The sequence below is a fragment of the Labrus bergylta genome, chromosome 2, assembly GCF_963930695.1.
Source record: "Labrus bergylta chromosome 2, fLabBer1.1, whole genome shotgun sequence".
NCBI classification, from domain to species: domain Eukaryota; kingdom Metazoa; phylum Chordata; class Actinopteri; order Labriformes; family Labridae; genus Labrus; species Labrus bergylta.
This window is the reverse complement of record NC_089196.1, coordinates 4,299,820-4,352,288: the sequence shown is the minus strand read 5'-3', so window position 1 is coordinate 4,352,288 and position 52,469 is coordinate 4,299,820. Positions and strand designations below refer to the sequence as shown.

The following is a 52,469-nucleotide window of genomic DNA, read 5'->3' as shown; positions in this document are numbered from 1 at the left end:
GGAAGTCCTACTGGGAGGAGATCCTGTATGAGACCCAAAACTCTCCTGAGGGATCACATGTCCCACCTGATCTTGAAACACCTCAGATTACTCTAGAAATAGCCGGAGGGAAAAAACAATTTTAAAAATCTCATTATTTTGGTGCAATCCCTTAACCTCGGATCTCAGAGCTAATCACGACCGAGTTCATCACGTTCCTACTGTGAGTTGGCAACAAGTCGGACAAGCAACATGGATAATAACCTGACAACATGTTCACAGAGAGAACTTGCACGATACTTTCGTTGTGATTGATTATATTATACAAAAAGAGGACTAGATAGATAGATAGATAGATAGATAGATACTTTATTTATCCCAAGGGAAATTCAAATCATCCAGTAGCAGGTTACAAAGACGTACATGACATGAAACATTTGTTATAAATTAACCACAAAACCGACGCTCCCCCCCTCCCATACATATATATTAACCTGAAAAAAAGATTTAAAGAATACCTCTAGACGAATCAAACTTAAACTGTGCAATTAAAAATAGACTTATAACAAGAAATGTACATAACCCGTGCAGGGATAAAAATTATAATAATGTAATTTAAAGCAAGAACCTATAAACAGTTGAGGGAAAAAATCTGTAATTAGACCTGAATATAAAAATATTTTTATTTTTATTTTTTTTAAAAGCTGCTAATAAACACTTTGGTCACAGCTTAAATGTTACTGTTGATGTATGTAGCAGCCATGTTGGATTTTATCTCGGGCTGCTGAAGTTGCTCAGAGTTTCCAAGTCGATATTCTGAATTAATAATATATTCTGAGGTAACTCAGGATTTCCGACTTCCGAGAACAAATGGAGGCACCATTAGATTACAAAAGTCTCACTGAAAGTACACTGATCTTTTTATTCAGTGTTCGGAGGGAGCATTGTCTGTACAAAATAAGAAAAATTAGACAGGGTTTTAACTTGGAAACTAATGTTCAAGTTATCGTAGTTTACAGAGCAGTACACACTTAATTTAACTCACAAGATGACAACAGACCCACAGCACCTCATTTGGTCTGAGGTCCAAATTATCCCTTGCATTAATATCCATGCTGGCTGATCTGATAACATGTGGATAGTCTAATGCAAGGAGGGAACAAACCACCATTGCAGTGTCTGGTACAGTTTGAAACAGTAAACCCTGATCTTGCTAATGTTTCCAAAGCCAACCGTACCCTTACTTGGTAGGCAAGTGTGAGTCAGATGGCAAAAGATATGTCGGCTCCCTAATAGGGTGACATTATAGCTTTGCATCACAATGTAGCCCAACAATTAAATCATTGAAGAAGAAGGAAACAGCAGAGTAAACAAAGGGCAACAGCAGAGTATGTCCAGCAAGGGTCTGCAGCTCTGAGCTCGTCCATGGCGCAGTGCTTTAGGCACAAAGCCTTGAAATAACTCTCAAAATCCATGGGATATCTAAACATGGTGCGTTTTGAGTTTGTCCTTTATTACCGCTGTTGCATGGGAAGAGGCAATTCTTTTGACTGAATTACAGACTGTAGTGTGTCTAGTTCCAGCCTTTAGGGTTGGATTGGTATGCCTGACACCCCAACAGAGGGAGTAGCAAAAAAATAAGACGTTGCAGATCAGTTGTTTTGGTACCATTCCCAACTTCTTACAGTTGAAACGCCAATAAATCCTTACTGAACTGAACCGTATCTCTTGGTGGAGATGTGCGGTTCATTCTTTCATTTCAAACAGGAAGGCGCTTGTTTGCATGTGAGGCAGGCATAGGAGATGCATTGTTGATCCAAAGTGTAAACGCCATCCTTACGTTCTATCCGCTTGTTAACAGATTACACTGGATAAATGTTAATGCAAGGTGTAAACAGGGCTTGAGTATGTACACTTGACTTCAGGTCGCAGGTACAGAATGACCAGGATGCCAACTTAAAGAGTCCCTTCCTTTGTACCACAGAGTGTTCAGCTGCTCAACAAGCTCTGATAATACAGCATAAACCTGGCACTCTGCACCATATTGAACTTGACACCCCTCACTGAGCTGTGGCTCAATTGGTAGAGTCGGTCACCTCCGTACGGGGGGGTTTGATCCCCAGCTCCTGCAGCAACATGTCGGATGTGTCTTTGGCCAAGAAACTTAACCCCAAGTTGCTCCCGCTGCTTCGTCAGGGTATTAATGTGTATGAATGGATTGGTTTATACTGATGGACACTTTACATAGCAGCCTCTGCCATCAGTGTGTGAATGTGTAGGTGAGACCTGATATTGAACTTATTATCCCTTACAGGTCATCATGCAATTCTTTCATGATGTATTTAAAGGGATTTTTGTTTCATGTTTTTTATATGCTGTCCTGTATGGTTGTTTACATGTTTGTTGTTTATGTTTTATGCCCTTGGTTCAAGAGAAATTCCCCTCGAGGCAATAAAGGTTTCATCCATCCATTTATTCAAAATGTTACAATGAGAGGGCTGCTGTGCTAACTTGCTTTGCTCGCTGCAGTAACCTGACCCAGCGAAAGATAATGGACGGATAGATAGACAAAGCCATCGTTTTCAAAAAGTGAACCCAAAGGATAACTGCCTTGACCATGTATGTTTTTTATGGCCATCATGGGACAACTCCAATGACTGTAAAAAAATAAAGCCTGATTGTTTGGAAGCAGCTGTCTTCTCCTTCATATCACAGATTACAGTCATAGTTTAAAGGCAGAATGTGCAACATTTTACACATAAATACAGCAGAAATCAAGTATATCCTGTGTAAATGTCTCTCTGAGTCATGACTGTCGACATCAGCTGTTCTTTTGTCAGAGCTGTGTTTACATCATGTTTACAGGACGGCCTTGGGTATAAAGCTGTTTTAGTCAAGGACTAGAGAGAAGAAGAACATATTCACTGCTTGTTTGGATGTTAGTAAGTGTGTTTAGATCTCTTAGGTCATTCTTTGTCAATTTATGTGACATGTGAAGCTACGAGCTAACAAGTGTGTTAGCATTAGCCTGCTAACACAACAATGCTGGACACAGGTAACTCAGCTCGAGCAAAGGACGATTTTGTCCACCGCTTGCGCTTAAAAGTGCTTAATTATGGTGGGCTATAATTGATAACTACTTCGTGTGAACAGGAGTGGAGAGGCGTTGGAGGTGTGTCTCTGGAGGAGAGCGGAGGCTTCAGAATAGTGGAGGTGTCCCCAAACAGTTTGTTTTTGGTTTCATGCTGATGCTCATGGACGACATCTACTGGATCAAAAAGTCACACATTCACCCTTTAAGTTTTTATTTGTATCCCAAAGTTTGGATTTAAACTAGCATGATCATGTTTTTTTCATATAACAGATGTGAAAAAGATTGCTTTTTTTTAAAAATATAAATATGTTTCGGCTTCATTTGATAGAACATATTTAGAGACAGGAAACGTAGAGGAGAGAGCCCACATGCACTAAACAGCGTCAGGTTTTTTCTCTCACTCTCAGTTCTTTCATGGGAAACTAACTACCATACTGAAATACTTTCATGTTATATGTAGTTCTACTTACTGCTATTCATTGACTTTTAACACTGCAGTTTGATTGTGTGTCGGTTTTTCCAACATCCAGCGTTCTTCAGGAATTGATGTCTCAAAGTAGTTTCTTTATGGAAGAAAAAAGCCTAAAACCATCTAAATGCTCTGCTGATGTTTAGTTGCGATGACATCCTCAAAACGTGAACCATAGTCATTAATAATAAAAGCAGCTGGACCCTGTGTTGGTTGCGTTTACGTTACACACAGAGTAGAAACAGCTTACCCAGGGAGGGTGTGTCCAGCCTCCTGACAAGCCGACAGTGTGAAGCAGCGAATGATTAAATAATGAGGAGACCTTAATGCTTCTCCTGGCAGGACATGCCTCTGTTAATATATGACCACTTACAGCAGACAGTAACTGTCCTCTTTGTCTGCGTAAAGAGTGCAGACATCCAGCAGAGGCAAACACCTCTGGACATAAATATTCACACTATTCAAATCAACCGGCCTGAGAGAATATCGTCGGAGGATTCGACGGGTGAAATATGGCCGCATCTTATTTCAAACGCACTTTAATAGGCTTTTCATTCCCTTAGCTTTTTGTGCTGACAAAATGGAAAACACATCTTCTTAATTGAAACGTTGATTTCTTCACGGTTTTCTCTTCAGTGTGTGCAACCAGACACCTTCCAAAGCACACTTTCACAGCCATGGTGAAGACATGCAGAAGGTTTTTTGATTTATGTTTAGATTTTTTTTTTATTGATAAATCAGGGCTGTCAAACTATACAAATTGTAATTGTAAAATTTAAATTGTTAATCGGGATTAATCACATTTTTTATGGCAAGTTTTAAAATTCCATGATTTAAAATTAAAGCAAATATTAATTGTTAAGCTTTTATTTTGTATTTTTGTACTGCCTTAAGCTGAGAGTACTTTACTTGCTGCATGAATTCAACCCATGCTTTTATTTTGAAATAAAGTAAGGACCTTATAGTAGGTGGAAGGTAACGACATGAACTTCAGCACAGAAACAGGAAGTGGATAGGGATCCCAAACTTACATCAAACAGCTGAAAGGAACGGTTAGAAAGGTTAATGTGATATGTCATAAGGTGGATGTTACTTTGGACTCGTCAGCTGAGCTGTCTGAGAGTTTGTTAAAGTGAAATGAGACATTCAAAGATGCAGCAGTGTCATTCTTTTACATCACTGAGACTACAGGGAGACACTGAGATAGATTATCTACGGTGAGCCTAAAGGGACAAAATAGCATGAGAGTAATCAGGATTTAAAAAAAATGTATGCTTTCATTGCAGACCTTAATTAATGCTGACATCCTGAAAAGGAGCCACAGGTCGGATTTGAACCCGAGCCACCCGCTTGGAGGACTAGACCTCCTTATATTGGAGGCGCGCACTTGCCCTCTTTCTTTATCAGATTTTCCAGGTGTTGTATAAAGATGGATAGATGACCAGCTTCCAACTTTCGATTCAGCAGGAAGTCGTCTGTGTTTTGAGTGAATTTGTAAATGCAAACCTCCTTTCTTCAATAGATGGACCTCTTCATGCTGTGAAAAGCTACTTGAGAAAATTAGCAACTCTCTGCCAGAGTCTGTAAATTATCCTGGAAAGTGCAGCAGTGTTCAGTTTGAGAGAAAGCTGAGAGGAAAGAGAGGAGGATTCATTGTTATTGGAGGGAGAATGCTCAAAGGTGTCTCTGTAAACACTTCTTATAATGTAAGAAACCAAAGAAATGTGTTCTTATTAATAAGGCATTGCATATTTTAAAATTCATATATATATATATTTTTTAATTAAATATATTGTTGTCTCTTAACTAAAGTTAAGAGACAACAACAACAATAACAATGTGCAAATTAGTTCACAGATAAAGTGCAGAGTCGTGATGACAGATTACAATTCAGAAACACAGGCACTGACCAATTGTCTCACGTTTTTTATCTTTTAAGATCGAGCAAATGGCTTCAAGCGAAATGAGTTCCCCGCAGAGGGAGCAGCAAGCCTAAACGCTCTTTTCCCGAGCTCAGTGCGAACATAAGGAACAGACAGTTTCAAGACATCACAGGAACGAAAGGCATAGTGGCTTCTGATTCTTTGAAGGTATGAACATAAATAAAACGGAACCAAACCAAGAAGAGCTTTATAAATAAGACTCAGCCAGTGTATATACCTGCACACCTTCAGATTTAGTGTACAGGTCACGGTGATGAGTAAGGCGTCTACAACCCAGTAACAAATCTCAACGCACAGTGATACACGGTGTCCAATGACTGCAAACATTTGGCCGAGGCACCCATATACAGTACATCTCCATAATGAAGCTAAGGAAGAAAGGTTGATGAAACAAGAAGTTTCCTTGCTCTGAGGGAAAAGCAGGATATGTATCTATATTAAAATCCCAACTTCACCTTAAGTTTAGAGGCCAAATTGGCAATATGTGATTTAAAAGAAAGATCATAATCAAGAATAAATCCCAAGTACTTGTAGCTTTTGACAAGCTCGATTTGATTTCCTTGTGAAGTTAACATGAATGGGACATTTGTTGTTTCTCCATTTAAATGAGAAAACAACATGAGCTTTGTTTTATCAGTGTTTATGACCAACCGTAGTTCGCTCAAACGAGACTGGACAACATTGAATGCTGACTGCAGAAACTCAAAAGTTTTAGCAACAGATGTTGAACAGCAGTATATGATGGTCTCATCAGCATAAAAGTGATACAGAGCATTTGAAAATTTTTCACACAGGTTATTGATATAAATGGAAAATAAAATAGGTCCTAGTATCGAACCTTGGGGCATGCCCTTTGATTTCTAAAAAGGAGAGGTGGATCCTGCTATTTGCACGCATTGCGTTGTATTTGACAAATAGTTGCCAACCCAGGAAGCTGCTTGCTTTGATAAGCCAATTTGAAGGAAGATCTTGATCAATAATTTGTCCATTTCAGCAGTCCATCCCCACCAACAATCCAGAGGAACCTACGAGACGAGAGAGCTCCCAGGAAATTTCAAATTCATCTTAAATGTTCTCAACAGTTGACTATAAAGTAATGCTCCTGAATGAGCTTTGAAAATCTCCACTATAGAAAACTGCCGGAAACAAGGAAAAATATTTACTTAGTTTTACTTTTAGTAAACTTGTTCTCGAGATCTTCATATTTAATTACTTAGCGTTTTTGTCTTCTTCTATATGTTAATTATATCAAGGCCTATAATCCATCTATTCATCCAAACATCTTCCCTCCTCTATCCTTTTAAAAGAAATCCTGCACTTCAGGATATAAAGTCATGATGGAGAGATGTTTTACACCGAGCTCATCAGTAGAGAGGCTGTTTTACAGTTACAGCTCTCTTTAACATCCAGCCTTCGATCTGTCTTCCACCTCTCAATAAGCTAATAGTTCTAATGTGTCAAAATTGATTCCCAGGGGCCTCCCGCCTCCTCCTCTCACCGCTCTTTCTCATCCCCTTTCTTTGCTTAGCTTCCTATAAAACTGATTTATGGACTCTTTAGTGCTGGAAAAAACACACATTGATTTTTTTGTTGTCTTTGTTTTGTGTAAAGCTTGCTGTTTGAGCAGAATGAAGAGGAAAATAAAATCTCCCATACTTAAATAAATGTATTTTTGTTCGCATCGACGTATAATCACAGTCTGACACGTCTAATATATAGATAAATAAATAACTGAATAACATGAAGCACAGACGTGGGTTAAACCTGACATCAGATTTTATTGTCTGAAATATGGCAGACAGATAATACATTTTTAAAGGTGCACTACGGAGATTTGGTAGTGAAAATTGAAAGTTAGAGAAGTGAAACAATTCTTCGTTATATTTTCTGAACTGAATACACAAACTTTACTCAAAGAAAAAAATGGGTCCTTGGATCACTGTTTGGAGCTGAAAAGCTACCAGGAGAGTTACTGTTTCACTGTTGCAGACCCCCCACCATAACTTCTCGCTTATCATTTTATCTTCAAACAGTGTTACAGGGACCAAATTTTCCTCTGAGGACAGTTTGTGTATAGAGTTATGAACATATACCACAGAATATGTAAATTTCTCTAACTTTCACATTTCTCTACCAAAACTCCGTACTGCACCTTTAAAAAGTCATTCACCGCTGAATTTAAATAGTTTATTGTGATTAATTGCATTTTCATTTGCATAAAAAATTCATAAGACCAGTCTTAAGACCAAAACCGATTTCTAGTACTAACACTACGGTAAACACACCGTGCTGGTTGGAGGCCACTGAAACAGACGTTGATCCATGTGGACATGAACATGTGGAACGACTTTTAAACATTTGAATCTACAGGACGCACACTGCTTCATCACTGATGGGCACTATTGTTCTTATTCAGGCCTGCTGAGCGAACACGTCTGAGCTGTGCAGAGGGTCTAACATGGAGAGCTGTGAAATGTGAGGAATCCTTAGCATCACTCTGTGAGTCCTCTGATCCAAAGTCCGCTCTTATTCCTGCAGCTCGGGGTGACTGACTCTGACTCATCTACAGATACATTCTGACATGCTCGTCTGACCAACACGTTGCTGGTGTGAAGGATTGTAATGCACTTTGTGTCGCCTGGTGTCTGAATGGTGCTATATAAATAAACCTGCCTTGTCTAATGTAATGTAAAAGGCTTTGTCCCCCTAGTGGCAGCTGCTTGTAGTGTACCTTCTATCCATGGACTGAGGTGATCATATTTGGATCAGAATGCAATCTTCTTCTATTTCACAGCTTTGTTCAATACTCAGTTCATAAAACATCTTTCTGCACCCTGTGTTGTTTCTGTTAAATAAATGATACTCCATTTATTTATAATGTGACAGAGGTGTAAGAGGGGAACAAGTTGGGGATATCAAACATATCATAATAAATGTAAGACCAGCACCGTCCGTCTGTGCCATACTGAAAAAAGTGAATTTCTGGCAGGGGAATGAAAATATGAAATGAACCGTCACTTTGATGTTAACACTGCTAAAGTAGTCCGCAAATCGATTGATAAAATTGCTTCAGCAAACGTTGAAAATAATTTAATGTTACATGGATAATAGAGTAAAATGAAAGTGAGAGTGGAGCATGAAGGGGGGTCTGCACAAGTTTGACCTCAGGCTATTATATCTTATAAGATAGATTTTTTTAAGGTTTATTTTTAAGACAGGACGGTGGACAGAGCCAGAAACCAGGGAGGGAGAGAGTGCATGGTACAAAACGCAGGAAAAGAAGCTGCAGGCCGGATCCAAACCCAGGCCGCCCACCCTGAGGACCACAGCCCCTGCACATGGGGCGTACACACTAACCACCAGGACAATGGCGCCCCCATAAAATATGTTTTTTTAACTCAGAATATGGCCCGTTGTGTCTCTGGATTTTCAGTATTCATTGTCTGTGTACTTTCTCATCGATCTGGAACAGTCTTATCAGATTTTCGACGTTAACATAACTTAGAGCATACTGTCGCAGTATGACACGACAAAAACAACATTTGGGCTTTCCACACTGTGCGTGACATCACGGCAACATGGCTGTGTGTGAAAATAGAAGCTGCACCTGCGTAAAAAAAATAAATATATATGTCACCTCCCGGGCTCTGTAGGCACTTCATATACCTTATGAGATAAATGCAGTTGCAAGTCTGCAGTACCTACTGAGTAGCCCCATGATGATCAGCAGGTAATGATGCAATAACACAGGCAATGAAATGTTCCACAATGTGAGTAATTACAATCCAGAGAGTGTGTTGACCCTGTAGGCATAAACATCAGATGTTAAGGCTGATACTGTAGGTCCAGCTGCGTGTGAGATCCACATACACACTCACACAAACTATCTGATACTATGAGCTCTGTTTAAAAATAGAATATTGTAAGAATGGGAACCTCGATTCTCACACTGTTGGATGGAATATCAAATGAATGGAGTCATGATACAACACGCCGAGGTCTTATGGTGACTGTCTAGTCTACACTTTGGCCTTCGTCTCACAGCTATTCTTCCAGCCCGACCCTAGTGTGTCTGCTTACTCTGCGAATGTCTGATATCGGCTCAGGCTTTGACTCTTTTAGCACCTCTCCTCTGCTGGTAAACTAAATTCTTCTCACCTCCAAAGCCAAACTATGTTCGCTCACACTCACCCGTTACCATTAGGCCATTCATCAGTTTTCAACTGTCCAAACATGAGAGGTGTTAGGGAGACAGTGCGGCCAGGCCTGTTTGGAAGCTTTCCCAGTGACCCTGTGGAGAACATTTCCAGTCAAGAGGACAAAAACAGTCTGTAGGATTAAAAACTGAGACATCACAAATGCTTCGGTTTGCATATCAACAATCCTACAGAGGTATTTAATAAGTGATGATCATGCTGTGAAATCAGCTCCTTTCCTCTGTGTTATTAAGTCTTTTGAGGTATACTCTGTAAGTACAAAGGCGTAATTGGATCAAACTTTGTTACTGCGCTTTTGCAGAGACGCCTTCTTCAGAGTGGGTCGTCTCGTAGCCTGAAGCTCCGGGGGTTCAATCCCCAGCTCCTGCAGCTACATATCCAATGTGTCCTTGGGCAAAGACACCTAAATACCAAATTGCTCCTGCTGCTTTGTCAGCGGCGTGTGAATGTGTATGAATGGGTTTAGCTAATACTGATAGCCACTTTACATAGCAGCCCCTAATGGGTGCAATGGGTGTGTGAATGGGTAGGTGTGACCTGTTGTGTAAAAGTGATTTGAGTAATCAGAAGACAAGCTCAAGTCCATTTAGCATTAAGTGGTTTGTAGACCTTTTCAGAGTGTAGTCCCCTAACACTGCCTCAGTAGACCTACATTCATATTGATTCTGCACTGGTGTTATACTGGTGTCCCAGTCTGTGACGTTACATTGCGATATGGCAGTACAGTGGTGGGAACACTTCGCCCCCCCTAGAGAAGTCACAGGGGCATAAATATCGCACTTTGAACAGGCACTCTGAATAGGTCTCATGTTGATTGTCCACACTGAGAGTGTGTCACAAGTACATATTTGATATGAGCAAAATACATCTGTGTTTTCTCCATATACATTTGATTTCTATTTGGTTTGGGAAAACATCTCAGGAAAAAGCATTAAAACTGTATCTGAACGTGAAATATTGATGGTATAATGTAGTGCAATTTCTATTCAAAAATCTTTTGCATGTTGTTTGAAGAACCACACATGGCCTTGGAAACTGTTGAGCCTCTGACTGTACAGCAGCTGGCCAAATAAAGTGCAGTACGGAGTGTTCACACAAGTCAAAAAACTAGAGGGGGGTGTGGGGGTCAAACAAGCTCGAGTACAGATTTTACTAATGTGAGGTGTGCAGAAATTCAATTTGAGAAATTGAATTTCTTAAAAGGCTATTCAATGGACTTCCATGAAATTTCAAATACAAATCCTGTTTCCCCTAACACCCACACTAACGCCCTGACGAAGGCTGAAACGCGTCTCTACTTTCCCACCTTAACCTCTCCCACACAAGTCTGCCTGTAACCGCTTCAGAGACCACCCCACTAACAGTGGTAAGCTGGTCTACTGTTGTTTTTTATCCTGTTTTCCCCTACTCATGAATTATACAAACTGTGGTTATGTTTGAGTCTCCTCTAGCACCATCAAAGGGAAAGACAAATAAGTTGTGTTCAAGTCAGCAAATAAGTGGAAAATGAAATTCCTCTCAGTAAATAATCATCAGTAGAGGTTGAAAACTACAAAAACAATCCAGTGATGTAGAGCAAATGTAGTGCTTAAAAAACCTTCACGGGCCGCTTCTCATCTCTGTTTGAGGCTAGCAGCTCAAATGCTACGTAACTCTAGCATAGCACACCTGAATCACGGACTTAACTCCCGCTCAGTAGCTGAGTATACTGAAGTATTTGTATCTGTGTATCTAAATGTTTTCTGACAAAGAAAGATGGATTACCTGGAGTATTGAAAATTCAGCCATGCACAAACTAATTAATGCACCTGCCTTGTGGACAATATGCCCACACCCAAATGGGTCCATCCAGAAACGGGAGGTTTACCCAGCAAGAATGTGTTCCTGGGCAGTGACCCAGTGGAGATCTGTGGGTTTATCCTCGGAGACAGGTTTCACACGCGGCTTGTGGGCCAAACCCACAAATAACAGCCAGGCGTCTTGTTTGCCATCATCCTCGGGCCTGTTTCAGATTACTGACTGGCTCTTTGAAGTTGGCTGATGGACAGGCAGGGTTTTCCCCTGCTCCTCCTCCGCCAGAAAAAGATTGGGTCATCATCAACAGCAATGCCACCCTCCGCAAATCTTGAATGACTTCTGAATTAGAAGTGTGCTTACTTAGGCATCAGGTCAGAGACTTCTAAGATAAGATCCAGGGTTTGATAGTTCCTGATTTCACAGCAAGGTCCTTACTGAATAAAAAGTATAACATCTGTTATTCCTTACCATTTTTTCATCAGCGGCCTTAACGTAGAATAGTTATCGAACTATTTAAATTAAGGGGAGACAGGTAAATAAAGAAAAGTTATGCATAACAATAGACGGGTGGGAGTTTAGAAAACGACTTCATGTAACTGAGAGGGCTCCAAACCTGCAGCCGGGTTTAATACCTTTGAGCTCTTAACATATCTAAAATCTTAACTTAATCCCTGATGCCGAGTAGCAATCTGCGCCGAGTTGCCAAAGAAGTTTGTTCTGATCAGAAGTCTATTTTTTGGGCGCCGGTATTGTTGTGGTTGGTGCGCACACCCCATGTACGTTAGGCTATAGTCCTAACGTACATATAGACAAACCTCCAAATAAACATTTGAGAGGAGCCTATTTTGTCGCAAAATTTATTCAATTTCAAAACAATGTAAATGTGTTGAAATTGAATTGAAGTGCGGCCCAAGGTGTTGTGATCTTACATAAACTATCTTCCTATGACATTCTTGATGTACTGTATTAGCCGCATATCATCACATCAGTCTCCATGACCAACGATGGTGGCCGTGGTCCCCAGATTAGAAATGCTGTCTCACACTTTCGGTCACCTAGCAACAGACAAAGACGTAGAGCGGAGGCGAGCCTTTAACCCTCCTGGCAAACAGCAACAACAGACCCGCCTGTCAGTCAGATCAATCTCGCCCCTAATTATGAACAACTCTTAAAATTCAGATAAACAAAACAGAAGAGTTACTAAAAAATACAACTCTTCATACAGTGTATGACATAAACTTGTCACAGTTCAAAGGCAAAATAAACTCAAATGCTCGACTCAGATCAGTAGCAGAAGTCTGTACTCATAAAAAAATACAAGGATACAAATTCAGGCAGGCAAACAGAGTTAAAGGGGTCAGACTGAGGCACAATCCAAAAACGTCTTTTTCTCTGCGTTTTGACCTTTCCACAGGCAATCCCCGTTTTAGGTGACTGAAAATGCACCTTTTGGAAAACTCCTCCCAGAGTGAAGATTTTCAGAAACTCTGTTTAAGGTGTTTATGTGTAAACGGGGAAAACTGAGAGTATTGGAGTATGAAAGTCATGCTTGTGGAGATTAGTATGATGGAAGACGTAACCAAACTAGTGCTGGTGTTAGCTAATTGACCTTTTAACATGCTTACACATACAAACGCAGTTACTATCCTACTCTGTTGAAAAGTGGCGGTTTCAGTCGACACCCGTTCAGACTTCGGGCAGTAAAAACTTTGAGAATTAAATGGTCATTGCAGAGGAATGGGGAGAAAAGTTTCCAGTGTGAAGGACATCATTGTGGACTTGCCCCCCCAGGGACAAAAAAGGTTTTCTGAATTGAATTGAGTTAGCATGCTCATAACAGCCGCAACAGTGCCACGTGGTTTTCATGTGGACGAAGATGTTGAGAACTGAGTGTGTGTGTGGACATGATATTTATTTTAAACTGCGGAGGAAAACCTCTCTTTTCAAAAATCCCTAGGTGTGCACTAGGCCAAAGATAAAAACTAGAAAATAAATGCTAGAAAGCTAAGTCAACGGACCGAGACAATCTGGCAGAGGGTTAGTGAAAGTGAACTGGTTAAGTGAGCTATAGGAGCTTCTCAGGCAATAGGGGACAGGTGTGTGAGGGAGAGATGAGCAGGTGAGCAGGTGAGGAGAATCAGAGAGGGAGGCAGGTGGGAGGTGGGAGTGACTGATTCTGAAATGACAGAAGAGTTATAAAACTGTATAAACAAACAAAACTGACCACATGAATGAAGAAACCATGAAACAAACTTAAGCCACGACAAAACTATGGATACTTTTTTTTTAAACCCGGCTGTAAACATGTTTATTTCAGCTGTCAAAACAGAGATTTTAACATGGACTTCCACATGGACTGGAGTGAAGAACTGCAGATTTTAACTCATCTGCCTTTGCTTCATTTTTCAAAATGCTTGATTTTAAACAAAAATCTAATATAACTAGATAATGATTTAATAATTGTACATTTCTAATGTGTTTATCAGGTTAAATGCAAAATGAATGTATGCTAAAATCATCTGATCAAGCACAGAGAAGTATTAAAGGAGATTACGTCATCTTTAGGATTAAAGGAACATAGTAGTTTTATTTCCGAACACTTTTTGGTCTAATGTGATTTCACATTGAGCACCGCCTCCACCTGCTGACGTGCTTTAGAGCTCCTGCAGTGGTGAACATCACAAGTGGTGCACATGTGTACTGCTGAACCTGTCACCCTCACTCAGAGAAAGTTTTCCCTGGGATCTTCCTACACTGTCAGGGTCCACCGGGCAATAAAAGAGCCTGTAACCGAACCCACGACCTAATCCAGCAGGGACAATCGCTGGCACAGGCTGGCCCTCCACAAAGCTGGACCCCTGCAGACCATCCACATGCAGTGCTGCATGAGAGGAGGAGACCACATCAGTGGAGCTGTAAAACCACAGGGCACTGGAATGAAGTGGGAAGACAGGAAAACCAGTGGCTTTATCAGAATGTTGGCCTATCACTCAGATTTCATGACAGATCTTATGCTCATCTAAGTGTTAAGTTTAGACCCCCTCATGGGGCAACAAACAGAAGGGATTTAATCTTGAAAACTGAGAACCAAGTATTCAAAAATGTTGTTTCTTTTCTGTTTGATAAAATGCTGTGATGGATTAGGATACATCTAGATATTAACCCCCATATTGGCACAAGCAGCTCTGTTCATGCACAAAAAGGCCAACACCAGGGTTACTCCGCCCACCATCGGTGTCACACTGAGTCCAAAAGTGTCAATGAGCAAATCAGCGTGGACAGAGGCTCGGGGGCATCAGAGCACTCAGAGTGAGCAGGACTTCTCTGTCATACCAGACATCAAGAGAGAAAAAAAAGTGAAGTGTCTGAATATTATCAGCGGGGTTTCAATGCAAATACAGTTTTCTTACAGGGTGACGTAAAAGTTTGACCTGGACACAGTCGTGCGTAAAAGTTTATTTTTCCAGACCATGCGCTGCTTCTCCGAGTCGTGCGCTCCTGGCGAGATCGCACAAGCCTTTTCAACAAGGGTAGGAGATGCGACGACTATCTTGACAGGACCATCTTTGTTTTCAGCCGTCGACTTATCCTCCCGAGGATCAGCAGATCTCAGTGTGAATGCCATCGCAGACCCGGCGAGTCGCAGCCGGTCGCACCCGGAGCAGACTTCCGTTTTGTGCCGGCCTGCGGAAACTTTTGCGGGAGGAGAAATGTCCGAAGATGATCCGAAACTTTATCTGGAAGAAAATGACCTTTGGAGAGAGTTCCATAAATGCGGGACGGAAATGGTTATAACGAAATCCGGGAGGTATGCCACACATGTCTCATTATTACGCACGGTGGAAGGTTAAAGTGTGTTAGAGCAATGCTTTCACTCTGCTTTCTCTCCTCCTTACAGGCGCATGTTTCCGCCGCTCAGAGCAAGGTGCACATCGATGGACAGGAAAGCAAAATACATCCTTCTCATGGACATCGTGGCAGCTGACGACTGCAGGTACAAATTTCATAACTCCCGCTGGATGGTGGCGGGGAAGGCGGACCCGGAGATGCCCAAACGAATGTACATCCACCCGGACAGTCCGGCCACGGGCGACCAGTGGATGTCCAAAGTGGTCAACTTCCACAAACTGAAACTGACTAACAACATGTCGGATAAGCATGGCTTTGTAAGTGTGGAAGTTTAAGTCAAGACATTTTTATTCATTCCTAGACAACTGAGGGGGAAAAAACAATTACCGTATATTTTAACTGTATTATACATGTATTTGTTTGCAGACTATTCTCAACTCGATGCACAAATACCAGCCCAGATTTCACATAGTGAAGGCAAATGACATCGTGAAACTGCCTTACAGCACCTTCCGGACTTATGTCTTCTCTGAGACTGAATTCATCGCAGTGACAGCTTACCAAAACGACAAGGTAAGACGTCAGATCACCATCACATCATCCAAGCAGCTATCCAGGAATACCATATTATTTCATATAAAGTGTGGCCATGTAGGTATAGTCATATTAAAATGTAAAACATGTAATATTTGTGTCATCGTCGTTAAGATCACGCAGCTGAAAATAGACAACAACCCGTTCGCGAAGGGATTCCGGGACACGGGCAACGGGAGGAGAGAGAAGAGGCGAGTGACTCCTTCCTTTCATTGTTCAATAAGTTTGATGTTTTGTTACAGTTTGTGGAGAAAAAAGGTTTTCTTTAGAGGTCATCGCTGTTTGGGAACCATTGTTTAGATATTCAGGGCCTTTATAGTCCCGGTCCGGATGTAGAAATACATAACATGCCTCAAAATGTTACTTTTAATAGGCTACTTCAAAAACTGCAAAAGTGATTCAAAGAACAGATAATGTGTGCTAATGTTCTATTATTCATATTTATAGGCTGCTCATTAATACCATCATATTATATAACATGTTTAGTTTGTGTTGTTCGTTGTTAAGAGTGTTCACAAAAGTGCTGTGGGTCTAATAATAATAATACTTATTATTATTATTATATTATTATTATACTTTTATACTAGAAGTACAACAACTTATTATAATGGTATTAATACTAATAGTTATAATCATCATCATAATAATTGCTTAAATGTATTCTTATAATAAAACATAAGATTTGTTTTCTTTTTTGATCCTTAATAATTAGATTTTTGTGTTATTGTATAAACAGAATTTTAGTTGAAAAACTGCGTCTAACTTGCTCTTTAGGAAAAAATCAATTATTGACCTTATTGTAAATAAATTACTTATTGTTTGATAATTTTTACATTATTATTATTATTTGTATTATTATTATTATTATTTGTATTATTAATAATAATTAATCTGTTAAACCTTTTCATCAGGGTCAGATAAACACACCTGATCGATGTTATTATCTTAAAGATATTTTGATCTAAAGGATTGTGGTTAAATGTTTCACATGTGTTTCTTATAAAAGTAGAAATATTGAACTTTATGCATTCGTATGCATTCCTTTCCAAAACAAACATTTAATGAAATGTTTTATTATTATTATTTTGATATCTACTCTTATTTTATTATATTATTTTTATATATTATACTCTTATAAGAAAAACCCTTCTATCAGCGTACAGCTTTATTATAATAATATATTCTGTGTTATTGATCAAACTGTTACTGCTGTGTGTCCAAACTTTAGACTGGTAGTGGACATCATGAAGTACGGTGGCTGGGACGTGCAAACCAAACTTAAAAAGTGTGAAACACTTTTAAAAAGCTCGGGACAAATTACATTTTTAATTTTTTTTAAAAAATTTTTAAAGACAAAATTACAAACACTAAGTAGATTCACCAAGGACAAAACAAAGTTACATTTTAGACAAAAATGTTCAAGATGAGAAACACTTTAACGAGAGCCAAGATAAATTTACAAACAGCAGAAAACTTTTACCAGTCCCCAAACAAATTTACAGAGGACAGGATCTTACTGGAAAGGGAATAAATGCTCAAAGTTACCCTGAAGTGAGCGGTCAATTAATTAATTTAAGCAGAAAGACATTTGTTAACTGTCTCAGGATGGGTCTACTGAATGGGACAAAACATCATCTGGTCACCATAAACTCTATAACACAGCCACACAGTGGCTGTATCCGAATTGCCAAGTACATACTCAATCTTTCAGTATGCAGTAGGCAGTATGCAGTACCTACTATCCGTGCTGCATACTGTTAGTACCTACTATTCAGTATGTACACACAGTAGGCAGATATTTGTTCCTACTTCGTCTGATTCATTCAGTATGGAAGTGACGTCATTTACGTTTCTCGAACCGGCCGCATTCAACCGTTTTTTTTGTTGTTTTTTTTGTTGTTTTTTTTGTTTAGCTTTATTCAAGAAAAGTAATGCGCATATACAGTCAAGTAAACAAAAAAACAATATCACAATGTAAATCAAGTAAAAGGCAGATTAAATAACTAAATAACATACAGTACATAAAGAAAAGTACAAATGAAAGACAGTAATATACAGAATATAAAATAAACCAATAAAGATGCATTTAAATAGTTAAATCATTATTTAAATAGAGGGAGAAAGGTTTTATAATAATGCAGATATTTGTTATATTTTCTGTTGTTAATTTGAAGTAGCGATTTCAGTCGGGACTTTAACTCTAGATTAAAAATTGATTCAATTAATCCACGCTCCTTTGTTTTGATTTGGAGAAGTGACGTGACGTGACGATTTACGTTTAATTTCGCACAGCATTGTGGGTGATAAAACACAATTCATTTCCTGAAAGCACGCATCCGATCCATACTGCATAAAACCCGGAAATGTTCAGTATACTGCGCGGACCCAAAAAATGCATACTGAATGACCACGAAAGTTCAGTATACTGAAACTCCATACTGAATAGTACGTACTGCATACTGAACTGTGACAATTCGGAAAGGGCCTGTCTTTCCACCATGACAAATTAACTGACCTCTCACTCAGTCACTGTTGGGTCATAAAGTACACATTTGTTCTGTCCTTGGTGTAAGTGTTTTTCTGTTTTAGTATGGTTTCATAAAATGAAAATGTTTTAGAAAATGTGAATTAGTCTCAAGCTAGCTTTGTTTTGCACTCCCCAGTCACTGTAATGTGTGTTGGTTAATTAACTAAGTTATTTAGATATTTATTTATTTATTCAAAGCTCCATGAACACACATAACTTTTTTTCCAGTATGGATTCAGTCGTGTTGCACTTTCTTTCTTCTTTATTCCGGTGCAGGATGTTAACAGTTTTATCATCAGGATTTATTTCACCTCCATGACTCCCCAGCCCTCAGTATTTCCTGCATCAGGAATGAAAACAAATATTGAAATCATTTCCCCATATTTTACTCTTTTAGTCTTTTGTTCATCACATTTTACTAAAGAAGGGAAATGCACTGAATACTTGAGGCGCTCTAATGTGTGTCTGCGTGTGTGTGAACCTCAGGAGAGTACGATTACATTTTCTTCTTCGATTGAAATCTTTTAAAATACCTTTTATTGTCTTCATATCTTGCCTATATACACATATTTAATACTCAATGTAAAGTTGGCAACATTTTTACATGTTTATACGTTCATTTTAACGGCTGCTGTTGCTTTAAGGTTTCATATTTTTATCTGGCGACTGTGGCTCAGTTGGTAAAGTCGGTCATCTCTACCATCAGTGTGTGAATATGTAGGTGTGACCTGCGGTGTAAAAAGTGTTTTGAGTAGTCAGAAGACTAGAAAAGTCCATTAACCAATCTATTTAATGCTTGAGCTGTTTTTATAGTTTATTTCAATGTAAAGCTAATACCCCCTCTTATCGTCTTGATCTCATTTTTAATCTTCTTTAAGAGAACTCTCTAAGCTCTTTTTTATTGTTTCTATTTCTTTTAACTGCTCACTTATATTCTTTCTGCTCAAGTCCTCTTGGACTCAACCTGCATTGACAGACTTATTATGAGCTCTTATGTTGTTGATGATGTTCAGGTTCTGATGTTGGTCAGGTTTTTTGATTGGGTCCTTTTACTCTCGGGGTTTTGTTGTTGTTTGTTGGGTGTCTCATCCATGGGTCGCTCTGTCGTTCTGTTGCTCCTGCATGTGTGGCACTTTGTAAACCCTTGTTTTTAAAAATAAAGTTGTTATTATTATTATAAATGATTGGAGAAGATGTGTCCCCCAGTGATAGCTGGAACATCTAAAGGAAATAACATGCCAGTAATAACAACAATTACAGTGTTGATACCTCTAGTAATAGAGTCTTTTTAAAGTGTGCTGAATTCACACAGAGATAGTTTGGGTCTGTGTTCTATAGATTCATGAGTTTTCCCCAAGTGGCAACCTCCGGTCTTGAAAAGTGAAGACAGTGCAGAAGTGTAAAATCTGGCAGTTCCTCGAGTGTCCACTAGAGGCTGGCTCCAGGAACACAGGAAATCACATACACACATCAGGCAAAAAAATCTGTTTTTACAGCCTAAATCAACATGTTTACAGCCTGGTGCAAAAATGAAATAGGCCTGATTAGTTATTGTCATCACTGAAACACACTGTACGGAGGGTGAGGTTTTTTTAAAAGGCTCTGTTTAGATTTCGAAAACGATAAGTGTTATTCATAGTTAGGAGTGTAGCTGACATGATTGACAGATGGGCGTGATGTAACGGTTCATCAAGAGGTTTAAACCCTGCCTCAGCTCCAGCTCTCAGCCTGTTGTTAGGTTGACTGAAAGTTAGACTGAGACAGGATTTCCAGCATGGAGACTGCTGCTGATGATCCTCCAGAGCCCCCTGCAGGAACAGATGGGTGACGTCACTCAGGCTTCATCCGTTAATATTTACAGTCTATGGTTTTCCCTTCATCAAGGTTTTCTCACCTTCCTCTACAATATTTAATAGTCCAAACAGTTGAGATAAGAAGAGGAGTTGAAAAGAAAGAACGAGGGGAAAAAAATGTTTATAAAAATCTATTGAATGATTATTAACCAATTCCTTCTCCTTTTTTCTGTCATCAGGAAGCTTCAACATTCACCTGTGAAGTCTGAAGAGACGCAGGTGACTGAGAGGGAATCTGAACCTGTCAGAGACTCCAAATCTTCAGGTACAGAACATGTTTCACACGTCTATGTTACTCGTTCTGTCGATACATAACAACAAGTCTAAGAACAGGAGTTAAGAAATAACGTTTCTCCATTCATGTTTTTTTATTCAAGATTCTCATGAGAGTGACTCTGACAAAGACAACAATGCTGAGGACAATCCTGACCACGTGGAGCACCAAACCCTCAAAGAAACAAGACTTAATCCAGTAACAGAGAGAAGCATACAGACTCCCCTCCCTCCAGAGACAGACGTGGACCCCGGTCAGAGCCGGGGCACTTCTTCACTAAGGGACGCAGCGGGTTGCTGTTGGCCACAATACTCCGAGGAGGATCCGTTTTGCAAACTGTGCCACACTTTTCCATGCAGCTCTGTTTATACACCCAAATCTGGCAGACATCTGCAGGACCCACGTTGCCCATCCAGCCTTCTCTACTCTGCTCAGGTAAACACCTGGAGCAGCTGTGCCACCATGGAGAAAGCACTGCCGTGTGGCCTGAGCCTGAAAGCACCTGTAAGGACTCCAGGGACTCAAGGGTTCCCCACCAATCCTCCACAGCACCCGCTGGTTCAGGTACACAGACGAGCAACAATACACTGAAACACTTGTTTTTAAAACAAATCATTTTTACATTTATTAGTACTTTATTAGTATTGAGCCCTTGAAGTATCTTGAAGTATATATAAAGTAAAAAAAATAAAAATGCAGTTAAAGAAGCAAAACATGTTGTTATTGAAAGTTGCATTCAATCAATCAATGATTTACTTTATACTTGTATTTGTATAGCACCAATTCACAACAGAAATTAAATTAAATGAAACCAAAATCCGCTTTTGCAGAAGTCTGAAAAGGGCTAAAATCAGCATCTTCTCCTTTTAACCAGGTTAAATTAGAATTTTGACACAAGTTTGTCGTCGCTTCATGTACAAAATCTAAAGCATGTTGTCAAAAATGCGTAGTGCAAGTCCATTTATGGCTCACCAGCACAGCGCAAAGTTTATACTCAATGCATTTACACTCATGATTATTTATACACACAACTGGCATGTCATTTCCCATTTCCTTTAAAAGCTGAGTGCGTCTGCAGGCACACAGACCACTGAATGAAATGTTGTGAAGCATCAGTTGCACTTAAAGAATATGACAACATGGATCACTCTAAAGCAGAAACAGCAGTGTCACTGTGCGCATTACACACACGGCAAGGCGGCTTTACTTCTTTGATAATTGAAGTATCACAACTGAGGAGAAGAGGGCTGTAGTGTATCTGTGTGTGAAGTGAACTGTCCTGATGAGGGTTTTGCTGTCTAAAAATGTGTCCATAAAAGAAAAAAGGAAAATGGGGGCGCTGGCGGCACAGTCGTTAGAGCGTGCGCCCCATGTACGGAGGCTGTAGTTCTCCAAGCGGGCGGCCCAGGTTCAAATCCAGCCTGTGGCTCCTTTCCTGCATGTCATTCCCCTCTCTCTCTCTCTCTCCCTGATTTCCGACTCTATCCACTGTCCTATCTCTACATTAAAGGCACTAAATGCCCAAAAATAAATCTTAAAAAAAAAGAGCACTGCGGCAAACCCTGTAGACCAGGATTCTGTTGTCAACGGCGTATTCACTTTCTATTTCCTTTATGCGCCATGAGCACGCCACCTTAGTTGAAGAACATAAATGGTCTCGAGCTTGTATAGTGCTTTTCTTTTTGTTATGTAAAGTGTCCATAAGTAATAACTAATCCCATTCCTACATACTCAAGCAGCAGGAGCAACTTGGGGTTAAGGACAGATCAGACATGTGGCTGCAGGAGCTGGGGATCGAACCCGCGACTCTACCAACTGAGGCACAGCCGACCCAATAAATAAAATGCTCATGAGTGCATGAACAGTAGCTGGTTACTTTTGGAATAGGGCAATGACAAAGATAGGGCCCAAAGATCCAAAAACATGATGCAGCATTTGTATATCTGGGTCGACTGGTATTAGAATTTAGGAAAACGTTGATATTCTAAGAAATAACAGCAGCACTTCAGGCTTTCCTACAGTGATGCTGCAGCTTCTCAGCAGTATTGTAAACTGTAAAACAAGAAAGAGGTACATTTTGAATATTTGACCACACCTGTCATCATAGTGCCCATCAGCCTATTGGTGTTTATATATATATATATATATATGTATGTGAGTGTCCCCCCCTCCTTTGTTAAATAAACGATCACCTGAAGACCTCTGGTGGAAACGTTGTGATCCATTAAAACTTTTTGTGGCTTTTACACAAGTGCTCTTATTCATTTTGACATATGAGACATTTTAAATTAGTTATGAAATACATGACACAGATTGCATCATGAAACAGTCAAGTGCAAACCGTTACAGATCAGTATCATGAGCTATTTCACATCCAAGCTGTCTGCTGCTGATGTTGTCCCCCCCCTCCCTTGTCAACAGGACCTGGTGAGCTTTTCTCAGTTTGGAGGCTTTCTGTTTTATCCCTACTCGAGCTTCACTGCAGCATCAGCTCCGTATCTCTTCCCAATGTTGCGGCCCGGAGTGGATTTCCGAGCGCCTTCGAGTGTCCACAGCAGGGACTCCTTCAGCTCTCCTGTGATGTCGTCTGTTCCCTCTGTGGGTGCTGGTGGACTGAAATATTTCACCCCTGATTTCCTCATCTTACCCAACACAGACCAGAGGAACTCAGTAAGCGAAGCTGAAGCGGACTGCAGAGAGGAGGCAGAGTCACAAACAGAGGGAGATACTGTCTTGTGACTGTTATGGCTGCACCAGCATGTTGTCTGTCCCCCCCACCCCCCCACCCCCCCATCTCCTACCCCATGATGACTGCTAAGGCCGTCCTTCTGAGGGAATGACTCTGTGCTTTTGTAAAGTCGCATTCACCGGCCTGTAACAAAAGACTGATTCATTCTGCTGCAAAGAGCAGATATTAAAGTTACAAATGGCGATGTAGTTAAAATTTAAATGAGGTGCAGCTTGGTGGATTATGCAGATGCTAAATAATGTCTGGTTTAGATTCAGAGGATGTTTAATTTTTTAATCCAGAATCTGAAATCACATAAAATAACTGCAAAAATGTTTCTTATTAAATATTGCCAACAAAAAACTGGTTTAAAAATTACAATATAAGCCAGCTATTGAGCTATTGGACACCAGTTCAATTAAAACAAATCTGAATGTAAAACATGACCAAAATACACTTTCACACTTCATGTGTTATTTGAATTATGATTCAGTTTTTGAGAAATAATCATTTCTAGGAGCAGACTGAGCGGGCATTTTAAAGGAAGAACGTGCGACTTTTTACTCATAAATATTTCAGAAATCCAGTCTGTCCTGTGTAAATGTGTCTCTGAGTCATGACTGTCTACAATGAGTGAGAAGCTCAAGTCCTGCTGGCTGTGTTGTTGTCAGAGCCGTGTTTACATGGACATGATGGGTTAACCCTAACCCAGAAAAGAAGAAGAACATACTCACTGCTTATTTAGATGACAAGTTAGCTTCAAGTTAACTAAAGTGTGCTAACATTAGCCTGCTAACACAACAATGCAGACCACAGTCATTTGCAGCTTGAGCCGAGGACAAGTTTGTCAGCTGCTTGCGCTAAACTCGTCCGTGCTTCAGTATGGCAGAGGTGGCAGTTTGTTTTGGTTTCATGCTAGGGCTCAAGGGCGACATCTATGGGATCAAAAAGTCGCATTCTTCCTTTAATCACCTGTGATATTTACCACTGGCTACATGAGCTTATTGTGATTTTGTCATGTCAAGTCTTTAAATATTTATGCAAGTTCTGCTATTTGTCTGGAGGCTCTGTGTTGTAACCAAACACTTCACCTAATGTACTGAAGTCCTCAACAAATAAACATGATCAGAAAGAGGTCTTAACTTTATGTGGCAAAAGTAAAACTATAGTGGCTGTTTTAAAGAGCATTATGCAATCATCTATCTGCTGTGTCTAATATGGAGAAGCATAACAGTCTGTTTTCTTCAGGTTTCAGGTTTTTTTAAAAAAATCTAAGTCAATTTATATATTTTTTTGTATATTTCTTTGGTTAAAAAATGACTGACAATGACCAATAAACCATCATGACCCTTCGGTGTCTGATTGAAGTGTTGCTCTGTGGTGAATTGTGCTTATATGAATCATGAGAAACAATAACAACTGGTTAGAGGTTTTCAGGAATGTTCATCAGGAAATAACGGATAAAGATAAAATGTTTAACCTTTAAAGACTTAATATGTTAGGTTATAATTACATTTATTAAAGAGAGAACTGTTACTAATTTCCAGATGTCAAATGGACTGGTCTGCACCACTGTGACTGGTCAATGTCTAGCTGAAGGAAGGCTCCACCCGCAGACAAGAAGACACAAGTATCAAACTGACAATCTTCTGAATACATTTTTAAATTCAAACTAACATGACTAATGAAATTGTATTTGTCTTTCTATACCCTATGGATATAATACAGTATAAGTACTGGCTGAACAACAGTCAGCAACAAAATCCAGACTCACAGGTCAATTTAGAAAGTTTATTAGTTCATGTGTTCACTTCACTTTTCCTCGGCGATGCCACAGTTACTGAGAGCTAAACACATAGTTGTGGGTTTTTTTGTTTGCAGAATTAGATGACTATAACATAATAGAAGCATATCATAAAGTTTATATTTTTTTCTAGAAATATTATATATTTGATAAAAATATATATATATATATAATGTCAATTATTTCCAAGGATATTCAGTCCCATCCCATCCACATGGATCCTTTCAAAGAATTATTCTTAAAGGTTTTGGCTTTTCAATATTGCTGTATTTCCTTAAACAGAATCTTTTCCTCCTTCTTCAGACACTTTTCAAACTCTCTTCTTTTGGTCTGAACAAAGCAAATCACTTTGATATAAACAAAACCATACAAGGATGTAGGAAGAAATACACACAGCTATTTACATTAAGAACTTTGTCATTCTGCGTCTGTACACATATAACACGCACATAGGCCTACGATAAACATGTGCACACAGTGACATGCAGAAAAAGAATTGTAGAATTGTAGAAAAAAAGCATCTCATAATAATTAGTACGCTAACAGGACTCAAGCTGAGAAGCAAATCTTAATCTTGTAAAAAAAAAAAATTGTAACCGTCCTCCTTGCTGTATTGGTATCAGTATGTTGTGTTTTCAAGTAAAACGTTACAATATGTTTTTTTAGATAATCGCAGAGCCAGGACATATCAAATAAAAGAAATGCGAGGCAACATATGGCTTGCCGTACTTTCAATATTTTGCATTCCACTGCGCCCTTTGATGACGTCATACACGCGACCAAAACATATCCTTTGCGTCGTTTAGGTGCCGAGCTGACTGTTCGTCATGTATGGTTGTTCTTTCTGGATACAAGTCGTAATTTCACACTGACAATGATTTCAGTGAGTTATATTCTGTTGTGTGGACAGTTCTTACTCCTGCTGACGGTGATTCTGTTACAATGTCTGGACGGAATTCACTCTCAAAACTCGACCACCACGGACACGCCCGCTGCGTCTCCCGGTCCGGGGGCGACGTCGGTCCCGTTCAGCGAGCAGACGACAGACTCGGTGAAAAATGAAATACCGGTAGAAAGTACGAACTATACAGAGACGTACGAGTACAAACCACCATCACCAGTGGTCCTCTGCAGCTATCTGTGAGTATCATGTGATGTTTTCATGCTAATGCTAACTATCCACAGCTGCTGTTGGGAGACTGGTGTTACGGTTAAAAGAGTGACTGTGTCAATTGGCGACTGTCAGCCGACTACGTATCTGGACCATAGACTGGAAAAGCGCATTTTAAGCACCTTTGTGTGTTACGACCACAGTCTATGGTTACGGTATCTTTTGTAACTACGACAACCACAGACGCATCCGGCTGAAAGTCGTCAGACAACACGGTAACTCTTTTCACCGTAACCTCTGTGTTATGCCGAGAAATGCATCCCTGCCAATAATGGCATGCACCTCGTTCAAGTATTTGAAAACGATATCAATATTTTTTCTGGGTGCAGATCTGTGAAGTTTATACTTAATAAAGTGAGGTGTCATTATTATTCTGTAGAAGACGCATTTTCATTAACCTGCGTAAATATGACCTGCAAAAAGTATTTGACTCTGAAATGTCTGTAGAGGAAATGTAAGGGTGGATGCAAAATTCGGCAGTGTTGTAGAAATTGTGTCTGCCTTATTTTGCATTGTGCATGCAATTTTCAGCAGGGATACATTTCTCGACATAACACCTGCAAAGGAAACCGCTCTTAGAACCATTGTCATGCTCCCTTCTACATCAATAATGCCGTCCCTAAACCAGTGCTGTTTCCAAAAGTTCATTTAACATTATTCTCAACCCCCTTAATAAAACAGGATTCAAGCTTTAGCTCTATCCGTATTTTAACGGGACAAATGCTCTCCTGGAACGTACTTTTTCTATGTCTGGAACGTAATCAGCACATCAGATATATGGAGAATTCATTGTATGGTTTTGATATAAAAGAGGCAGGAAAACAAACTCAACTTGGATTGTTTTTCTGAAAATATTTATAAAGTTAAAAGCTGTCAGATATCATAAAAGACAATTGGAAATAATGAGATCTGAATGTTCCTATTGTGTGTTTTGGTCATTTTCCAACAGTGGCTTACTAACTGTCCTTACTCTGCCTTTTTACACCTTCTCTGCACGATTAAGACCAGAGGAGTTCATCTACTGCCAAGACCCAGTAGATCATGCAGGCAACAGCAGTGCCTATCTGGAGATGGGCCACGGTTGTGTTTGGGTACGTTTTGTTCAGTTAAGAATGTCGATGTTTGTCGATCACTCACTCAGTCATTAACTTTTAACTCCTTTTTTTTATGTTCAGTGGGGAGGCCAGACTCAAAAAGAGGTGAACCACACACCGGTGATCTGCACTGCTCTGGATGATATCGAGTGTGCTGGACCCAGAGAATTCCTCAGAGGAAACGTACCGTGCATCAAGTAAGAAACATCCTGCTGGAAACGTATCTACATGTGAAATACTGTTACTCCCAACTTCCATTCACACAGTACCTAGGGCACACTCACACTGGGCTGCCTACACTGGGTGGCCTACACAATGTCTAACACACGTGCATGGCTTTATGTGATCATGACGTGTCCTTAGTTTACAAGACAGACGCAATCAATAACGTGTTATGATACCAAGAAGAAACAACTCAAAGGGCTCATCCTGTAAACAGACGTGTGTTGGTTGAAATGCAGGCTAATTTGGTGGAGACTGAAGCAAAGATTGAATACATTATGTAGCTGTGCATGTTTGTAGTCGTACAAAAACACTCAAACTACAGATTATGCCCGATGAATAGAGGCTGTAGTCCTCGAAGCAGGTGGCCCCAGTTTGGGTCTGACCTTTGGCTCCCTTTCCTGCATGTCGTTTCTCTCTCTCTCTCTCTCTCTCTCTCTCTCTCTCTCTCTCTATTTATTTATAATAAATCTGTACCGGTATATTTTATTTAGACATGTCTATTGCTGCTACTGTGTACAGCATATTATTTGTATATAACTTGTGTTTTTTATTTAATTTTTTGTATCCGTGTGCTGTTCTATCCTTTGGTGTTACCTGCTGCTGGAATCTGAATTTCCTGAGGGAACCTTCCCAAGGGATTAATAGAGTTCCCATCTATCTATCTCTCTCTCCCTGATTTCCGACCCTATCCACTTTGCTATTTCTAAAATAAAGATCTGATCCAGTACCTTCAGACAGAAATGTGTAGTAACTGTATCATACCACTAGAGGGCAATATTCACAAATGAATAGAATCTCACCTTTACTTTTTTTAGATGGCATATGTCCACATTCTGTGAATTCATCAGCACACAGAGAGACTCTCTGTAGAAGCTGTATAGAGATCAGAGACGTGCAGCTGATGGACACAATCAGAGCCGCTCATGAACAAAGAGAGACTGCTGAAAGGCCTTTAATGATCTGTCTCTGCACACACATTATGCTTTACAGAACAGGTTTAGCTTTGATGTTGTCCACTCCTTCTATACGTAGCACTGGAGTTGATCTTCACACAAGTTTAATAAAGTCTTTTAATTTTATGACAGCATATCGAACACTAGATATCTTCAGGACATCAGCATATTTCAGTTGACTCTTAATATTCATGATTTATCTTTTTTTCTGGACATTTGTTTACGTTTTTTTCCAGTTGACATAAAACCTTACCGTCCTCTTCCACTGTTTGTTTTGTACAGATATACTGGGCATTATTTCATCACCACGCTGCTGTATTCCTTCTTCCTCGGTTGTTTCGGCGTCGATCGTTTCTGCCTGGGCCACACCGGTACTGCCGTTGGGAAGCTGTTAACCCTTGGAGGCCTGGGAATCTGGTGGTTTGTGGACTTGATCCTGCTCATCACCGGTGGTCTGATGCCCAGCGATTACAGCAACTGGTGCACCTACTACTGAGACAGCGGAGTGGGACAGACAGCGGAGTGAGACAGACAGCGGAGTGAGACAGACAGCGGAGTGAGACAGACAGCGGAGTGAGACAGACAGCGGAGTGAGACCGAAGGCTTCCCATTCTGAAATCATCTGTTAGATATCAAGAACTCCAGGGACATGGTCTCAGCCTGCCATGATTCTGAATCCTTGTGCTGGTCCACCCCATGGGGGATTTTTAGCTCAGCTGTGCAAAGTGGAGTCCACGGACTTCCTGAGGACTCGTACAAGGTTCCATTCTAATTGTATTCCCTTTAAATATCCTACTTTGAGATTGCATAACAAAGACCGTTCTTGCAGTTTTCAGAAAAAGGTGGTAATGGCATTTTATAGGTAAGGTTACTTTAGAACTAAACGTTCGGTTACATTGACCCGTGCCAAGAAAAAAAACATACATTGTTGCCAAACGGCCGGGCTTAGTGCACATGAAATTCAGGGTGATGTACGTCTGATCACCCATCTTGAATTCCTTGGTTGGTACCAACGCTCGGCCCAAATGGTCTGTTAATGTTAGGTCTTAATAGACCCACTCTCAAACCTCAAAAATGGCATCTATAAGAGCCCCCCAAATCATCTCCAACACGTTTTATATTAAGGATTAAAAAATCTGGATGATGAAATCACAACAGCCAATGGCAGACAGCTCAGCTAATGTTAGCTGGAAGCTGAAAGTCAACATCTCACCGCTGGTTCTGACTGAAAAAACAAAAACCTTTTGAATTGTTTAACTTACTTAAAAGCATAACTACAGCCAGATGCACCAACTGATTTACTTGAGATATACATACGATTGATTATTTATCGGCTGATGGTCTGAAGATGGTCTAAATAGCAGTCCAGTCCTTGTTTTTATGCTAATATTACATTCCTACCATCATTACATCAGGCAGTTGTTCATTTTGCTTTTACACCACAAACGAAACACAGCAAGATTTCTGGAACTCCTGATTCAGAGCAGAGGTTTTTAATTGGACAGATGAAGTCGCCTGTTGAACAAACACTGACTTCTTTTCATCGTCAAAACATAAGAGAAAATGTCGACATTGTGGGACTTGTACACATCTCTATAGTTATCAGTTAATTAAAGGATAGAAGCATACCGCTCAGAAAGATGCAACCTGAATAAATCTCATTCAGTAAGCTTCATGTGACATCACAGAGAAAGTCACCTCGTTGTTTGTCCATACTTCAGCTTTCACAAGCAGATCCAAAACCAACAGGCAACAATGTGTTTTTTCTTTTCCTGTTTTGTCCAAATGAAGGGAACAACAATGGGGTGCTGGTGGTGTAGTGGTAGGTCCGTACTGTGATCCTCCAGTAGTGGCCAGGGTTCAGAACCGACCTATGGCTCCTATTCCCACATGTCGTTACCCACTCTCTCTCGCCAATTTATCACTATCCACTGTCCTACCTCTACAATAAAGACACAAAAAGCCCCAAAAACATTTTTTTTTAAAAGAATTGAACAACAGGAGTGAAAATCACCAAAAATCCTCCAAAATGTTCTGAAAGTAAAATGTGAATCCAGTGTGTGGATTTATAAATATCTGGTATGAAATCTGAGGAAATACTCAAGACTACCGACATGAGGATTATACATCTATAAATATATGCTGGGCATTGTCTGGGCTGGACAAAAAAACCAAACACTTCCTGTCTTCCTGTTCCTGCCTTATTTATGTTTGCCTCTCACTCTGTAGTGATGCACTGTGTAGGTGACAGCCACCTTCCATTTAAACTCTTAACAAGTGATCTTAGAAATATCCTGCAGTTTACTAAGGACAACCTCCTACACGCGCTCATGATCTGAGCTTCCCTTCTTCAGTTGACCCTTCAGCAGAGTCCTCCTCTATCGGAGGCGTTCAGATATTTCTGCTGCTTTAATGTGTTTCAGCTGTTCTCTGAGTGATTAACAACACAGCCTCAAGCTGAGAGGAAGATACAACCTGAGATGGACAGCGTTCACACAAGTCGTCAGGCTGTGATTTATTGTTTTTTAAGTTTTGACTTGAATGTCAGGAGACAGAACAACGAGTGAATTCCTTTCCCTTCAGTCACTCCTCGAGTGCTGTACAGGAGCAGTCAGGTGTCGAGTCTGACCTGAATGTCTCAAACGAAAACAAATCTTGATCTTCATTGACCTTCTCTAGGCACGGGTCTCTTGAGAATTAAAATCTTCATTCTTTACTAAATTTCTTGTCTTTGCCTGAGCTGAAGGTTTATAAGCTCATTCACAGGTAGAGCAGGTTTCATTGTCGAAGGACCCATAAAAACCCTTTGAGATCATCAAAAAGACGACATCATTTTTAGCAGGTGATATATTTTCAGCTTGCGGAACATCTTAAAGGTCACTCATTCTCCTCCTTTTAAACCAGTTTCATTAAGTCTCAGAGCTCCTCAAAACGTGTGTGTGAAGTGTCTTGTTCTAAATCCACTCTGATCCTGTATTTGATCATGTCTATAAACCCCTCTATTTCAGCCCTGCTCAGAACAGGCTGTTTCTGTGTCTGTACCTTTAAATTTGCAAATGAGCTGTGTCTGACCACCCCCCCTGTCTGGAAGGTCTTGGGTGTCTCGGGCTTTCTCACTCCATGTCCTATTGTTTACGGTGAGAAGGCAGACTCAGAGGGCAGAACAAACACCTAGCTGTGGGCGTGTCACCCACCTGGGGGAGGGGTTACTGCCCTTTGTGATGTCATGAAGGGAAAATCTCCAAACGGCCTGTTTGAGCACACATTTTCTGAAAAGTGGAGCAGGCAAAAGACGGAGAGGATGGACTTTTCTCATTGGGGGGTTTGCAGACAGACTAGAGACACATATTAGTGTAAGAGAAACATGGTGAAGTGGATTTTAAATAACATGACCTTTAAATTGTTGAAAACATTCAGACGTGACATCAAATACTGCAGCTTTAATTCACTAGTGGAAATTCATATCACAGTTGTCAACATATGTTCAGAGAGTTTTTCAAACACGAAACCTTTCCTTTTATTTGATGGAATTTTTTGTTCCGTTCCATGTTGAGATCTAAACCAAGCAGAATCGCCCTTAATCTGTAAAAAGTCAAAGTGAGTTCATTTGACCTTGTAAAATATTGTATATAGTATTTATCTTAAGCTTAAGAAGCTTTGCTTGGTAAGTGTTAATTTTTTTACATGAACTGTTTAATCCACGTCTCTTTTTATTTATTTGCCTTTTTTTGTGATGAATTAAAGTGTTTCTGGTTTCTTTGTAATGTTGATCTGACTTTTTCTTTTCTTGCAATCGTTACTCGCTCGATTCTCATGAAATAAAATAACTCAGATAAAACCACTGATTGTAGATCTGTCTTGTTGTCTTTGACTTATTAAGTGTATACTTGCACAATGATGTGTTGTTGCTGAGAGCTGGCGACAGATCATCTCTACTTCGGTGTTTTTCCCCTTATTTTTGTGTCGCTCTCTCTAGAGGAATCCTCCAGTAACACGCATTGTACAAAGGCTGACGCAGCTGGTTGTCTCCGCATACACGTGGATCAAAAGCGGCTATATTTGAACTCTAAACTCAACACTTGAAGATATTGACTGAGTTCACTGGACTGGATGGATAGCTCCCTTTAGGTGTCCTGTGCTGAAGTTAAACCTTCACTTTAGAGATGATTACAGCAGTTTCAGGGGTCGTTGTGGCTCAGAGGATAACGTATAGTAGGCTGTCCACTTGTTGGGAGATTGGCCAGCTGTAGCTCAGACTGTCGGGCCTCAGGTTGGGAACTTGGCTGTCGCTGGGTTCAAGTCCAAATACCACTTTATTTATTTGGTGCATGCACCTGTTTTGTAACACTCAGTTCCTTCATTTGCATCAAATAGTTTCACAAAATGAGCTGTATGGGTATTTCAAGGATAACGGCATGTCATGTCATGTTACTGTACTATTTTGAAAACTGGGACATTTTTTACAACCCCGGCTCGTTTTCTCAGTCAGCTAGTATGTGATGTGTCCTGTTGCTACCTGCCAAGGGTGTACAGATTGGTGTCTTGATATTTTTTTTTTTTTTATCCCTGTTGATTATTTATATAAAAATCGAAATTGGCCTCAACTCTTTTATCCTGAGGAACTCCAAAAAACGTGGTTACACCTAGACCAACAGATGCAGCATGCATCAATAAAAAGCTGAACAGTACTTCAAAACACATTTTTCTTTAATGTCCGTCTGTGGCATCAGTCCATCTCTTCAGGAACGATAGTTAGCGTAATGTCCTCGTCTTTTCGCCTCACCAGCACTGAGATCGCCGTGCTGCCGTGGATGGCTTCGCTCACTTCCTGTGTGGTGTGGATGATCCGCCCATTGATGCTGATGATGACGTCACGCTCCATCATGCCAGCACTGTCGAGAGAGGACACACATCAACATACAGCACCGGATTCTAAAACTTCTTGTTCAGACAAAAAAAGCCAAAGTTTTCTGTATTTGATTGAAGAAATTGTTATGTCAGTAGAAATAGCAAGTTTTTCCATATATGTTTAATTCTAACTGTTTTAGCTATTACTGTTAGTTCTCAATCCAAAGTTTTATTACACAGCAGGTTTATGAGTTGACCAACACATCAAATATGACGCTGTAGGGACTTATATAAAGGAAAACATTCTCATTGTAGTGTCGGACTCTGTTACCTAGTCCACCACTTCTGCATGCTGCACCACTTCATGTACTACCTCCTAAGACCCCCCAACCTCCTCTCCCACAAGGATAGGGATAGTCCCCCCTCTGGGAGGTGTATTTGTGAACAAGCAAGTCAGGAAGAATCCAGGGGGAAAAATGTTACTAAAACTGTTTTAGGGTTCATGTGGAAAGTGCCTAACAGAGAAGCAAACAGTTCAATCTCCATGGTTTCAGGGTTTAGTAGGTTCCAGCTCCGAAATTGGCAAAATGTTGACAGCAACCAAAAATGAACACTGAGCTTTCCTGAGTCTGCCTTATTGACTGACTTCTCCAAACGCAATGGAAAGTGTGATTAAAAATTCAGTATCTCTGTAGATGTACAGACATTTAGCTCCTTCTCTTCACAGCTGTACTGATACATGGTTAGTCGTGACTACGTCAACCAAGGTCACTTTATTCCTCTCCTTATATCTGTGTCTTGACTCCATTATCTGACCAGAAAATCAGATATAATGACTGACTGATTGAACAAATCAGAAGATTATAACCATTTAGGTTGCCGGGGACTATACAGCTGGAAATTAGCCACAGAAGTTTAAGCTGCTGCTTTTAATGTATATTTAACTAAAGGGGACAATAAACAAATATATGCTAATGAAACATTCCCCTGACGTTAGCATCCTCTTGAGGATAAATACCAAGCCTATGTGAAGGAACCGGCTTAGAAAGACACAGTATTACATGTGAGCAGAACATGTCTCCTGAATCTTTTTTTGTGTGAAGTCTAGTATCAAGTATTTGTGGACCCCAGGAAGAAGTTTCCTTCACAGAAAGCACTCTTGATCATTCAAAGAACACACAAAAACATCAATATTATCTCTTCTTCTTTTCCCAACTTATTCAAACCAAGAAAATACTCCATACTGTATAGAAAACCCTTTAAACCACCCCCCCCCCCCCCTCGGGAAACCACACTTGACCTTTAGACGAGCCTGTTCCTGTCTCAGGTTCTTTCCCCCATCAAGAGACACATACACACTGGGAGTGGTGGGGTCATGGCTTTATAAAGCACTGCACTGCTTGACATTTACATCGGAGGTATTTACTCCAGCCGATGGTCTTATGTACACTGATCCTGACAGTACACCAGAGACCTCGCACTGGTGTCAGATACCAGGACAAGTGTAGCACACTACTCAGCATTGTCGAGGTAAAATTGTCACATTGTCACAGTCAGAGAGAGAGAGAGAGAGAGAGAGGTCCTTTCTTCACCAAGAGAAAGATGTCAAAGCTTCGCCTTTGGAAAGAACAAGTATAATGAGCAGCAGGATCACAGTTCAATCTGCAGCCTTGAGAACTGCGGGGATTTTAATGCCATTTCACAGAATACATTTCATAAAACCTAGAGCCTAAACAAGCTCTAACTGAAAATCATACTGATGAGCTCCAGGTAATGCTCTCCTAAAAAGAACAACTTGCTTGCTGGCTTATTTGGAAATGTGCCTAATTTGGGGGGGGGGGGGGAGAGAAACAACACAGATTTAATCTTAAGAACAAGCATTTTGTCGTCCTCCATTGGTTACTGAAGGGGGATATTGAAGCCCAGCAATGGCAGTCTCTGTATTGAAGAAGATTACTCAAACAAACTAGGGTACATCCCATGTCTCTTAAATTGTTTCCCACACTCGCGTTCTGTCCCCTAAATACCCCCCCCCCTAAATCCTTTACAATCCTCTTTTTCTTGACTTCAATGAAATATATAATATATAATATATCTGTATCTGTCGAATGTTTTGCAGTTATTAAATTCTTCGTAAATTCTCTGATGGGTTAGGGTTCTTTTCACGCAGGTATTCATATTAACACAGCTTCAAACATTAGGAAAAGTTAGATGACCAGAGGAATGTCAGTCAATTTTACATCCATCTTGTAGTGCTGGTTACATGTGACCTGTGACTCTAATGAAGACTAAGAAGTGTGACATCAGCTTAAGTGTACGATGCAGTATTAGGGCCACGTTTATGAAAAAAAATTAACAAAATTTGAGATAAAAGCTGTAAATTTAAGAGAATCTCAACTTTAATCTTGTAAATTATTTTCTAAAAACGTTTTTCTCATTTACGGCTTTAATCTCGTAAATTCTTGATTTCTCTACTAAATGTAATACATTTGTGACTGTATTCTTGTAAATTATGAGAATTAATCTTGTAATTGTAAAACTTTATTCTCGTAAATTTACGACATTAATCTCATAAATGTATGACTTTAATCACAAAATCTAAAAAACAAATTCCCCTTAACAGTCTCGTAAATTTACAGCTTAATTTTCATTAATTTATGTTCCCTTAACGTGGCCCTTATACTCCTTCATAGAATTGTATTGGGACTTCACACCACATATTGGGAGCGACTCTCACCTGGATGCAGCTGTTCCAGGTATAACCTCATAAATGTAAACCCCTGAGCTCACATCTGGAAAGTCTCTCTCACGCTCCTTCAGATCCTGGATCAAACTGGTGAGAGGGAGAAAATGTTGTTTTACTGTATATGACTCATATACACCTCTATGTCCTGTGTTTGATTAACAACGATGGGAAATTATTATAAGATATACTGGATTTTATCAGAGTGATTTTTAACGAGTTGTTTTATCTGGAATGAAAATGAATTTGTGTCTCATGGAAAACATTTCCTCTCGTGTACTTACGATGGTGAAAGCTGCAGCATCCGGACACCAATGTATTTCTTCTTCTGATCTGTATTCCCTTAAAGGCAAATGAAGGAATAATTTACTTTTTTTTTTTAAATGTATAAATGTAATGATGTACTCATTACTGGAGAAAGTCCCGTTTCAGCCACACCGACATGACTCATTACTCACCGCTGACTTTTCTGTTGTAGGATTCAGCGAGGAACTGTCGCACTCTGTCTGCAGGGATGGCAAACGAGATTCCTGCTGCCACTTTCAGAGTATTGATGCCTATTACATCTCCGTCCTGTTCAACCAATAAATGAAAACAGAGCCGTTAGAGATCTGTCTTTAAATGATTTTTTTTTTTTTTTTACAAAAAGGCCTTGGATATTGTAGACCAGTATTTGTCATTTCCCAGTGATAGGTGATTCAAGAAATGGACTGTCGCTATGGCAAAAATTCTCCTTTAGTAAAGAACTGCGGTGACATTGGACCTCACTCATTAGTATCTTCTTAAGATTTGTCTTAAGAAGATTTCTAAGAAGACTCTCCGTCAGATTCACCAACGTGTTCTTAAATAACTGAATTGTGCGCAGCTGTGTTCTTATCTCTTAGTGTTAAAAAGTTGAAAGCTTGTGCATGTTGTTCACAATTAGCATAGGTAACCGCCCACTAAGATCAAATTTGTTCCTAAGAACGCTTTGTGAATGAGGCCAGGTAATCTTTAAAATGAGCGAGCAGTGTGGATGTTAATGAATACAGAACCATGAAGAGATAAATAAGACTAGAGTGATCACCTGGAAAGCATAGAGCAAAACAAATGTGCAAATGAAATGTTGTTATTATGCTCTTTTCATACTTTGAAATGTCATCTTACCAAGTTTACAAGCGGCCCACCAGAGTTGCCGTACTGTGAAAAAACAGAGCAACAAAAACTTGTTCATGACTTCAGACACCTATCCAGGTAAATGAAATGTAATACAAAACAAGGACATGATTGTGTAGTTATCATGACTGTGGCCTCACTGACATTAATGATTGCGTCTGTTTGGATGTAATCCATGTCCGAGTCCTTGAAGCCCAGCTCCAGGCCATTGCGCTGGACAGAGCTGATGATGCCAGTGGTGACGGTGTTCTGCAGGGAGAACGGGCTCCCCACGGTCACCACAAACTCACCGGGGCGCAGGTCTGAGGACTGGCCCAAACGGAGCACAGGCAGGGGACTCTGCATGAGGGCACAGCAGATTCAGATATGGATAACAATCATGGAATGGAACAGGAATACACACTCTGTGAAATAAAGTCATCATTTAATTATTTGGAACTTTTTTGTTCAGTTTCAATACATGTTCTAAAGAGCTTTAAGGCCCAGCATCAAAATACATTGCATTTACTTTATATTTTAAGAATATTTTGTGGTGGATGTTAAAGGACCAATCTGTAAGATATCTACTGAGTGAAATGATAAAGTGACCTTACTATATGATCAGACATTAAGGAAACATGCTATGTTGAAGTGCTGTCTCCTCTGACAACAATGCAGCAGCCAGTATGTCCTTCTTTCTAACTTCAGATTCTGGTCCTGAATGCTCTGGATTTGTTTGGACCAGAGAAGGTAGGCGCTTTTAAGGCACCCCCCCACACAGCCGTTTTGGACGCCCCTCGGTTTGCCAGGCAAACAGCAAACCAACAGGTGTTGGAGGATTGAAAGGTGCAAGAGCAGTGCTTCAGATAGAAGTGATTGTACCCGACCTAAAAAGCCTCTGCATGTTTCTAATAAGCTCCACGAGCAGAAGCGTGCTCAAACTAGGATCAATATTGGAGATGCTTTTGAAAAATGGAGAGAGGTTAGAACACAGAAAAGTTTACAGACCGATGCAGAGCTGGATAAACACTGAAGCTTCAGTGTCTGTGACATGGTAACCTGCATGAGCATCGACTCTAAAGAGGAGGGGGGCGGGGGGAAACATCTCTGTTTTGGATTTGGACTGCAGTACCTATTATAAACACTAGGTGTCAGGGTTACATATCCCTCCTATAAAGCAACAGTGGCACAGAGTGGTTGGATTAAGTCACTTGACTATACAGTCGGGGTTTGGGGTATCAAAAGAGTTGCCCAGATTGGGCAATGCTTAACAGGCAATATGTTAAGTCAGTGATACATGGCTGTTACTAATGACCTGGATTCTCTCCAATCACAAACAAATACGGCTAAATTTCTGTTTTCTGAAAGGTTTTGTTGCAATAAATGTTTTTTTCATGAAATGTTTTTACAGTTGACCTTCAGGGCCACCGCACTTTCTTTTCTAACACTGGATATGACTGGTGGAAATGGGCGTTTAATTCTTCAAGCACTAATCTATGTAATTACTATATTTTGATTTTAACAGGGTATTTGTTGTGCATGAATGAAACTTCCATAAGCTTTAGCACGTCTTCACCTGCCCCCTTTAAGTGTAGGGTGTCGACATTTACCTTAATTTATAGCCCCATCTCTCAGGGCATGGAGCCTTATATATGCCTTTTAGGCAAGCTTAAGAGGAATGTTCCTCAAAGAGATAAAGCATGGTTAAGCTGTCACCACTCCTTGGTTGTTAGAAGACCAACTCCTTCACCTATAGGGCTGTCAATATGTGATTCTGAAAGTTTGACTCCTTGAGACACTGAAGAAAAAATCAGTTCTAAAAATGTTGACCCCGTGTTTCATGCTAAGTGGGCTCTGACTGAAGAGGAGTCCCTCCTACCATACAAAGCAGGTGGTTGTGTAAGAGCATGTCTAAGGAGCAGAATGTTTTATTCAGAACAGCACTCCCAAGTATTCAACACAGGAGAGCAGAGGCTTTGAATTTTTACAAGGCATAACCAAATACCACCCTAGAGGAAGTCAGATGAAAGATTGACCACATTAAAGGAAGAATGTGCAAATTTTTGATCCAGTAGATGTCGCCCCTGAGCACCAGCATGAAACCAAAACAAACTGCACACTTCCAACCCACCTCCCAATCAAGTTCACCAGAGGAGTTTAGCACAAAGGTGGACAAAATTGTCCTTTGCTCAAGCTGCAAGGCTGTGGTCGCATTGTTCTGTTAACAAGCTAATGTTAGCGCTCTTTAGTTAGCTCGTAGCTTCACATTGAATTTAAATTGACACAGAATAACCATGATCCAAAAACGCTTGTGTGACATTCAAATAAGCAGTGAGTATGTCATTCTACTTTTCTCTAGTCCTTGATTAAAAACATCTTTTTTACACAAGGGGAGGAGCTGGCCGTCCCATGATGTAAACACAGTTAAGACAACAACACAGCCAGCGGGACATCTCACTCATTGTAGGCAGTCATTACTCAGAGACATTTACACAGGATCTACTGGATTTCTGCTACATTTATGTATTTTGCACATTCTTCCTTGAAGGAGGACACAGAATACCCCTTCTCCACCTTTTCAAACAGTCCCCTGTGGTCTAAATGAAACATCTGTGCTGTGCTTTGGTCAAAATATAACATGAATCAATTACCAGAGGAGGTTTGTGACCCTGTATAAACCAGCTCTCTCAGAACGCTCTGTTTTGGTGTGTGTGTCTCTTTAAATGCAATGAGCCCCCCCCTGAGTTTTCCCCGTAGACATCACTCCTCACTAGTGAGAATAAAAATGGCAGACCTGAGCAAAAGTTTTGTTCTAGACTGGGGGTGGAGTCCATGGGTGGAGATACCAGGGGAGAGGAGGGGATTTTTTAAAATCAGAATCCACTCTTTGATGTCAGCCATGGACAACAAAGAAAACAGAACACATAGTTTAGTTGAAGACCCTTTTGGTAGCTCAGAGGGAACAAAAGCCACTCACCTCTGGTTCAATTTTGATGAGTGCAATGTCTATTTTCTGGTCCACGTCCTTGACCGTAGCGTCGTACTGCAAACCACTTTTCAGCTCCACCTTTATACGCTGCTTGTTAGAGAGTACGTGAGCGTTTGTGACAATCCAGCCGTCCTCTGACACTATAAACCCAGAGCCACTCGACACAGAGACCTCCTCACCGGAGAATGGAACCCTGGCAAAAGACAGAAAAACTGTTATGTAGCAGCAAAAAAAAAAGGAGCGGTATAGGTGAGACTTTGGATGTTTTGCTTCAGTTAATTTTACCTCTGGAAGAGCTCCAGATGCACCACAGCTGGAACAATCTTATCCACCACATCTGCAATAAAGTTGAATTTGTAGCGCATACTTCCTGGATGTTGCATTCCTATAGGGACACAGGATCATAGATGACAGGTTAGGTCAATCAGTTTCTGATAAATTTGAATAAAAAGGAGACGACATACTTTTTTATTCCCCGGGGGGATGCAGTTGTTATGCCTTGTTTTGGACAATGCTACACACACAGTCTACAATTCTGCTACACATCTACAATTCATGAAGCAGACACTTTTATCCAAAGTGTCGTACATCAGAGAGTAAGTACAACACAAGCAAGGATCTAGAGGAGGAGGAAACAACGTCAGGAAGTGTAAATGACCAGCTTTAAGTCAGATAGGAAGTGCACAAAGGCAAGCACAACATCAACCTGTTCTTGAAAGTTATAATCAGCGTCAAAACCATCCTAAAATCGCCATTATCAAACAAAACCATCATCATCTTAATGTTTTCATAATGGGACGGCACTAAGAACTCGCACAGCTTTGTGAAACTTCGCTTCGAGCACATGAGCAGAGCTTCAAGGTCTGCCTCTAGCGGAGATTGTAGTATCCCCAAACGTGGCTCCGCTTTTGCACAATCTGCTTTTTCTTTTAAAGCCGTTCCAAAACTTCCACACTGTCTCCCATTAAGTCAAAGGATTGACTGTAGGGAACCAGTCTTGTCAGCATTAAGTTGTCATCTCAGCAACTTTTTAAAACTCAGTGAAAACTTGTAAATAATATTTTAAAATCTGTATATTGTTCTGTATTCTTCTTCTCTTTTATGTGTGTGTGTGTGTGCGTGACTGGTTGATCTGTATTTTACTGTTGCCATCATCTGCCCAGGGACAACAGACATAAATTAGCTAGTTAGCTAAATCTGGTTCAAAGCATCTTTTCTCTTCTGAGACTAATGTTATTTTGTACAATGTCCACAATTGAAATAAACTAATAAACTAAACTAAACCTGCCAGGAACATGCCTCAAGTGGTGGATTTTTTAATTCAGCCGTAGGCCAGGATTCCACACATGCACAAACAGGAACTAATGGCTGGTCAACAGGTTACCCCGCGCACAGCCTAAACGTTCTCAGGTACGCACGATTGCAGGAACATACCTTGAAAAATAAATCCAAACTCTGTGGCACACTGAAAATAAGTTAGGACTAATGGATATTCACTCATGGAGAGCTGTCAGAGTGAGGGGTTGCACATGAAAAAGTGCCCAAGCGGGTTTGGTGCCTGGCACAAGGATTTGGGAGCACCTCTCCAGCAACTTTAAAGTTTAAATTTTTTTATTTTTTGTAAAGCCATCAATGGATGCCAGTATAAAGAAACTGATCAGTCTGCTGGATTAGACTGAAATATCTCAACAATTGAGGCAATCCGTCATCCAGACCATCTTTGGTGCACTCCCTTTCACAGCCTTACAGCTTCCTTATCACATTTGGGATCTGCATGCTGTTTGAGTTCACACGGGAGGTTCTGCAGATTTTCTGCAGATAGTGTTTCTTCCATTAAACCGTCAAGCTGAAAACCCTATAATGCTTAATCATGTTGTATTCTTTAAAAAAATGCTTGCAAACTTTGATTTTCCTGCTCCCTGTTTCTCACTCTCCCCAACATCTTATACACTGTGTCTCTTTTATCCTCTGTGCATTAAACCCTCTTTAGCCTCCTGTTCTTTCAAACTATCTGGCTTTATCATGCACGAGTACTGAAGTGGACAGCTTCTGTAATGTCATCTGAGATAGTCATCTGCTATTTGAAAGCCTAAACTTTGGCATTTTCAGAGTAGATATCTTTTTTTTAAAGTTAGAGTTTTCAGACCAGAGGATGGATATGCACAACTTCCTTTTCTCTGTGTGAGGGGGAGTTATCAACCTTTGGTAGCCAAGCCCTTACATAAACACTGCTTTGTTTTCTTTTTACCCTTGATGGAAAGATATTTGAGAAAATAAACTTCATGCTATTTGGAAAACAGCTTTAAGCTAACTATTAATGACATATACTTCACATAAACCCACAGACTTCAGCCGCTTTTGTGAGATCTCAAGAAATGAACATGTTTCATGGGAAAACCAGCGTCGTTATCCCGAGATAAAAACATAATTAGATTAGATTAGAAAACTTTATTAATCCCCAGCGCGGACACTCATTTGCCGCCTGGTCAATGAATTCACACAACAAACAATATGGACATTACAATCAGAAAAATAATAAAAACACCATTAAAACCATTTGAAGCCATGAGTCAGAGCCACAACTAAAAGTGTTCATTAAAATATCTGACTGCTGCTGGAACAAATGACCTTCTGAGTCGTTCAGAAGAACACTGAGGCATCACTAGTCGCTCACTGAGGCATCACTAGTCGCTCACTGAAGGAGCTTCGGAGTCCATTAAAAACACTGAACAAAGGATTCTCTTCAAACATCAATACAGGTTTTAGTTTGGTCCTCATTCTCTTATCAAAGGTGACTTCAAGTAAGGCTGGGGTAATGCTGATCACAGAGCCACCTTTTTTGATCAGCTTATTGATCCTTTTTTTTAATCATCCACACAGATGCAGACCCACATTAATAACATCTGCTTCGTGTGCAATCAGATCGTCTCAGTAAAGCACTTTCTTCCTCACAGTCCTTCTGACTGCCCCCTCACATCTTAAGTTTGATCACATTAAAGGTTACATATTATTCTCCTTTTTAAACCAGTTTAAATAAGTCACATAGCTCCCCAAAACATGTCTGTGGTGTATCTTGCCAAATATTTACTCTGATCCTGTATTTGATCATGTCTATAAATCCCTCTATTTCAGCCCTGCTCAGAACAGGCTGTTTCTGTGTCCGTACCTTTAAATGCAAATGAGCTGTGTCTGACCACGCCCCCTCTCTGGAAGGGGATGTGGCTCAGTCTTTCTCGCTCCATGTCCTATTGTTTACGGTGAGAAGGCAGACTCAGAGGGCAGAACAAACATCTAGCTGTGGGAGTGTCACCCACCTGGGGGAGGGGTTACTGCCCTTTGTGATGTCATGAAGGGAAAATCTCCAAACAGCCTATTTGAGCACACATTTTCTGAAAAGTGGAGCAGGCAGAAGACGGAGAGGATGGACTTTTCTCATAATTGGGGGGTTTGTAGACAGACTAGGGACACATATTAGTGTTAGAAAAACATGGTGAAGTGTATTTTGTATATGTGACCTTTAAGTGTCCATGCAGATCAAGGTAACGCAGTTCCACACAGATCAAATAATTGTTTTAATTCTCTGGTCGAATAAGAAATAAAAAGATTCAATTTTCCTCCTTTTATGTTCACTCAGAAGCTTGGAGGTGCTTCGGTAAGGACACTACAGAAACGTATGAAATAGAGAGACTATTTGCCATTTATTTTTTATCATATGAGTAAATGACAGGCTGCATTTTCAGAGCACATTACTCAATGTGCCTCATTAGTGGTAAATCATTCTACTGAGAATTTCTGAGTATGTTTTGATATCTGACATCATGGAGAAAGTGAATGCACACTCAAACCATGTCATTAAAAAACTGATTTATCTGCCCCACTCTGCTGGTTTTACACAACTGAGTATACTTCAAAAGAGTTGAATGTCTAAGGGGCTAAAATTGGAAATGGAAGGTCGAACCTCAACGTTTTGAAGCTTGTAACGGTTTGTGTTGTGCTGAAAATACAACCCTCTGTGGACACTCCCCTACTCCCTGATCAAAGACACAAGCCCTCTGCAGGATCATGCACATTCTGACTCATGCTGCTTGAGACTGAGTCGCACAGATTAACTTGTCTCTGCAGAAACAGCCTTATCGGCTCATGACAGTCTGTTTAGTGCCAAGATCTACTATGGCAGAACACCAACTATTTTACCTGTCAACAAGCTTTACAATCACAACAACAGTATGGCAGATACATCCTGCAGGCTTCCATATCATCTCGTAAAATAACAGAGTTCATAATTGACATACGATCTACCCTACTATAGACTCTCCATCTACCCTGCTATATAGTCTCCATCTAACCTGCTATAGAGTCTCCATCCAACCTGCTACAGAGTCTCCATCTAACCTGCTATAGAGTCTCCATCTAACCTGCTATAGAGTCTCCATCTAACCTGCTATAGAGTCTCCATCTAACCTGCTATAGAGTCTCCATCCAACCTGCTACAGAGTCTCCATCTAACCTGCTATAGAGTCTCCATCTAACCTGCTATAGAGTCTCCATCCAACCTGCTATAGAGTCTCCATCCAACCTGCTATAGAGTCTCCATCCAACCTGCTACAGAGTCTCCATCCAACCTGCCATAGAGTCTCCATCTAACCTGCTATAGAGTCTCCATCTAACCTGCCACAGAGTCTCCATCTAACCTGTTATATAGTCTCCATCTAACCTGCCACAGAGTCTCCATCTAACCTGCTACAGAGTCTCCATCTAACCTGCTACAGAGTCTCCATCTAACCTGCCATAGAGTCTCCATCTAACCTGCTATAGAGTCTCCATCTAACCTGCTATAGAGTCTCCATCTAACCTGCTATAGAGTCTCCATCTAACCTGCTATAGAGTCTCAGCACAAAAGTGAATAAAATAGAAACTATACACAGACAGTTCCCTGAATTGGTGGATGCTCTCTCTCCCTCTCTCTCTCTCTCTCTCTCTCTCTCTCTCTCTCTTTCTCTCTCTCTCTCCTGCTTGCATACAGAGACATGTTTTGCATCAAGAAGGCAGCTGGGTATGCCAACATATTTGCATTGTGTGTTTCCAGATCATTACTCAGAGGCAGTGGAAGGTGTTGAAATGTGCTGACAGGTTGTTGCAAGTCACAGGGCCACTCTGTCCTCATTTACCTTATTTAAACTTTGATACGATACACGAGTATAGGCTTTCATCATCTGTAAACTTGAAGCCTTTTCACACATACGGAAATCTCCTGAAAAACTCCAGAGATTTGGCTACCCGGAGGTTCTTTAGGCTATGTGTGAACGCAAACAGCTGCATTTTTTCGCACGGACTTTACCCAGAGTTTATCTGGCCAGACCCCTAGTATTTTATCCGCAGAATATCCTACTAAAAAGTTGAGACGATGTGTAGAATGTAAATAAAAACAGCATGTGAGGATTTTCAGAAAATTTAAACCTTGTGTTTAATGGAAAGTAGCACAAAGACAACATGTCAAACTGAGAAATCAGTTTTACAATTCTTGCTTAATGTAAAATGTTGGCTGTTCTACGGGTCAGAGTCTCCTTTGTCTCATTTCACGCTTCATATCTTCCAAACATTTTCAATAGGTGACAAGTTAGGACTGCAGGTTGGCCAGTTTATCACCAGTGCGCCTTTATTTCAGAGCCATGCTTTTGTAATGCGTGCATGATGTGGTTTGGCATTGTCTTGCTGAAATAAGTAATGCCTTCACTGAAAAAGAAGTTGTTTATTTGGCAGAATATGTTGATCCAAAACCTGAATAAATGGTTCAGTATTAACTTGCACCTTCACAAATGTGCAGGCTACCCATGCCATAAGAGTTGTAGTACTCGAAAGCCAAGACCACTTCTTATAGGTCTCGGTCTCGTCTCTGAATCTAAAGCATTTTTACTCAGTCTTGTCTCGGTCTCAGACTGTAGTTTGTTTTTTTCCCCCCGCTTATGGTTGCAACCTTCCTGGTGTTACTGTCCAAGTGAGTGACCTGTATGCTGCACATAAGATAAGGATTTTTCATTGATATTAATGTACTTTCTCTTGACTCGGTCTTGTCCTGCCATGGTATTGGTCTCAATCCCTAAATGTTGTGGTCTTGTCTTGGTCTCTGAGCACTCTGGGTTAGTGTGGTCTTGACTTCAAAACTACATGTCATATGCACTAATGCAAACTCCATGCATACCATCACAGATGCTTGCTTTTGAACTGTGCACTGATAACAAGCAACCTCTTCAGCCCAGAGGACGGGGCGTTCAGGGTTTCCAAACAAAGAGTTACATTTTGGCTTGTCAGACATCAGGACATTTTTCCAGTTTTCCTCAGTGCATTTTCCTTTCTGCATGGTAGTCAGTGCAGCAACTAACTGTATTCATACACATAGCCCCTCTGTTTACTCGGCAAACAGTAAACCAGCAGGTGTTGCAGTGATGGAAGCGGGTAAGAGAACTGGTTCAGATAGAATTGTGATTGTACCCGTCCTAAAAAGCCTCTGCATGTTTCTAATAAGCTCCACGATCAGAAACGTGCTCAAACTAGGATCAATATTGGAGATGCTTTTGAAAAATGGAGAGAGGTTAGAACACAGAAAGGTTTACAGACCCATGCAGAGCTGGATAAACACTGAAGCTACAGTGTCCACGATATGGCAACCTGCATGGGCATTGACTCTAGAAAGTAGGGGGCGGGGGGAAACAGCTCTCTCTATGATGTTTTGAATTTGGACTGCATTACCCATTTTTAACACTGGGTGTCAGAGTTATATACTGCTCCTTTAAATATGCCTTTACATATAGAAAATATTATTAAATAAATAGCAAGATGATAAGAAACTAAATCAAAATATATAAACTCAGCAGTCATTTTTCCGTTTTTCAAGCTGCCGCTGCTTGCCATACTATGACAGGGACCAGTCGACTTCAAATGTGAAACGGATTGTCCTGACACAAATCGTGATGCTCAATGACCACAACAGACACAACATGTTTATTAGGACAAAAAGGCTTTTTTAAATTTTGTGGTTTTCATGATCAGCTCAACCACAAAGCGATACAGAAACATTATTTGATAATGAACCTTTTTTTACTACCTTGGCTTTCTCTTTTTGATTTAGGTCATATATTGACCGAATATAATCTCAGAGTTCTCCTTCAGTAACATGACTACCATGAGTGGTAACTAGGCACAACACTCATTCTATATAGGCTATAAACTTCACACTATGCAAAAGCCAGTGGACTTACTACCACTGATAGGTAGGAGGACACTGAGGAAAGAGCTGAATGCCTTTTATTTGGTGCCACTGGTTGCCAAAAGCTTAGGAAAGCAAAGCAGCAATTATCGAAAACTACTACCATCTTGGCACTGAAATGAGGCCTGGTTGCCATTTGTTGTCCTGTTTGAGTAAAATCTTACCTTAGGCACATAACATTTCCGTTCTGACAAGTTATCAATCTGTACTATTTATGACTCTAACATGACAAGAAAAACGGTTTGTTAGTATCAGGGAAAAACGTGATCTAATGGAATTTGAGCACATGCCATGATTGAACAAAGGATGCTAAAAACTTGGAAAGGTATCAACAAACCTCACCAAGTTCCTGAGAAAAGACTTGTTAACACAAGGAGACAGCTGGCAGCAACTAAGGACGCACTCACATTAGGCAATCTGTACCGTGCCCAAGCCCATTTCACCCCCAAAGTCCAGTTTGTTTGACCAGGGTGAGTGCTCCGAGCCATGCTTAAGCATGGTTCACTTCCTTGGCCCTGGCACGCTTGGAAGTTGTGTGCTTAGTCTCGGTTCACTTCCTGCAAAAGCATGGGTACTCAACGTGAACAAGAAGTATAAACGATCCAAGCCGATACAATTATCAAGGAATCCCACAGTGTTAAGGATGAATCTGACTAAAATGACTCAAAATAAACCACAAAGTCAGTAAGGTTGCAGTCATGTTCTCTTAGTTACTGTGCTCAGGCCCGGTTAGTCCTGAAGCAACATGAGTGCAAGCCAGCAGGGGTGTGCGGAGGGGGGACAATTGTGCTTCAGCTTAGTATGGAGCACCCTCACTAACACTGAATGGTGTTGTGCTTGACTGCTGCAAAACCACAACCAAACAATTATAAAAAGAAAATAGCTGTTGTGCATTTTAATTTATGAAAATATATTCAGGGAAGAAAATCATTTGAACTTTGGTTTTGACGAGTTGACAGTAGAATATTTATGACTCTAACATGACAAGAAAAACGATTGGTTTGTATCAGGGAAAAATGTGATTAAATGGATTTTAACCACATGCCATGATTGAACAAAGGATGCTAAAAACTTGAAAGGTCTCAACAAACCTCACCAAGTTCCTGAGAAAAGACTTAACACAAGTAGACAGCTGGCAGCAGCTATACCTCCAAAGCAAAGGTTCAGTCTACTGAAGTCCAAGGCCCTGTGGTCGGGAAACACACAGTGACATTGACCCTGTATATTAACAGAGTTGATCTTAGACCACAGGAAATACAATTGTTAAGGACCATCTGATTTACAGACCTTTGTGCTTTGTTATATACATGTAAACAGTTCTTCCTGCTATTGCAAACGATCCCTGGCGTCCATCACTCAACAGTACTAAGCATCTCTTACCATTGGATACATGTCTTGACAGAGCAGCTTCAACCCTTATTATTGGGACAAGATAGAAGAGAAGAACTCAGAAGAAACTCACTTATGTGTAAATGTTTAGAAATGTGTAAGGGTTACTTCCTGCTTCATAGTGTTTCCAAGTCAACCTAGTGTCAACGTCCAAAAACAAAACACTATACATTTCTACCAATGTCAGAGAAAATACTTCTTGTTCTTGACAAGGTCTAGCAAGCGGACCTGGTACTGGCTGACAGGAGCCTTACCAGGATTTCTAGGCCTGTTAAAAAGATTTCACATTGGACCCCAAAAGTTATGACAAGTCTTCGTCTTCCCTGCAGCAAACTTCCCCTCTAACAGATGACAGGATAATGAAACTTTTGAAACAACAACAAAAACATTTTAACGAACTAGGAGTCTGTTTTATCCCTAAATGTGTCATGAAGTGGGACGGTAAAGGACAACTTGGCCTAGTGTGAGTGCGCACTTAGAAACACTCTAGTTTAATACATGTTGCTTTCAGTGGGGAAGAGGGTGTATTCTGTCAGGAAGATTTACATTGTACACCTGTAAGGTTTTTCAATACTGGCTTGTGAAGAAGAGAGATGAATGATGCATTTTCTCGACTCTGAGGATGAGAAGAGACTGCACATGAAAATTGATTAAACAAGATGGAAAAATGAAGAGGCTATGTCTGCACAGAAGCATAGCGTTGCTGAGAAGTAATCACCATTTTGGAGAATCTGTTGCTGTTTCTGCATAACATTACATGCAGCTAATGCTGCAGCTAACAGGAGGACGTAGGAGAAGCTGCGTTTGAATTTATGCACATAGATGTGCCTAAACATGCACAGGACACTTGGAAAACACACTAAAGAGCATATAAAACCAGAAAAAGCATAATATGACCCCTTTAACTTTTTACTATTAGCCTAAGTCTGTGAGTCTGGAAGAAGAAGGAATATGATCAGTATCAATATCTTTGTTTTTACCAGAGGACTTTTAGGATTCATACCTGGCTCAGATCTTTACCAGGGACCAGCGTTGTAAAGATTTATGCAAACTCTGTATTTAAAGCAAGAGTCTGAAACGCTGAGAAATACAGCTAAAACTTTGTGAACAACATGAATTTCTTATCGTTTGTTTTCATAAACTCTGGGTAAAAAGACGACCTATGTTTGAATGATGAAAAGATGAAATAGCACAATGAATACAGATAAAGTTACAACCCAAAGTGTTGCATTCAAATGTTTTTTAAATAATGAATAAAAGCTAAATGTCCGACTGTTAGTTATATGATTTTATAACCAAACATGAACACACAGGCCTATTGGAAGTTCTCCTTTTATCAAATTAAATACATGTATGAGACATAGGAATAAATAAAGGGCATGACACAAACACTGAGTATGTGAGGAGTTTTCAGAAACAGCTTCACACAGACTCAGAATCACAAGATCTGCTGGGACAGAGAAGGCTGTACCAGAGCGAAGGACTCATTGGTTGTGCTATTATTCTTTCATTTTTATCATTCATGCAATTAGGCTTCATATAGAATGAGTTAGATTGCATTATAGGCCTACGTAGTTGGTCAACTCCTAGTAGTTTGTTAATCTTAATTCATGTACTGTTCTTATAATCATTATTACGAAGCCCCTGAAATCCCAAAAGGTGGGCAGAAGCAGTGGTGTAGTGCAGGGTATACCCACTTGTTTTTCAGTCTCCATAGATAGAAAGAAAGATAAATATACTTTATTCACCCCCTGGGGGAAATTCAGGAGTGTCCCATAGCTCAGAAGTTAGAAAAATAGAACAAACTGTGAAAAAACAAAACAAAAAGAAGTCTCTATATTCCTTAATGCTTCTTATAATGGCATGAATCCCCAGGGTGTTAGGGAGAGAAACAAGAAAAAGGCAGACAGCTCCAGTCATGAGCTGCTACCATTGGCCTGTGTGTTAAAAAGCCTAATGGCTGCTGGGACGAAGGATCTCCTGAACCTCTCAGTCCTGCAGGGCAGTGAAATTAGGTGTCCACTGCAGCTACTTCTCTGACCTGCCATTATGTTATGGGGTGACCACCATTGTCCAATATATTATGTTTTTTCTTTTCCTCAATGAGTCCTTCCACCTGCCTAAAACTGAATCAGCCTTTTTTATCAGCATGTCAAGCCGCCTAATGTTCTTTTCAGTCCTGTTACCCACTTCTACATCTCCTCTGATTTACACCATTGTTTGATTGACAATATTTAGTATGCAGCAATTTTTTTCTCTGATGGTGAAGGGATGACTCTCACTACTCTGTCTCTAATTGGCACACAAACACAGTACACACAAACTAAATATGTAGCAGTAGTCTTACATGACACTGTTTATAAAAGAGGCTGTTTATCCTCTGCTAGTATACCCTTCACTTTTTTAGGCACCACTACACCACTAGGCACAAGATACTTCTTTTTACTTGTTGGGACTTCAGGGCCTCCGTACATTATTGCTAATAACACTACTACTATTGTTTCATTATATGTTTTGGAGGTCATTGAATTAGTAAAAAGTTTGCTTTAGCAATGGAAAGAAAGAAGTAACGACAAACGAGGTGATTGCACTTGCCTGAATCACAGGCTCCCCTCTGGATCAGAATGACCGTGCTGGTCTCACCCAGCTCTGCTCTCTTATTCTCGGCTCTCAGGCGACACATGCTGGGATAAGTCCTGCCGTCACTGCCGCACACCGGGCCGGAGGTGGCGCACACGCAGGTGCCGTGGAGGCCACCGCGCTTCCCCGGGACGGAGTCACACCTCAGCCCCTCTCCACAGGACAGGTCTCCGCCGCTCCGCGTCCCGCACACATCTCCCTCCCCGGCCGCGCACACCACGCAGCAGCCGCACGCGTCTCTCACCTGTCCGTAGTGACAGGCCTGCGGAGCGGCGGGGCACTGAGAGGCATCGCACACCTGCCGGCAGGTCTGTCTTTTCCTCAGCAGACCGGCGTGGACCGCGGAGGTGAGCAGGGTGAAGACAGTCACAAACTTCATCATGACAGGAAATCAATTCACAGCAGGGCTCTCTCTCTCTTGTTTCAGTCTCTGAGGGGAAACTAGGATGTCTTGATGCCGCTGTGTATTCTGATAAAGTTCCTCCAGGTATCCTCCACTTAACTCAAATAATCTCACCATGCAGTTTTAGCCTGTAGGTCTGGCTCAGAGCCAGCAGGTTTATTTATCTTCTAGTAGCTGCATGTTGGTCCTGCGTCCCCCTCCAGACTGCTCTGTGATGTGTTTTGTGGCCTCAATGGAATGTACTCACAGACTTCACAGACACCACATTATGTGACGATAACTGGTTTTCTCTTAAGTCTGTGGTTAAGAACTGGTTTTAAACTGTAAACACTGTGGTGAGCTTCAGGTTCATAGGTGACATTAGTAACTTAAGACATTATTCATTTTCTGCAGAGAATTATTAGAGTCAAGAAAAGGGGAAATAAATAAGGAGGAAGATTATTGTTATACTTTGAACAAAGTCGAACTTAAAGGCAGGGGTGGTAATT

At 40.4% G+C, this 52,469-nt stretch overlaps 3 protein-coding genes across 3 annotated transcripts; 2 read left to right on the top strand and 1 right to left on the bottom strand.

The window, feature by feature from the left end:
* Positions 1-14,625: 14,625 nt before the first annotated feature.
* tbx3b (T-box transcription factor 3b) lies at positions 14,626-24,917 on the top strand. The gene is made up of 7 exons (XM_065961933.1): positions 14,626-15,307; positions 15,398-15,665; positions 15,775-15,921; positions 16,057-16,133; positions 20,502-20,587; positions 20,700-21,160; positions 23,018-24,917. Exons 1-7 carry the CDS (start codon positions 14,970-14,972, stop codon positions 23,333-23,335), a joined length of 1,695 nt encoding a protein of 564 aa, XP_065818005.1. The 5' UTR covers positions 14,626-14,969; the 3' UTR covers positions 23,336-24,917.
* A 969-nt stretch (positions 24,918-25,886) lies between these two features.
* Positions 25,887-32,412, top strand: tm2d2 (TM2 domain containing 2). The gene is made up of 4 exons (XM_020648794.3): positions 25,887-26,268; positions 27,303-27,390; positions 27,475-27,590; positions 28,854-32,412. The coding sequence occupies exons 1-4, from the start codon at positions 26,003-26,005 to the stop codon at positions 29,065-29,067; spliced, it is 684 nt and encodes a 227-aa protein (XP_020504450.1). The 5' UTR covers positions 25,887-26,002; the 3' UTR covers positions 29,068-32,412.
* htra4 (HtrA serine peptidase 4) lies at positions 32,275-52,172 on the bottom strand. Its single transcript, XM_020648559.3, has 9 exons — positions 51,534-52,172; positions 40,571-40,670; positions 40,274-40,478; positions 37,462-37,656; positions 37,309-37,341; positions 36,621-36,735; positions 36,447-36,504; positions 36,157-36,252; positions 32,275-33,463 (listed from the first exon to the last, which is right to left on the bottom strand). Exons 1-9 carry the CDS (start codon positions 51,958-51,960, stop codon positions 33,298-33,300), a joined length of 1,395 nt encoding a protein of 464 aa, XP_020504215.1. The 5' UTR covers positions 51,961-52,172; the 3' UTR covers positions 32,275-33,297.
* Between the last annotated feature and the right edge of the window lie 297 nt (positions 52,173-52,469).

Coding starts and splice junctions, on each gene's coding strand:
- tm2d2 (XM_020648794.3), top strand. CDS start 26,003: ATGATTTCAGTGAGTTATATTCTGTTGTGTGGACAGTTCTTACTCCTG. Junction 26,269..27,302: donor GTGGTCCTCTGCAGCTATCT/GTGAGTATCATG, acceptor TGCACGATTAAG/ACCAGAGGAGTTCATCTACT. Junction 27,591..28,853: donor GGAAACGTACCGTGCATCAA/GTAAGAAACATC, acceptor TGTTTTGTACAG/ATATACTGGGCATTATTTCA.
- tbx3b (XM_065961933.1), top strand. CDS start 14,970: ATGCGCTGCTTCTCCGAGTCGTGCGCTCCTGGCGAGATCGCACAAGCC. Junction 15,308..15,397: donor GTTATAACGAAATCCGGGAG/GTATGCCACACA, acceptor TCCTCCTTACAG/GCGCATGTTTCCGCCGCTCA. Junction 15,922..16,056: donor CAGCTTACCAAAACGACAAG/GTAAGACGTCAG, acceptor ATCGTCGTTAAG/ATCACGCAGCTGAAAATAGA.
- htra4 (XM_020648559.3), bottom strand. CDS start 51,960: ATGATGAAGTTTGTGACTGTCTTCACCCTGCTCACCTCCGCGGTCCAC. Junction 36,736..37,308: donor GTGGGCCGCTTGTAAACTTG/GTAAGATGACAT, acceptor TTGGTTGAACAG/GACGGAGATGTAATAGGCAT. Junction 36,505..36,620: donor CTACAACAGAAAAGTCAGCG/GTGAGTAATGAG, acceptor TTTGCCTTTAAG/GGAATACAGATCAGAAGAAG.